We start from the raw sequence: 63909 nt of genomic DNA, 5'->3' as shown, positions 1-63909 counted from the left end.
AGCTTACAAAAGTGTAGAAAAATCTGATTTTCAGAATGAATTTCAACTCCTGCAGGGGCTTCTATATATAGGCAAAATTTCTGAGTTTGAAACAAAACCATTGAGGTCATGCATGACCTCAATTAAGGGTCATCATCGGGCTGGGCCAGCCCGCCCACGGGCCGGGCCAATCGGGCTTTTTCTTTTTTGCGGGCTGTGCGGGCCGGGCTACCTACCATAAATTGAAGCCCAAGCCCGGCCCGCGGGCTAGCCCAATTGACGGGCTAGCCGGCCAAAAACCAGGCGGGCTTAAATTTCCTTGGGAAAGGGAAAAAAAAAAAAAAGGATTTTGTGGGATTTGGGGCTAATGGGCGGGCCCGCGGGCGGGCTTTTGGACGGGTACCACGGGCGAGCTCACGGGGCGGGCCTACGGGTGGGCCGAGTAAAAATTTATAGGCCCGAGCCCGCCCATTACAAACTATGGGCCGGGTAAAAGCCCGATGGGCCGAGCGGGCCGCGGGCCTTCGGGCCAAATGATGACCTTTAACCTCAATCTTCTACCACCTGTCCAAATTTAGGATCAAAGGATGCAAGCTGTTGATCACAGTTATTGCGCCATAATGGAAGAAGATGTCCACCTATTGAAGCAAATTTGGAGAAAACGTCCAACACTTGCAGCAAAAAACCAAACTGGTTTTTTCTTCTGCAAGTTGCAGCAGCTGCTGCATTCAACCACACACTGTTGAAGCCCAAAAACGGACTGGCCCAATTCAATTTGGGCTAAAGAAATAAGGAAGCCCAATTGGATATGCCCCGAAGCAGCACTCCAGGCCCAAGGCCAAGCCATGCCCCCGAGCCCAGGTCCGGTCCTGTCTGGGCGAGCCGCACGCGCATGTGGTTTTTTGGGTTGTAGCCCAAAGCCCACATAGACAAAATAAAAAATGTGAAACTTGTGTAGAGGCAAAACTGACAAAGACTTTCATTCAATTGAAAGAAGCACCAAGCCATTGGATCTTATTCACAGCGATGTTTGCGATCTGAAAATCGTACAAACACAGGGAGGCAACAATTACTTCATTACTTTTGTCGATGATAGCACGAAATACTGTTATGTCTACTTACTTAAAAAGTAAGGATGAAGCTGTGGATAAATTCGTTCTTTATAAGAATGAAGTTGAAAATCAACTTAGCAAAAAGATTAAAGCATTGAGAAGTGATCGAGGTGGTGAATATGAATCACCGTTTGGTGCAGTCTGTGCCCAACACGGAATTATTCACCAAACCACTGCAACTTATTCACCTCAACAAAATGGTGTTGTTGAAAGCAAAAATCGTACTCTTAAAGAGATGATGAATGCTATGTTGATTGGTTCTGGATTAGTACATAACATGTGGGGGGACGCAATGCTCTACTCGATCCATATTTGCTCTTGTAAACTTGTTTTATGCTTTCCGCTTGAATGAAGCAATAACACTCAAAAACCATTATAACCATATAAGTCTTGCGTTTATTTGGAGAAAGTGTGGATAATAACAACATTAAGAAATAAACATCTAGCTCAATTGATTTCCACAAAGTTGAGATATGCAGATTGTATTGTGCTTAAGGAAAGGATGATGAGGAGGATTCAATCCTGGTCAAATAAGCTGATGTCCTTTGGTGGGAGGGCTCAGTTGATTAGCTCTGAGCTGTTTAGCATCCAAGTCTATTGGGCTTCAATTTTCATTTTGCCTCAGAAACTTGTAAAGGAGATTGAAGGGATGTTGAGTGCTTTCCTATGGAAGGGTACTGATTTGAAAGCTACTGGGGCAAAGGTTTCATGGAGTACAGTTTGTGTTCCTAAGGGTGAAGGTGGTTTGGGTTTTAAAAGGTTGAGGGAATGGAATAGGGCTTCCATGATGAGACATTTGTGGGCCCTTTGTAAGAAAGAGGACATCCTTTGGGTTAAATGGGTTCACACTTATGTAATTAAAGACCAATGCATCAGGATTATGAAAACCCCAACGGATTCTTCTTGGACAATGAAGAAGCTGTTTAGTCTTAGAAAGGAAGGGCAACTCTTCATTCGGTTAGTAGTTGGCAAGGGCCAGTCCACCTTATGGCTGGACAATCGGCATACTCTTGGGCCTCTTTACTTTAAGCTTGGGGATAGAGTGGTTTTCAATATTGGCATGTCTCTTGGAGCCAAGATCAGTTCTATAATTAAAAATGGCAGATGGAGGTGGCCTAGAGGTAGAAGTCCAGTTATAGCTGAAATCATAGCCAATAATGCTGTAATCTTTTGCCAAATGAAGCATGTGAGGATAGAGTTGTTTGGACTCTCTCTCTCCTTCCGGTAGCTTTACAGCTAAATCTGCTTGGTTGGCTCTCAGGTCAAGGGCTCCAGGTCTTCTGTGGTGTGGCATAGAAGGAACTAGATGGGCCTTTATTTTCTGGGTGGCCATTCTTGGTAGACTTGCTACCAAAGACAGACTCCTGGCTTGGGTGGTTACTTCTGATAACAGTTGTGTCTTGTGCCATCGAGGGATTGATTCTCATGAGCATCTCTTTTTTAGATGTGCATACGCAAGTCAAGTTCGGAGGGATGTCAAAGCTAAATGTGACCACGTTCAAACATTCAGAGAGCTGCCTCTGAGATTAGTTGGTGTATCTAGCATTGCAAGGGTGACTCTATGAGGAAATCTATGTTCAAACTCTGTTTAGCAGCAGCTGTGTACCACATATGGAGGGAGCGGAATGGGATTTCAAAGGGTGGGCATAGACTCTGTAGGATTGGCTAGGAGGATTATGGAATTGGAAGAGGTTAAGGCTTGCATATGCTCCTGGAGAAGGATGCCTAATCCAGCTGAAAATCAGAGATTATGCCTCAACTGGGGGATTCCTTTCCTTGTGCTCGAACGGTTGTAGTGCTGGTAGTCTTATGATTGGCCTAGTTTATAGTCGGGTTTCGATCTTGTTTGAGGTTCTGTTTTGTTTTCTTGGTCCTTTGCTCTGTTGTTTTGTCAGTTTAGTTAGTTAGCTGGTCGTCTGTATCCCAAGGCTATCCCCTTGAGTTTGTTTTTTGTTGGGTTCCATATAAAGGACATTGTTCCAGGGAAAAAAAACATCTAGCTCAACCACACAATTAACGATCTCTGGACTACAACTACACTATGTTAAATGGCATTTGAAGACCACCTGCATTCCATGTTGCTGTATACGTACGATACATTGAAAAAGGAGACTAGCATAAATAAAAAGGGTGGAGTGTTGCAGCAAAACTTGGCTCACAACCAGGATTACCAAAAGTAATCTTGCCATATGCCATTTGCCTAGCAAGGAAGTAATAAGTCAATAACAGCAGTCAAAAGATGGATAAAACTCATTGCTGAAAAATATACATTAACAAGTTGACACCTAAGACGCTAGGTAGAAAATGGCCAATGCTGGTACACCAGTCATTGGTGCATAAATACAACAACATTACCTACTACTACAACAACAAGAGTCTTCCTTCACTAGGCAGCCTTAACTTTTCAGTATTGGCAAACTGCTCAAAAATTCATCAAGACCTTCAAAAAACCCAATCCCTTCCATTCCTTCCTCCTCGCCATTACCTGCCCCATTCCCTCTAATCATTCCCATAGCGTTCCCTCTCCCCATTCCCGGAGCATTCAATCTGCTCATCCCAGGAGCAGGCTCTTCTACCTCATTACTAAACTCCACATTCAAGTCCAACCTACCCCATTGTTTTGCAAACTTCCCCGTTTGCTTCTTTGCACTATTTCCAGCCACTTTCCTACTATTTTCAGCATTTGACACATTTGGCGCCCCCATAACCCCTGGCATCAAAGATCCACCTTGTAAACCATCACCAACTCCTTTAAGTTTCTTTGCCTTCTCCAATACTGGTTTCTTAACACTTTTATTACCTGTTAAATCCTTGCCCTTAGTACCTTTCGCTTTCTTCTTCTGTCTATTATTACCCCAATCATCGTCCGATTCCTCCTCCGGTTCTGATACCTCCACATAGACATCATCATCATTAACGTATATCCTGGGCGCGGAGCTCTTGTGAGCATTCACATTCATCTGACCCGCACCAACATTCATACTATCCTCCACCACATTACTCCTCCTATCTTCCCTGAATTGAGGACCACCACCAAACATGGGAGAAAAAGGGGACCAACCCAAACCCCCACCACCACCACCCTTATTCTTGTCCAACTTCGAAATCGAAACCCCCAACGGATGAAACCCCCAACAACAGAAGTAGCTCTCTTTCCCCTCGATAATCGGCGGCGGCGCCATTATCTTCGTCCCGTGAAACGCCCTACGGCAATTCTGGCACCGGAGGGAACAATCGACGTAAACCCCCGGGTACTCGTACATGTTATAACAATATGGACAAGCCGTCCAGAAATTGTAATTCACATCATGACTCTCACTACGGTTATCGACAGCGTTATCACCAGGGTTATCACTAGGGTTTCCTATTTCCTCTGCAACAGTCCTAGCCCTAGTTTTACTAGAATTGCTGTTTCTGGAGCTTCTTCTTACCGCAGCATCATCTTGCTGCTGGCTGTGTGGGTGTTCATTAGTAGAGTAATTACTATTATCATTGTTGTTGTTGTTGTTATCGAGAACGATGTCGTTATCGTAGAGGGCTTTACGGGTAGGGTTAGAGAGGACTGACCAGGCGTCGGAAACGAGCTTCATGGCGTGATCGGCGAAGGGGAGGTGGTTGCGGTGGGGGTTGAGGAGGAGGGCGAGGCGGCGGTAGTGGGAGGCGACGAGTTCAGGGTCGGCGGTGTGGCGGCCGGCGAGCTGGAGGATGGAGTACCAGTCGAGTTGCTGGTCTTGATTGAGCCGCTTCTCGCCGGCGATGAGGGTGTCGGCGACGGCGAGGATCTGGTCGGCTGAGTCGAGGCGGGTCGGGTCGGAGTCGCGGGCGCGGATCGCGAAGGTCTTGCTGCCGACTAGGTCACGGCCGGCGAGGAGCTTCTCGGCGATGAGGAGCCAGCGGTCCGCCTCGGCTCTGTTGCCGCCGCCGCCGCTGCTGCTGTTGGGTTCCATTTCTCTCTTCTTTACGGGGGTGTGTGTGTGTTGTTGAATCTAGACTCGGAGTGAAGAAGGTGAGCCACGAAGAGAGAGAGAGAGGGTAGAGTTTTTATTACTGGACGAAAAAGGACAGTGGTTTCAGGGGAAAATGACACTTGTTTGTCTTTGTTTGGAACCTAGCCAAAAAATAATAATAAAAGGAAAAATAATTTTCCATGTTTTTATTTTTTTTGATCCGCAATAATTTTCCATGTTTGGTACGAGAGAAAATTGAGAAAATAGTATTCCCTTCGTCCCAAATTACTTGTCATTTTTCACTATTTGGAATTTCTCAAAAAATTATCTATATTTTTTAATTTGTACTGTAATATTTTTTATATTTGATATGAATTTTATTTGATAGATCTCAATTAGTTCTATAATACAGTATGATATTTTTAAAATTATATAAAACATTATAAATTGTGAGATATGAACAATTTTTTGAGTAGCACGATTGTTCAAAAAAAACCAGCAATTTGGGACAAAGGGAGTAGCAAAATAAAAAATCAAATACACTAAATTTTCATCCACGTTTTTTTCAAACTTTTCTCTTCTTTTCATTTCCTTTATTTTCTTCAAATTCTAAAACAGGTCGTTAGTATTTATAAATTGAAATTGAATTTTTTCGTTTGTTTTTTTGGCTAAGCATTGATATTTTTCTATTGAATTCTTGCTAGTTAATGATAAAAGTTTTTATTGATTCATATTATTTTTCTAATTATGTAAACTTGTGTCAAATTTGTTTACATTTTCAATTCAACTTGATGAAAGAAATTAGCAAAAATAAGCAATACGATCCAAAGTTAAAGAAAACTTCAATTAAGAAAGTTAACATAGACTGGTGTTTTTATTTTTCAAAGTTTTTTATTTGAGGCATATCTTTTGTTTATTTATTTACTATATATCTTTTTCAAAACAAATTAACAAAAGAAAAATAAAACGTTTTTACCAAAATATAAACAAAAAATCAAGCTTCTATCTATAACTTTGGACTCTCTCTCACCTTCCATAAAGCTCTTCCAAAATAATTTAATTACATCACTCATTCGAATTAATATTTATGTACTTCATACTCTGTTTGAAGTTTTTGAAAAAATAAAGAAAATTTATTAAACTGTAAGGCCTTTAAGAATTTATTTGGGCTTTACTTTTTTATGAAATCACTCAAAAACTTGAATTTTATGTACTTAAAAAATTTAAAACTGTATAATGTGTAATTTTACAATTTAAATATAAATTTCAGAATGTATAAGAAAGTGGATTGCAAAAATTAGTTTGTAAGATTTCATCATGCACAATCTTTTATTGTGTTAATTTCTCTTCTCTTTCTGTTAACCAAACAATACAAGAGAAAATCATATTTTTAACGTGTTTAATACTTCTATTTGATTATTTTTGGTTTTTTTCTTCAAACTAAACAATCAACGATAATTCTATGGACCCTGAAGAGTTTCCTGAAAATGTCACTGAAAGTAAAATTAATGATAGAGATTCACTTTGATTTGTGATACTCGAACATTCAAGTCACTTGGAACCACTACTGTTCCACTATGTTTTTTTGGAGCTTTTTTTGTTTTGTCTTTATTAAAAAAATTGCATTTATTAGCTTTGCACATAACTTTTGTGGATTATTGATTCTTCTCGTCAAGAAAAATCAAAAAAGTAAAAAATTATGACTTTTACTCATATTTTTTAAAATATCCAAGATAAATCCCAAAATCTAAAAAACTGACTTGGAGTTTCTTGGATATTTATGAGAATATTTGGGGAAAAGTAACAAAATTTTACTTTTTAAATTTCTCTTTTCAAATTAATAATCTACAAAAGTTAGGCGCAAAATAAACAAATACGAATAAAATTTAAATAAGGTTAAAATAATAAGAAGCGCCAAAAAAACTTAATGGAACAAGTCATGATTTTTGTTTCGAAACATTTTTGGGAAAACTTTCGTGGGTCCCTATCATTATTAATCATAACAGGATTATTTTTAGGGGAGTGATTTCGGTCCTCCCAAAATTGATAACCGAACTTTTAAAAAGGAGTGCCAAAATTAATTCCATATAAGAATTGATTTTGGTGCGGTTATTAATTTAAAGATTGCGAAAATCAATTCCCTATTTTTAATTTTCTCTCCGCATAATCTTTGTCTTAGAAAAGGAAAGGGACAAAAAATCGAAATGGTCTTTGTAGTTTAGTGTTTGTGTTAACTTGATCCCTGCAGTTTGAATTGGTTCGATTTACACTCTATAGTTTTCATTTTGTTCCAACGTGGTCCAATTACTTACTGCCGTTAGACTCCGTTAACCCCAGACACGAATGGGCCCTTTTTTATAGGGTTTAAACCATAATTTGACATTCTTCTTTTACCCTAATATACCTCTGAACCAAAACAAAGAGCCTCATTGTTCCCTTTTCCATTTTTTTTCACGGCTTCCATTCTCCATTTGTCACACCTGAGATTTCACTTTTGACCAAAACGTGTCTCGTTCACCTTCGAGGGGAAGGAGTGAGAGAGATTAGGGCCTGAATAAGTAATCTGATTCCTATGGATTGCGACGTAGTTCTTGAAAATAAAGGAAAAATGAGGAGTTTTGTGTTCGCTAAAAGGGGTTCGGATATTTTTGAAAAATGTATGAATTTTAGAAAATGAAGTAGATTTTATTTTAAAAAGGGACTGAGCTTTCATCAAGCTGCCTACATATCTCCGGGTAAAGGAGAATTAGGTCCGGCCATAGTTTGGCCCAAAAGGGGTTTAGAAAAAAACTTAAAGTCTCCATCGAGCATAAAGTTTAGGTGTGTCTAGTCACCTCTTGAATATTGGAAGAAAAATTCAAGTATTTTAGAAAAAAGAACACGGGCCAGAGAACCCGATTTTTAAAAAAAAAGTAACTCTATTTTGCTTTTTAAGAAAAGGCTTTAGGTCTACAAGGTTAGAGAAGAAAGTGTTCGGTAATTCACTAGAAAATGGACCTATTTGTGTCTAGGGTTAACGGAGGCTAACGGCAGTTAGTAATTGGACCAAGTTGAAACAAAATGAAAACTATAGAGTGTAAATCGAGCAAATTCAAACTGCAGGAACTAAGTTGACACAAACAATAAATTACAGGGACCATTTCGATTTTTTCCTAAAAGAAAATGACGGAAGTTGTTGAATTCTATTTCTACTCTTGACTATGTTCCAAGGGACCCGGGGGCTCTGCTGCCCGAGGCATAAGAGCCCCTACCCACACTGCCAAACGATGCCGTTTTGATTAAATAAAAAATTTTAACCACCAATTTACAATTTTATGGAGCAAAAACGTGATTATGAGAGTTTTAGAGACAAAATTTGATTATGTTTTTTTAGAATAATATGATCAGAATAGTAAGATCTTCACACCCGTTCAAACAGATTAAAAATTGGACCACTTAATTTTTTAATCATATATTTTAATATATAAACTGCCTCAAAAAATTAGTGCTCAAATCTTCACTCCGTTTGAATCGGTGCAAAGATCTTGTTATTCTTATCATATTATTCTAAAGGGTCGTAATTCATTTTTATCTTTAGGGCTCTCATATTAAGTATATATTCTTTATTAGGATCCTATGGAGCATAAGTTTGATTATTAGAACCCTAGAGATAAAAATAAATTACGACCTTTTAAAATAATATGATAAAAATAACAAGATCTTTGTACCGATTCAATCGGAGTGAAAATTTGAGCACTAATTTTTTGACACCGTTTATATATTAAAAAATATGGTTAAAAAATTAAGTGGTCCAATTTTTAATCTGTTTAAACGGGTGTGAAGATCTTACTATTCTGATTATATTATTCTAAAGAGACATAATCAAATTTTGTCTATAAGACTCTTATAATCACGTTTCTGCTACAAATCGGCGGTTGAAATTTTTTATTTAATCAAAACTGCAGCGATTGGCAGTGTGGGCAGGGGCTCCTGTGCCCCTCGGGCAGCAGAGCCCCCGGGTCCTGTTCCAAGGGTCTTTGTTGTCTTCGGAGAGAGAGAGAGAGAGAGAGGAAGGGAGGGAGAGTCTGAGATGGGCGACGAGAAGGTGAAGAACGAGGCGCTGGAGATTATGGGTTTGTTTCAAGTGTTGCCTCGTTTGGTCGTCTTCGATCTCGACCACACTCTCTGGCCTTTCTACTGGTAATAACTTCAATTACTCTTACAATCACTTCATCGATTCAATTTCACTTCTCAGCTCCATGGAATTACCCATCAGCTATCTTCTTCCACGTCTTCAATTCCTTGCTTCAGTCTGTTCCGGTTTTTGTTTCATTCTAGGGTTTGTTTTCTTTGTTCCAGCAGTACCTGATTATTTGTTTTCCTTAGAAGGGAACGAGAATGTTCATGACAAAGGAATTTAAACACAGAAAAATAAGCAATTGGAAATCGTGAATTGTCGAAGAAAATAGTTCCTAGAGCATTAGAACAAACTACGAATTGGAAAACGTTTTTTTGGCCGCTATGCCTATTGTTGTGATTGCTGTCTCGAATTCAACCTGGATCGTACTCGTGGCCCGTTGTCCATCCGCACGCGAGGTTTGAGGCCAATCCCTTCACTATATGTGGGAATTCTTTTCAGTCGAATCGAAATTTATAAGGTTTTCATATGAAAAATGGTATTGTGGCCTCTAGGTTTTGTGTACGTTATGATTTTCACAGCTCATATGTTCTCTGCTTTCGCTCGTGGACGTAGTCTTTAAGACAGACAGCATAAATGCTAGTGTATTTGGGAGACAGCTCTGGTTTTTGTATTTTTTTTCTTTGTGTCCCTTTTGTGGATTCATTATGTTATTTATGTTGATTTTTTTTTTATGCAATTTGAGTTTCATGGATCAAACTAACTGGTGGGTCTTTTGGTTACTCAAAAGGAAAAAAAAAAGGTTTGAGAATCTAATCTAACTTCAGACCCATAGTTACACTTTTTGTTGGGATGCACGCCGGAACCTACCTCAAGTAGCATTGCCCAACAACAATTAACTGCCATTGTAATAGTGAATCTGAAAGTTGATGCCTTTCTTATTTGGGATTGGGCTTATGAAGGTTACTCACATTGAGACCAAGCTGCTAGCAAAATAGTTGCAAAACCTTATTCGATCATGTGCTCCAAAAAAAAAATCCGTTTGCATCAACATCCTGTTACATCTGGTCTTCACGAATACCAGAATAATAGTCGGATGATGGATTTGATCTTTTTTTCCCCTGATCAAGGCTTGGGATTCTAAAGCATTTGCTCTGGAAAACATAGTACCTGCCTCTGTCGAAGGATGCACAAAAGCTAAACCTATCTTGGTAAACCATAAAGGAAGGTTGGGGTTTGCCACACCTTCTATTTCTACAACATGAAGCATGCATATGCAGAATATTGCTTGCTTAAAGTAATGCTTGAAATTTGTCATTTTTCCAACATTATTCAACAGATGTGGTCACAATTGTTTGACTAGATTAACACGAGTTTTATTTACCCAAAAGCTTGACCCTTTAAGTGGGTTCGCTTTACAAAAAAGTACTTACCCTTACTGCCTGGTGACTAATGATATTGAGCGATATACCTGGCCATTGCATTTTTAACCACTTTTAATTGGAGAAAAGGGGAAAACTATAATCATCGAAGGCCTTTTAAAGGAGTATTGTAGAAGCATGACTCTGACATGGTAAGGATATTATGGAGTAACTATTCTAGCTTGGTTGGTTGTTTTACACATCACGAACAATGAATGAAAATGTTTCCACCTTTCATTTTCAGCTGTGTTGTGCTTACTACGTTTCTCCGGCCAATGTCTAGAAATATTTAATTTTACTGCAGCTGCCTGCTTATTTGTAAGCAAATGGCATCTATCACCTAAAAGGGTGTTATTGCACATCTTTTCAATGTTAAGGATCTTAAGGAATGAATAAATACATAAGCTTATTTTGTTATATCACACCACTAACAATATGGGGGTAAGTGTCACATTTCATTTTTAGTTACGGTAAGCTTATTACGTTTCTCTGGTCAATGTCCAGAATATTGAATTGCTAATGCAAGTTTTGCTTATTTGTTAGTGAATGCCGCTCCAAGCGTGAAATGCCATCACTGTACCCCCATGCGAAAGGCATCATATATGCACTGAAGGACAAGGGAATTGATGTTGCTATTGCATCTAGATCACCAACTGTGGATATAGCAAAGGCCTTTCTTGACAAATTGGACATAAGATCGATGTTTGTGTCCCAGGTGAATCATTGTGAATGTTCCGGTTTTTGTTTGATCGATCTTTTAATACTGAAACTGCCCGACTAAGTAATTTTCAAGAGAACAATGTTTGGGGTGGATGATGTTTGCTGGAAAGTTCATCAGCTACAAGTAGATCATCATAATGGAAAATGACTTATTGGTGTTTGTTATGCATGATACACAGGAGATCTTTTCCAGTTGGACACACAAGACAGAGCACTTCCAAAGAATTAATAGGAGGACTGGGGTTCCATATAACTCAATGCTCTTTTTTGATGACGAGGACCGCAACATTGAAGCGGTAAAACTTCGCACACGCATCACTTGAGAATATCTTCAAACTGATAATTGGCTTCGACTTGACAGGACTTTTTGTGGTGTGAAACCTTATAGTCTGACGGCTATTGTGCAGGTATCAAATATGGGCGTGACCAGCATCTTGGTCGGAAATGGGGTAAACCTTGGGGCTTTCAGACAAGGGCTTATGGAATTTTCTCAGAGTTCAGGTCCATCGAATAGGAGCGCACGGAAATGAGAAAATGCATTTATATGTTCAGAACTACAATTCGAGACATTGAAATTGTTCTGTATTGGCAGGGATACTTATTTCTAATGCTCCTTAATTATGTATTATGTAATACAAGATTATTGTATCAATACAGAGGAATTCAATCGGAAGGTTTCTATTGACATTTCCTCCCAGAATGATGCCAGAGAGTCTGGATTACATATTGGAAAATTTGAGATTCTCAAAAAATTGCATTGTTGGGATTAGGGAGTAGTAATCTTTTCCTCCAACGACACAACGTTCTGTTCGCGGCAACTAAATTGCTGAAAGGAGCAAAGTTGATTTGTGTTTTTTTTTGAACGGCGCAAAGTTGATTTGTTTGTCAATAGCTGTGGCCAAAATCAAGGAAGCAGATTCTCTGCAGTTGGACTGCAGAGAGTCCATACAGTCCAATCTCAGTTGTTCATCTTTGCATTTAACGGTCTAAATTTTTTCGGGAAAAAAATTAAACTTTTTTCCGATTTTTTTTTTTAAAATCTCGAGCATTAAAACACCATCTGACGGTTTACAACCTTCCAACTGCACCTCTGGAGTCCGTACATGTCCACAATGATGAGGAATCTGGGGGGCTGCTGTGCCTCTAAGGTACCCTCCAATTGGATTTCGTTTAGAGTCTGACAAGGCGACTTGTCGATTTTAAACTGTTCACTTTTTAAAACTCAACGCGGAAAATAGACTTAGGAGAAATCAAGTCGATTGGACATCGGTAGCCAAGTGATTGAATCAAATTATTGGGCGTAGCTGAACATATTTGTCGATCATTTTTCAAGCCAAATGTTGATTCGCTTATTGGGTTATCGATGTCCGATAAATGTGATTTTTTGTGAAGTGATTTTATGCACCGAGATCCTAGAAGTGGATTATTCGGATCACTTTTTTGGTCCCTATGGTGGGCACAACATTGCATGTTTGTGTGTGATGATGAAAATAATTTAACTAATTGAAAAAAGTTAGGAAAATGATTTTGGCATTCTATTTTTTAATGATGGCACTTTAGAACTTATCTTTTAGTATAAAAATTATACTATATACCGTAAGACATATTAAAAGACAAATTTTAAAGTGCCAAAATCAAGTTTCAAAATTTATTGCCAACTTAAAAAGTTCTTTAAAGCAAAAGTTACTTATGGTAGTTACACGACAAACACTTCTCCGTCACACACAAGTGCAATATACATTACTCACATTTATTGTAGAATCTATACACATTTATCAATAAAGTTACGAGTACATATTGGAATGTACATATGAATTTTGTGGAGCCCATCTCAGATCCGATGAAGATAATTCGAACCGCTCATTATTTTTAAAATATTTTTTATGATAAAAAAAAATTCTTACCAATATCGAGTTGAGCTGATTTTTTACAGAGCTCCTTAATTTTTTTTAAAATAACGAACGATTCGAATCATCTTTGTAGAATCCGAGGTGGGCTCCACAAAATCTATATGTACATAACATATGTACACATAGCACTACTCCGCATTTATATACACTTATATAAGTATGTCCCACAAAATACGAGTGTATTTGCGTCTCACAATAAATATACTCCTATAAGACATTGATCCCACGTTACTAGCGCATGTGGGTCCAAGAATGAATATGAGCATGTGTGGCACTAGCAATAGTTTTTTTTAATCCCGTCAATCCATTCAATGGCAGGTAAAGGTATGCCTCATATTCTTCTTGTTTTCCACTTTTTGGAAAACTCTTTCTCTCTACCAAATGCACCCGCACCCTTAACAAACTGTTTATAAAAAGTTCCTTTTGACAATGTTTGATGAGAAATTTTTTCATTAAACAAGAAGAAAATATTACTGTAAAAGGCGAGTCTATGAGCACAAATCCAAGAACATGTGTGTTTGAAATAATCAGATGTACAGGTTTCATGCACATATGACAGTTTTAGATACTTTTGTATTTATATTTGTGCACTTAATAGTGATGATTTATTATTTCAAAGTACCCAAAAACACTTAATAATGTTGATTTTGGCCCAGTTCTCCTAAGAAAAATGAACTACTTATTTTTTCAATTAAAGATAATATATTGTGAAAAAAATGATCTGTTTTGTAAAATAAAAAAATAAGTATTTAAAAAATAAAATTCTTAGCGGAATGAGCCTATTTTTTTTTGTCAACATTCTATACATCGGCGGAGGTTAGTGTGTGTGAGAAGAGTGTTAGAGTTAGAACAAAGGGTTTAAAGATTACATATAGCCTGGCCCCCAAAGCCCCGCCCTTGTAGGACTCAAACCCTGATCACCATTAAAGGAGAAAGATGAGTAACCAAACTTCACTAGAAGTGATTCTCGTTGAAAAAGACCATTTTCTGCTGTCTGGGACTACACCAAACAAAACCTAAAAACGACTAGCAAAATTTTTTTTTTTTGTGACCTCTTAAATTCAACACCGTACACGTCGTCTCGTGATTTGCACAAGCGTTACCTGCCCCGTAATGCTCCTGGGCCTACCCTACCTCACAAAATTATCCTTATCCCTTCCTTTTACAGACTCATCTTCCTCCTCCCTCCTCCTCTCTCTCATCTCCTGTTCAAACCACATACTCTCTCTCTCTCTCTCTCTCAATTCATGGCGTCGATCTCCCCGCCAACATTTCCACCCCCATCATCATCCACACGCCCCGATCCAAACCCTCACAAATTCACCTTCCACAACGCCAGAATCTCCTCCAAATCGAAACGATCATCGTACTCTCTCTCCAGCTCCCACCATTTCCTCTCTAGGGCTCCGGACTCCACCCTCTGCCGCTGCCTCAACACCAACAACAACGGCAATGACTCTGCCGATTCGTTCCGCTGGGACTCGGCCGTTCAGGAAGTCGTGAGGAGTGCGGTTAAGTGGTTCGACGACAACCTGAGCTCAGTCCGTGGCGGCGGCGAGTCGAAAGACGTTGCGAGGGGCGTTGGCGTTGTGGAGAGGAAAAGCGAAGGTGTGGAGGGTAGTGATGAGGATAGGGATAGGGATTGGGATTGGGACCGGTGGCGGAAGCATTTCGATGAGGTGGATGAGCAGGAGCAAGTTGTGTCCCTTTTGAAGGTAATTACCATATTTCAGCCTTATATTAAAACATCATCCTAGTACGCCATTATATAGACTACAAAACACGGTGACTAAGAAACACGGTGACTAAGAGTGTCCCCAATTCTAAAGTTAGTAATTTTAGTCCGAAATATGATTCACATTGATATGGCCAAACTTAGCAACCCTTAACCAATAACGAAATTTTGGCCTTTCGATAACAAAACTAGCAACTTTTTCTTTTGGATAATCAAATTTAATGGGGAGCACACACTAACTAATTCCTTTCGATTTCTTTCTCTCTCCCCCTTCACTATCAGGATGCACCTGCTTACATTTATTTCCAACTCTCCCTTTTTCTCTCTACTAAAAATGCTTTTGGATTATGGACCCTTGTGGGACTTCACATTGTTAACATTAATAATCCTTGAATAAGTAACAAAAAGATGAGGTGGCAAGTTTAGACTATCCAATTTTGGTTATGGCGTTGGAGATACCTAAGAAACTTAAACAAATGAGAAAAATATACAAAACAAGGAAATTAGACTAACTAGGAAACAAGACTAACTAGGAAACATGTATATTAACCTAGTCTTAAGAAACATAACAATGAAACATAGAAAACAGGACAATATTTCATAATGGCTAACGCTATGCTAACATATTTCATGAGAAATGTTGTGTGTCATTTTTTTTTTAGAGCATCTCCACCCTTAGCTTTGAATTTGGGATGTCAAATTAGGAAAATTCATAAAAAGGATATTTCTTACTAGGAAACATCAATAATAACCTAGACTAAATAGGAAAGATAATAATAAAATCTAGAGAATTTGGCAACGCAATGTTTCCTAACATTATGCGAAGATATTTCATGAGAGATGCTATGCCATTTATTATTTATTGCCGTTCTAAAGAATCTCGAACCTTATCGTTGAATTTGGGATGTCAAATTTTTAGAGATTTAATGTAGCAAATTGACATGCTAGAGCATCTCCAACCTTTGGTTCAAACTTGGAGATGCCTAATGTATTAGGTTGATGTGGGCAATTTGACATCAAATTGGACACACAACGTCCTTCCTCTACATTTATGGCTTCAAATTTGCTCTCATAATCTAGTAAACTAAAATGCTATATTTTGTAGTTCATGAAGTCACTTTTTCATTGGCACCTGTTGCTAATTTCGAAGCAAAATGGTTGCTGCCAAATCCATTTGTTAGTTCGCTTTGTTTGCATTTGAATGTAAGACTAGAGAGGCTTGTGGGGCCAATTTTCCTAGGTGGAGCTCCTCACATTGGAGATGCTCCTAGAATTTGACATCGTTGAAAATGTACACTGCAACAAATACACCGAACATGTTGTTTTAGTAGATATTTACTTTAATCGTTCGCTATCTTTCCATTACAAAGTTTTGGACAATAAAGTAATTAAAGACGAAGATTTGAAATGATAAGGAGATACAAATGCAATCTAAGCAATTGATATCTTTGTTCGAGTTGTTTCAAATGCCAATTCATCCGCTTGCATGTCATGTCAAATTTGTCATCCTTAGTTGGAGATGCTCTTATGTCACCACATGTACAGTAAAATGGAAGTGTGATATATATCAGTCCTATAGCTGCTCTCTTATTTTGGGAAATGTTGAGATATTAAGACTTGTGCTTCTAGCCTAATGGTCGTGTATCAACACTTTAAATGCTTGGAGGTTTTGGGCCCGAGCATATAGAAGAGTATCCACACCTTTTATAGACTCCAGAGAGCAGTATCCACACCCTTTACAGTAATTAACAACCCAATAACCCTGTCACTGGGAAAAAGAAAGTTAAGCGCATCACTGTCTTGTTGGTTATATTTAGTGTCCTTAGAGTATCCACAATGTAATAATCAAAACTTGCCATATCAGATTTTGATTATCCATTTAGAGGTTGTTAAAGTTAGCAATGTCAAGTCCCACATTATTATTTTTTTTTTTGCCCATAATCAAAATGAGTTGGCAAAAATTCAAATCTAACAGTCAGTTTTTTTCCCCCTCAATCTAATGGTCTACATTGAATGGCATCCTAGTAAAATAAGTGAAAATGAAGAGCATTTGTTAAAATCCATAAAGTGATCAATATTGTTAAATGCACAACCACTTGACAAAGTGGAGAGTGAGCTTCATCTACCAATAAAGCATTTGCTTTATGGAGGGTGAGTTTCACTTTTCCATGATGGTTGTACTTGATTGAGAAGATGTGGGGTCCAATAAATTTGGTTATTGGTAAAAGATTGCTAGTTTTGATTATCCAAATGCCCAAATTTGATGAGTTGCTAAGAGGTTGCTAAGTTGATTATTACAATGTGAGTACTTTTTTGAGCACACATTGCTAACTTTATCAACCTTTTGGTTTTGATTATTACATTGTGGATGCTCTTAGGGTCGTTTTAAATCAATAAACATTAATCATACCCAATGTCCTTGGGAAAATAAAATTTTCCCAAACACACATTCCCCATTGTCAGATTATTAGATTAAACAGATGTAACTAATTAGTATTTGGGTACTAGAGCTAAATTTATATCCAACCTATTACTCGACTTTTTAACTCCACTTGAATAAATGTAAAATTGAGTAAAGCTTCACCAACTGCATAAATTTTATTGACTGTATAAGGATAAGATATGTGAAAGGCACAAAATAACCTTAAACTAATTGGGTTACTTTAGATTTTGAACTTTTACTTGCTTCAACTTAGCAAGTTCAATCTTGCAAGACAACACTCCTCTCGTGGCGGATGATAGGAAAACCTCTCTTGCGGTTCTTGCCTGGGTAGCCTGGGTGTGAGTTTATTAGAAATAAGAACTAATAGCAAAAGTGTATTCAGGGCAATATATTCTCCTTGAATAGTTGTACGTATTGGAAGGACCACGGAAGAGGCGATCAGAATGGTACTAGAATCGATTTCCTTTTTCTTCTTACATTACACCAGCTTTTTGTGTCTTTGCTTACTCTGTCAGTCAGGAAGTTAGTCCATAGCTTATTGGGCCAAAACATTAAGAAATCACTTGTTGATTGAGAGGTTTACATTATTGATGCCCTATGGAACCGAACGAATAAGATTAGAAACCATGCCAACATATGTAACGAGTTTTGAGTAAAGCAGCGGTAAAGGTTTTTGGTGGACTTTTACTTTAATTTAAGTTTGAGCCAAGATTGGAGAGCATAGTTTAGGTTTTGCATATGAAACTGAGAGAAGCCGTTCATGCTTTTTGTAGTGTATGTCAGTGTGCAGCAGCCATCAATGAGTATTCCCACTTTAAGGATTGCTCTCCGTATAGTGCCACACATCCAGCAGGTATAATAGGAATGCATAAAATGACATGGATTTGAGGTGACAAGAACAACCTTATAATCAATTGTTTAATCAGGAACTATGATGTACGAGTACTTCTGAAACCATTTCGTACCCATATTGGGTACTAGGCTACGTTCTGGGAATTGGTAATTTGCATGTTACTTCTCCATGCATACAGGGTACACAAAACCCTTGGTCTACCCCAGCCATAATATGGTTTTTCTTTTATAGTAATGAAGTTAGCTTGATGAGAGTCATGAGACCCTTTTCTTTGCTTTGCATGCTTTTAGAATTAGGCTTTGGTCTGTTACTTCTATAATGTAATGACATTAAACACTGTCAGTAGTTTGTACCTTATTTTGGCATTAAGCTGAGGCTTCTCAGTTCAAACCTTAATGAGTTGAGTTGTTTAACTGATTCTCTTATTTGGCTTTTTACTGATAAATATACTATTATACTATTCTCCTCTGGGCTCTGGGCATAGAAAATAATTTTCTACCAACATATCCCAGCCGTAGCTATATTTTGACTTATTTTAATGTTCTCCGTATCAATGTTCCTGTCCTTGAATGTCCATATACTTCATAGATTGGTAACATACTAAACAAAAGCTAGTGGTTGAAAGCAAATACATAACTCTTGCCACTTCAATTAATTAGAATGAGAGCAATTATACGTTGTAATTCATTAGACAATGGTGGTTCAAGGTCCTATTTGAGATTTGTGCATCTTTGCTAGCTTATTAAGGCTTCTTTCGCATTTTTTCTGAAGGTCGGCATTCTTTCACTCAACATGTTGCTAGGTAGGAGGATAATATTACAGGGTGCCTATTATTTTGCTGTCTTCCACTGTGAGAGATCATCTTCTTTGCAATCTCCTCTCCTAGATCCGCATCCACACACAAAGCGCACACTTTTTTTATGATGCTACTAATATCACGGTATTTGACTCAACAGTCACAGTTAGCTCATGCTGTTAGTCTAGAGGATTTCGAAGATGCTTCTAGTCTTAAGGTGGCAATTGCAGCTGCAGCTACAAATGATACTGTTGGCAGAGTGATGTCGCATCTGAATGTAGGAGAACTGTTTTACCACTCTTACCAACGAGCATTATTTACACTTATCTTTTGATTCTGTTGAATATCTTCATTCATATTTTGGGGTTGTCACTGCAGAGAGCTGTAAAAGAAGAGCGCTATAGAGATGCAGCTTTTGTACGAGATTATGCTGGGGCAGGATTGGTGAGTTTAGTGTTCAGAGGATAATATGCATATAAATCAACTCAACTCAAAAAGCCTTTGTCCCAATTACTTTGGGTAAACGTGCATGTAACAGTTTGTCTTTGTACTTATTTTTTTTTTTTGTGCTAGTGTGCGATTGCCGGTTCCAAGGTGGAAGATTTTCCTCTTTTCTAGGTGGATCTTGGTTTAAACACATGTTTTTCTTGATTTGTTTCATATTGTTTAAATATTTGGTGTGTTGTGGTCCTTGTGGACCTGATGCTATGAAGATATTCTTTCTCGTATGCTTAGGATGCGTAGTTGAACATGATATGTGTTAATTTTTTTCCCAACTGTTTCAGTTTCCTGTGATTATCAAGTGGTAAATGACTCATTGGAATACCTCTGTGAAAATGACTTGAGTTCATTCTTCGATTTACCCTTCCTAAATAAGTGTTGCAATTGTTAAGTTACCAACTCTCCCAAAAGCTTAAGCTGTTAAGAAATGGGCCCAACAATCTATATCAGGCTATCTAACACCCTCTCTCGAGCTCGAATGGCATCAAAAATAGCATGAACAACCTCAGGGACACCCCTGGACCTTGCCTTGAACTACGGTTAAGCTCTTGGACTACGGTGAAGTTTATTGCCCAGAATAGGGGATTGTGTGATGACTGGCTTTTAGATTCTCGGATTTTTGGGATAAATACTTGAGATAAGAGTCTGTTTTTTTCGATTGAAATTGATGTATAGTTGAGCCAGGGGTATGCCCCTGTGAGTTTTTTTTGTAGCTTCCTGCGTTTTTTGGTGAAATAAAATTTTACTTTCCAAAAAAAAAAAAAAAACACCCTCTCTCATGAGCAACCCCGTCTTGCACGTAGAGATGCAAATTTTCATAGACAGAACGAAACAGAATATGAAGGGGAGAAGCAGAGTGCCACTGGGGAACAAATGCAGACGGAGAGACTTGAACCCAAGACCTCTTGCAACCTGAGCTTTGATACCATGTTAAGTAGTCTCCCAAAAGCTTAAGTTGTTAGGAAATGGGCCCAACAATTTTTATCAAGCGATCTAACACCAATTTCCATGTTGCGCCCTTGTAATTTGTTTCAAGCATCAATAATGTGTATGGTGCAGATGCATATAAGAAGTTTATTTCGTCTAACGTTGTTTGTTTTACTTTACTTGGCATCTCAGGTGGGTTGGTGGGCTGGAATTGCAGAAGATAGTAATGATCCTTACGGACGTATTATTCGAATAAGTGCAGAGCATGGAAGATATGTGGCAAGAAGTTATAGTCCCCGGTAAGTTCATTCACTTTGTTGGTGTATTGAGTTTTTATGGGACTGAAGCATTGTGGAAAAAAAACAGCTCTGGTACAGAAAAAGCCCTTAGGTTTAGGATTGGAGCATTGGTTATATATCTAATATGTCCATGAGATTTTTGGTAACAAGAGAGTTCTTTGCTGGGGGATTGTTTGCTTGTCTGAAGGCATTCATGGGTCTTGCTCTGTGATCTGGTTTCTAAGTTTCTCTTCCTGAATTTCAGTTTTTGGTTGGGGTACAGAAGGACTTCTTGCCCTCTCAGATAGCAGAATTTATGGTCATCTGAATCTCTTGAGTTTCATAGGGATAGGACAACTTATTTATGAGAGAGGGAGGGACATTTTGTACAACGGCTTGTCTCTCAGCTATGTTTGATCTTGGGGGTCAAATTCTTTTAATTAAGGAAATTTTAAATATCAAGCTAACATATGGATTGTTCTTTATAAAAACTCAGTTACAAGGAATGGAGTACTCAAACTTACATAGTCTGGGTCGCATTGGCTCACGTATGGGTAGTCAAATTTCATCTAAGGGCACACACATAAAGAATATATATTCCCATGCATAATTTTGGAGAATGTATTAAATATGGTCATTGGGTGAATGTCCATCTACAGTCTGCACGTGCCAGGTAGATGAATATACCTTATCCAAGTATCCGTTACAGGTATTTCATACACTTAGTAGTGTCCACGTAACATACACAATAGTTCATATTTTAAAAATGTTGATTGTTGAACATATTTAATGGAGGATTGATTATGAAGCAAACCAACTAAGCCTTGTTTCTCATTAAATTGGGTTCAACTACAAGAATCTTTTGTTCCTGTTCTGCTTTGTCAATTGAATGTACAAAATCCACAAAAATCTAGGTGCGGAGAGACTGACCATGGTACTATTACTGTATAAGGTGATCAAAACACGACTCTTTGTCCATAACTCTTCCATGCCTAGTAAAGATCCTCTGTTAAGCTCAAACCAAATCAACCACGTAAGGGTAAGCAGGGCCTGAGACCACAGTCACCGAGCCTTCCATCTCTACCCACCTACCCTACCAAGCCCTCCCACTTGCCATAACCCCTGCCAGTTATTCTTTTGTTGTTGCTGCAAGTGCAAAAACAGGGATTTATTATCTTGGAAACTTGGAGCCAGCATGGTTTCAAGATCAAGTATTTCGATCTTTTCCTTGACATTACGATATAGACAGCTTATGCCATATATAATTAGCTTGTTCACTCTCAACCAAACTACACCTGGTCTAATTTGAGGGCAGGATGAAGCCCCATAAAAGAGAGAATAGACAAGTTGCAAGTGATTTTTTTTGAAATTTCAGAAGTGTCTGAAAGTGTCAGAAGCAAAATGAAAAGATTTCGCTGGTCTTGGTCCCCACTCCCTACTCCTTTCTACAGCACATAGAGTTGCCCTACCTGCCAGTGTGCTGATAGATGGGAGAAGGTGCTTTGGACAAAAAACGTTACATGAGTCGATCTAAGTTTACTACCCCTCTCCGTTCGATCGGAACAACGTCCCAAACACTTGGGCCCATCTACCTCCTTGCACATTCCTAGAGCCGCTGCCCATGTTCCAATATATCCAACCGGGCTTTCTCTAAGTCTCGCTAAGTAAAGCCTTATAATAGCTGAAATAAAGCAAAGAGAAAGCAGCCTGTCCCTTCTGCTCTACAGCAACAGTAGATCCTATGCTTCTGCGTTCTATACCCCAACCCCCTTAACTAGGTAAAGCGTAAATTAAATTAAAACATGGGTTTCAGTGAAATGTTTTAATTGAATAAGTCAGTCTTTGATACAAGTTTTTGAGAACTCCTGCCTGTTATGTGCATCGGCGAGTACTACCATTGTATAGAACAGAGGCCAAATTCAATTACGTGATCTTGTTATTGAGATGGACGAGGATTCATCGTGAAAGGTTCAAATCGTGGAGTCTTCCTCAAGAGGCTCACATGTGGTTGCTTGTGTCTTGCCTTGCCGGTACTCTCTCTAATCCTTTGGATCTTTCCTGGATTTTTCAAGCCTGATTTATGGGATGCCATTCCTCTAGGTGACCATTCCGTATAATTCCTAAGAAAGACTATTGGCAGCAGGTGGAGATATGGCCCCCTTCGAAAGGAAATGCGGGCAGGGCATAGCTGGAGAGAGGGTTCATGAATAGGGTAGGACTTCTTGTCGAGAAGGAAGATTTCGGTTTATAGTTAGGAACTAGGCCCCCGGAGCTGAAGTCTATAAGACTTATTCGATGCCAAAGTCAAACCTCAAGCCTTAAGTTGTAGCCTTAAGTTGTAGCTGTGGGCTAAACGTCCTAGGCACCTCAATGCCTTATCAGGCTTTTTCTGCCCAAACAAAGATGTGTGCAATCTCAGGGATTTGCTACTAGCGCTCCTTCTATCCTACTTGGTGCAACACAGTTCGATTACGCGATTGGCTGGCTTATAGGGCTATGCACTTGCCTCAAGCCATATAGTTTTCTTCATTGAGATGAGATTGGCTTTTTTGAAAGTATATACATAAAGCGAGGCTTGAGATACCTCTCGTAGGAAGGGCCATGCCTATGGAAAGTTTAAACAAACTTATGTTGATGCGCTTTTGCCCCTCAGATGCTAGTTCATTTATGAATCGGCTCCGGGATACGGCACGGGGGGCTACCATATTTTGTTCTTCTACGTAACTACTACTGATTGTTGGACTGGCTTCCGTTAATGCATCAGGACATGTACATAAAGGTATTTGCAAACACTGTAGATGTTATGCACATTTATAACCACAAGCAATATGCGTTTGCATTGAGGACAGGTTTACTTTCATTTTCAATGCTCTGCTGCACCTTCTTGCTCTATATTGTCCATTTTGTTTTTCCAATACGTAGGCTTCATGAACCAGATAAGCTAGCATCCTCCTGGAGTCCAATTTTGGCTGACTATCTTTATTTTCCAGGCAGCTTGCAACAGCTACAGCTGGAATTCCGCTGTTTGAAATTTTTCTTACAGTTAATAAGAAGGGTGAATACAAACAGCAGGTACCTTCTTTGCCCTCCTCCATGAGGAAGAATTGTTGTAATTGCAGAACCTATAAACATGTACATGGTTTCTGGCACGCGGTCTATGCTAATATCTTATGGATAAGTTTTCATCTGCTTGGTACTTGCCGATTATATTGATGTGAAGTTTTAGATCATTACTATTTGAGGGATGGTGTACCATATCTTATGGATAAGTTTTCATCTGCTTGGTATTTGCCGATTATATTCATGTGAAGTTTTAGATCATTACGATTTGAGGGATGATGTACCCATGCTACTACTCGTGATACCTTTAGTTGTGGCCAGGGCCGTGAGTATTTAGGGTGCTGCCTTGGTGTTTACACCCTATATATACACACTATGCCATAAAAGCGTTATTACAAAGATATATTGTATTGGCAGAGACCCGAACCAATTAATTGTAGACAAATTTAGTGCTGAAGTAATCGTCCCAATGGTGAGTTTTTGTCTAACTGGCTATGTTTTCTTGTAGAACTTGAGCATTGAATTTTTGGTGAAGTTCTCAGAGTTTCATTTAACTATTTATATTTCAAGAACTTGAAAGTACAGTGATACCACCAATTGGTAAAAATTTGTGTATCAAGCTATTAACTCTCCTGAAATAGTTAGTTGCATGCAAAATCACTATTCCCTTACAATATCGGATTGAGGGTTTCAATGATTTATAGACAACAATCTATGTACCTCTTTAAGTGGAAGTTTTATGTAATAATTGTCCTTGATGTGTAGTAATTGGCATGCTGTCGTGCAGAAAGGATACGAGGGTGCTTTCTTATGGTAAATCTTTTTAGTATGAACCCGAATGTCTTATAGTTTTCCTCCATCATTCTCTTCATCTTCTTGTGAACTCAGATTCTCCAATGTGAAATGTGGATGTCATCTGCTGTAAACATTAGAATTGTGAATTAGTGATGTAGCAAATACCAGAAAACAGCAAGAAACTGATGTAAAACTAAAGATAGAACATAAAAGAGAGAAGACTCTAGGGTTTCAACCCAAGATGTCTCTAGAATCTAAGATTCTGTAATTGCGAGGTAGAAAACTGGCTGCAAAAGCTTACAAAAGAGTATTTATACTAGGGTTATAGAAGCCAAAAGAGTATTTATACTAGGGTTATAGAAGCCCTAGCGTCCTAGCCCTTGATTACAAAACAAACCCTTCAACCCTAGCCTTCCAAAATAATTAAAAAGTCACATGCCAGTCACATGACTTTTTTGAAATAGACTAGGAACTTAACTTATGTCTATAGGACTAACATTAGACACAGCACAACTCAAAACCCTAAAGATAAACTGAAAATAAATCTGATCGAGACTCAAATAAAGTGACCTAGTGGGCCCACTTGGCCTTCGTAAGTGTGACGTATGCTCCTGCATCAATTAGTGAAGTGATCAATTTGTGCAAAAATATCAGCTATTTGGGATCAGTAAGAATATCAGAGTAACGTGCAATCTGCTGAGGATAATGTAATTCATTTTCTTCGCTTGGCATTATGATCCCTTGTACACTAAAGAACGTCCATTGACCCATTGGCTAGAAAAGCACTTGGAAAAGATTAATGTCTTTGCCTCTGGCTATAGGCATTTATACTATGGAGGAGAGGGTGACTGCCAGATTCATCACCTCTGTAGCTCAATTTTTCCCTCTTTTCAGCTTAAACCATCCTCATTGTTTGAGGTTGTCTTTTAATCTTGGTTGTGTAAGAATTATCTGCTTGATTATGCAGCCTATATCTTGCCAATTATCATCTCTAGCGTAATGAATCGCGAGTCACATTGACACAGGTAACATCTATCCTTGTCTACAGGGGCGCGGGGTCGATTTCATTCTCATAGAGAGAGGGAATACCATTTTTTGTGTACTTTTATGCACATGTTTTGTAGTCTGCATGCAAATACGCTCATTCATCTATACATGTGACCGGATTGGTGACTGCAGATATTCAGCTATATGCAGATTTTGCGTCTGTGCACTTTCCTGGTCTGGGTATTGGTCGTTCCTTTTTTCTAGAAAGCTCTCTGAGGGAATTTACATTTTGTAGGCTGTGTACTTAAGGCGGATGGGGCCTCCTCGAGACTTCCCTTTTGTTCCATCCAAACCACTCGATCCTACTGGGAGCTTGAATACCTTAGACTCCACTGCAAACAAACCTGATCTGTTTTCTGGTCCAGAAGACAGTGAAGATAAAGATGATGATTCTGGCATACCCGGTTTTGATAATGTTTTGCGTGATATGATACCTGGTGTGGAGTTCAAGGTTTTGAGTGTGACAACTTCTGAAAATGTAGACCAGGATCTAATTTCGAAGGTGATTGAACAAATGATTGATGAAGAAGATGAAGAGAAGGATGGTGAGTTGGAAAGTGTTGATACTGAAGATGATAAAGGTGAAAGCGATCAAGAGCTGAAAGAGACAGAACTAAATGCTAGCGATGGAATTCTTGATGGGGACCAACAAAGTGAAATCACGGTTATCTGCAGTAGTGATGGTCTTGTACAGAAAGTTTCCCATAGTGAACCTAATAAAAATTTAATTCGAGTACCGGCTAGGTTGGAGAAAAAGGGTCGCTTGTCATTTTCATTTTCTGTGGATAAAGATGAAAATCAACAGGTTCCTAAGGTCAAAGGGCGAACTCTACGAGGTAAAAAGGCTAAGCATGGCATTGACCATGTCATGTTTGACCTGGCAATGTTTATGGGCAGAGAGAAAATTCCTACAAGGGTTAGTTTCTAATGTTTACACGGCATAGCTTCTTACTCCAATTTTGCAGAATATCTACTTCGAAAGCTACAATTTGGCTAATCGATAATTCTTAACCAGTGCTTCTTATGCAGGTGCGTGAAGCTATTGCTGAACTGCAAACTTTCTCACGCAGACGAGCTAAAAATCGTCAATTGCTTTCTGGATCAACAACATTTAATCGGATTGAGATTCCAGCATCTCAAGATCCTCTGAATGGTAATTTAATTAGTAAAGTTGTTGGCTCATGTTAATATGTTGCTGCTTACAGTGCAGTCTTTTACTTCTCTTCATTCCTGAACTTCATTGCATTTGTTGTATCTTTGGTCCTTTCACCAACTTTGCTATGAACACAGAGTGTGTATGTTATACTCATAAAAGTTGTGCTTTCGTTATCAGGACTGTACATTAGTGCAGATGGGCTTAGTTCTTCTGAAGTCATTCATCTGAGACGCAAAGTTGGCCAGTGGCAGGAGGATGGTGGCTCTAAGGAGCCTCTAAATCTTGAATTTTATGAGTATGTAGAAGCTGTAAAATTAACTGGGGATCCTTATGTGCCAGCTGGCCAGGTAACTCTGAAATTTTTATTTGCATATATTCTCTGAATATCCTGTCATAAAGTTGGGTTTACTCTTTCAGTTTATGAGTCAGCACTTCTGTTCAACCAATTTTTTTTCATTATTAGATGCAAGTTGCTACACAAATCTCGATCTCCTTGCTCAATCAGCATATCCATGTGATTCATATTAGTTGTTCGCATTCAAACACATCGAAAGATGTTTATATTACCTTGCAACTGTATCAGTGGAGTTGTATGTTATCTATTTAGAACCTTATCTTGGTTTGATTTAGGTTCACAAGAAAATCAGAAACTGAGGTGAACTCTGTTCTTACCAAATTGACCTTGTTGTAGATAATAACTTAGTTGTATATTGTCTTTTATAACAGTAGGCCTTGTCTAATTAGAATATGCATGCGGTGTCAAATTAGCGGAGAATCGTTGGTTAATATTTGAGATAGCTTCATGGTTCAGTTATCTCAACTGTTCTCTTTCCTCTTGTTCTCCCTTTTTCTTTCCTCTTGTAGACATTCCAAAGTTGTAAATGCAAATCGCATTACATCAAACACCTTGTGCAATGTAGACTTGTTCGGCACTTCATTTTTATAATAAATTAGAAATGCAGATTCATAATGCCGTTGCACTTCTTCAATGATGTCATTACGAGTGGTCTAAGCTCCTATTCTTGTATTAGCATCAAACTGCTGTCCATTATGGTTGTAAAGTGTTATTAAGATGCATTTTTCGGCTTCATATCACCTGGTAGCAGCGTTAAAGAACGTTTTTCCTCCTTTTTTGTGTGTGGTTGCTGGTTACTCTTGGCATAACTTGGTTCTAGCAAGTTGTTGAGCTGTGTAATAATTTCCTCTAGAAAAAATCATCTTTGTGTCTAGTCTCTCTAAACCTTCATCAAATGAATATATGGTATTCTTGTCTGTTTCTACAGGTAGCATTCCGTGCGAAAGTTGGGAAAAGATACCAGCTTCCTCATAAAGGGATAATTCCTGAAGAATTTGGACCGGTATATCACTTGCTCATTAAAATTGGAACCTTGCATTGTATAGACTTTATATCCTTGTAGAAACTGGGACCTTTCATTGTAACCACATTCCCTTTTTTCTCAAGCTGTGGTTCATCTTCTGATCTTGTTTGCAATTCAGATTGCTCGGTATAAAGGACAAGGGAGGCTTGCTGAGCCAGGATTTCTGAATCCTCGATGGGTAGATGGCGAGCTTTTTATTCTTGATGGAAAGGTTTTTAATTCTACTAGTTCTCTCGCCCATTTATATATTTCTTATTTGTATTTTTTGTATTTGATATGAGTTTTTGTAAGTTTGCTTATTTTGCTTTTCCTCAAATATTTACTGATTGTTCAAAACATACTGTTATTGGATTTTGCAGTTTATTAAAGGGGGACCTGTTGTGGGGTTTATGTATTGGGCTCCCCAGTACCGTTTCTTCGTGTTCTTCAATCGGCTGAGGCTGCAAGAGTAGATTCCTTGTGTATGAAGTTCAAGATTCTTCAGATTTTGTAGGTAAATTTCCACCTTACAGGAGGCCCTACAACAATATTTAAAATTATATCTCCTGCCAAGAAGGGTGCTATATGTTTAGTCAGATTGGAGTCAGATTATATGCATGACCACAAATTTTTGTGAATACCTGACCTCTGTTGCATGTCTCGATACAAATGTTTTATTGACTTTACGGTTGCACATACCTATATGCAGGATAAGCCTCGAATGTTGCATAATAAGAAACAGTGGAGATGTATGTTATTTTTGGTTTCTAGATTTCTGTTAATATTTCCTTTACTTCAATTCACATCTCCAAGTTCATGCTCGCGCACCCCATGGGTTCCCCGCTACATTGACAGTTGCTCACCCCCTTTATAAACCATGATCTTGAATTTATTGCTCTTTACTGGCTGGAGAATGTTATTTGTTTCCAAGTTCGCGTAATACAGAACCCATTTGTAGTAACACGTCTTTTCTTCTTTCCTTTGTCCAGTTTGACACTTGAAATAAGATAAGAACCACCGTGCTTCAATTTTGTCCCCAAAACTTTTTTGTTTTGTACAATAACCATGTGTCCGGGGTAGCTTCACACACCTCGACGTGCCAAACAATGACTACGATGATGCTTCTTGGCATTCTATGCAAGGACCCCAGCATTGTTCTACATCTTTTCTTTGTTTCTATCTCCCATCTGGTTTCACAAGTCACCTGTAATTTAATCACTTAAATTATCGGTTGAGTTGACTCCAAATGCTTTGATTTGAAACCCACATCTATCCAATTGGAGCCTTAGTGGAACACCCTGGGATGGACTGGGGGAGATACCTCGAAGTAGTTAGATTATGCGGAGGCATTCTGGTGATTCTCGTAAAAGAGCTACACCATGCTATCTCAAAGTCAGCCCATTCCAAATAGAAGTTAACCATTAACACGTAGGACTTGCTAGTGGGGGTATATCGAGATTATTCATGGCGGAGAAAATCTGCCTTATCAAACGATCGTACAGGTTTTCTACCCTAACACACAATGTGTTATTGATGCTTGATGGTTAATGCCTAATATTTGCTAGTCTGCTCTAATGAAGGTTTGTTCTTCATTTTGCTTCTGTTAGCAGGTTAGCTGATATATGTTTGCTATAATGTTGTAGAGCTGGTGAAGATAGCAGGATCTTTACAGCAACTTGGCGAATGCTAGCCAATCAGCACTCTATGTGAAACCAACGAAGCATCATCTGGCATTAAGCCGTATTTAAAGTAATCTTTTTTCATTTCTATTCCTCCATTTTATTTGCGGCAGTCTTCCAATAAGCACATGTATAGATTTGTAACCAAAACGCTCGCCAAAGTATTGGTAGGATGAAGGAAGTATTCCTTCGTTGATGTGATTTTTAGCATCTCCATGTCCTTAGTTCTAATTGGAAATGCTATATAGGATGCTGGAAATTGTGGAAACGATCTCTAATGCCTTTCTCTAGGAGAAGCCTTCTGTTTGTGGCTTTGGCTTTTTCGATGTTTTGTTCATCTAGCATTCAGAAATGGTATTAATATTGGTGTGGTACAAGGACTCAGGTAGGGGTGCTAACAAAGGGTAATATTTGAGATTTTAGAGTGTATAATTCATGTAAATTATTAAGTAGATGGTCACAACAATTACGTTTTTTTTTTCCATCGAAGAATTGGCATATTTGTGGATTTTTTTTTTACCCTTATTTGTGGATTTAATTTTGCTGAAGGGGACTCTTATGCATAGTTTAGGATACTTGATGGATTGATGGAGATAGCTGGTAGCAGTGCCCAAAGGTAATGACTGACAACAGTGGCCGGAAGCAGAGGTGGCCAAAGACGTCCAACCCACAACGGCCTTGTCCGATACCATAGTTTGCAAGCTTTCTCCACACTTACCAATGATAATACCAATCAATACATAGTTTTTATCATTAGTCATCATATTCCTGCCAAATGACGATGAGCACAAGACGACGTGTATAACACTAGTGTTTTCAAAACAAGGGAATCACAAATGAATTTGAAAACATTTTTGGTTTACGGGAAATGGGAAAAGCTTTCAAACTTCAAAATCTCTGAGTACAGTAGAATTTTGGTAAATGAAAACAGAAAAACAGTAGCATTATTACCAGACGGTCTTGGTTACCTATAGAACCAGTAACATGCCACAAAAAATTTACTAGTACTCCATTGTAAATAGTAATACTAGTACGTCATTGTAAATGCAATACAAAAGTGGAACTTCTACAGCCTTTTTTGGCATCAAATAAGAACTTCATAGGTATAATAGAGTCATTACAAGAAAATAACATAGCCCGGAGAAACACGATTACATGATAACCAGGGAAACTACAAAACAACAAAAGACAAACCAAAACAAATCCATCTCGCAAGTCATCCATTGTCAAAAGGATGTTATGCATGTCTAAGTGGATCCTGGAAGAAGCAGCAAATCTTGCCATGAAAGATGCATAGATGTATTCTAGAACAATCACACATAGAGATACTCCAAATGTTGGTCGAATGAGCAAGAGAGTAGAAATCCATAAATAAAAGGGGTTGCAACTGCTGACAACTCCTTAATACTTCTCAGATGATGAAAAAAAGAAGAGGCAATTAGTATGAATGTTGATATGGAAGAAATTCCTTTTAACATCCAACTCACTGCCTCAATAATAGGAATTAAAGGAGCACAATCGTTTCAGGATAATGAACTTCTGAAAAAGGAGCCAACAAGCCTAGAGTTAACCATACCGTGAAGGTTACTCCAACCCAGCTTTCTTTAGCTGCAAATTAAAGTCATTGGCACAAAATCTATCCACAATTGGCTCATCAACAGAGAAAAGCAGGGAAGTAAATTTTGATGTCATATGTGCATCGCATAATGTGTGATTCTCCATCGGTTCAATGCTTAGTCATGAAGTTTGAACAGTGGAGTTTGCTGGACCAAGGCTTGCAAGAGCTTGAACTATTGAATGACTTAGTTGATTTGCATGAAGAATCACATGAGTGGGGGGATGAAATTGGGGACTCAAAACAGCCTTGTTTCTAGCAAGCCAAGTTACACCATAAAATGCAAGTGAATTTGGAGAAAAAAAAGGACCTATTGGTAACCAATATTTGGCCAAAGTGGTGCCACCAGCCCAGCCAAAAAAGAGATGGAATGCTTCGGGTAAAAGGGTATTACAATCCCTAAATAGGAACCAAACCAAACTGGCCTCACAAAATCACATTGAAGGAAAAGATGCACCAAACTTTCATGAGTCTTCTTACAGATCGAAAACACAAGTGGAGACTCCATTCCATCCTCTTCTCACTAAAATATCACTCACTGGTAAGCAATCATGGCACATGGCCGGTCGCCCCTGTGTAGTAAAATTCTTGGCTCCGTCTCTGAACTGCCATAAGAAAAGCTGCAGCTTGTGTGGAATATGTAAGGGCCAAATTAAAAGCCCACTTGAAGGCTGGCGAAAAAGGATGAGTAATAGAACTAAGAGCAAAAGATCTTGCATTGGTTTGACGTTTAAGTTCTAAGAGGTTAGTAGAGGAAGCTGACTTAGCACCGAATCCCATCTTCAGTGATACCCCAAACAAATCTGTCCTCAAACCAAACTGAGATAAAGGAATGGACAAGATAACTGAGAAAATATCGGGAGGAAAGAGACACTGAATAAGATTAGCATTTCATTCTTTTTTAGCAGGCAAGAAAAGATTGTCTCAATGGTGTGGCATACATCTGAGTAGAATAAAAGAGCTGAGAGTTTCATCATCCGAAATTGTAGACTTCAGCTGCTCAATGTGAAATGGAAATGGCAACCAAAAGTCATTCCAAGTGGAGGTGATATAACCCAAAACTAGTACATCCACTAACCCTTACAAAAAACGCGGGTTACTGTTGGGCCCGGAGTGCCTCTATGGATTTAGTTACATAATACCACTTGTTGCGACCGCTCTAAAAACAGACTTGCAAGTGCGATGTCGAATGCTATAAAAAACTTAATTGAAGCCCTTCCTAACACCAATTGATTTTAGGAGAAATGGTGGAAAAACGGTTCAGCAATTACGACCCTTGCACACCGAGAGATGATTGTGTATCAAGTTATCAACTGAAGAAATACTTTAAATTCATACTATTTTTTTTGGTAGTTAAATTCATTGAAGCGTCTCACGGTAATTAAGGCCCCGTTTGTTTGGATGTACAAATCACTTGTAAATTGTTTTCCCCTGTAAAATGTTTTTGGGCTATGGGGAGAAAATAACTTACGGAGGAAACTTCCGTAAGTCATTTTTCACTGTTGTTCACTGTATTTCCCGTTCCCTTCAAATTATGCCAATATCAAATTATCAATTTCCTGATTTGGTTCTTCTCCTCACTCCATTGTATATATATATATCTCTCTCTCTCCCTCCCTCCCTCTCTCTCTCTCTCTCTCCCCCTCTCGCTCTCACTCATACACACACATAAACATAATTGTCACCACCAATTATTCCCGCGACACATAAATGAAAAGGATGCTTGATTGATAATGAATATTGGAGAAATGTTTTATTGCCAAGAATATTTTCCAATTACCAATCAAACACCGTAAAATAGAAACGAAAATTTTATTTTTTTTAAAAATGACTACATGAAAAATATTTTACATTGAAAATATTTTACTTCAAAACAAACGGAGCCTAAATATCAAGTAATAAGTCACATATAGAAGATGTGCGCATAAAAAGTTCACACGCTTAATAAATGCTATAGTATTTTAAGCACAAAACTCTTAAATAATTGGTTGATCTTTCGTTTTAAAAATTTATTTAGAGAATGGTAATTAGTAAGTACATTAAAATACATAGAGAATAAAATTATATACACCGGCGGTGTAAACATTTGATTCCTCCAAAACAATTACATTGCGCCACGTTATTAAAATAGTGGTCCAAATTAATAGAATATGGTGGTCTTAAATTACTTTTATTACTCCCCTAAACAATCAATAGCACTGAATCCTAACACTACCCCCGCCAACAATCAACGTTCAATGTTTGAAATCTTAATATGTAATCTGATTATAGTTACTACTTGTTTAAAAACTAATTAGTTGTATGAAGGCAATAATAAACCCATTTCATATTTCTAATCTCATTTCACTTGCAACATTTTTATAAATTTACATTCCATTTGGGGAGTATATTAAATCATCGACAAGTTGATTGTAAAAATACGCGCCGCTTATAAAATAATATTAATCTCACAATTTAGATGATCAACCCATTTCATATTTCTAATCTCATTTCACTTACGACATTTTTATAAACGGTAAGTCTTAACCATATCAAAATCACACACCCAAATACACATTGTCTCACAAAACCCAAAGGGCTCACACACAATACACAGTGTGTATATGGGTGGAGCATTTCTCTTTTATAAATTTACATTCCATTTAGGAAGGTATATGGAGTTATCAATAAGTCGATTGTAAAATACGCGCCGCTTATAAAATAATTTTAATCTCACAATTTGTGGTTTGTCATATAATTTTAATTCTTTCAATAAAAATAATTAAAATTTATCAAATAAGATGCATATTGAATAAAAAAGGCATTACTAAATAAAAATATAAACAATTTTTTAAAAATTACTAAATACTGAAAGACAAATAAGGGGTTGTTTCCTAAAAGTATTAAAAGTACTTTTATTCTACTAAAATTATTACTAAATTGTGGAATAAAAGTACTTTTAAACTTTTATCACTTTTCGCACATTTGCGAAAACTAAATTGGGATGACATTACGGTATTGTTTCTTTTAGTTTTTTGGGCTTAATCTTGTATTAGTATTTTTTTTAAAAATAATTGGATAAAAGTCATAATCTTTTACTTCCAATAATTCACAATAATTTGACACAAAATTAACAAAAAAAAAATTTAAGGGACTTTCTGGCTAAATAAGCCAATTGACTTATTTTTTTTCCCTTATTCAAATTTTCTTCATATTTTTTAGTTTCGCGTCAAATTTTTGTGGATTATTGGTTCGACTCGACGAGAGGAATCAGAAAAATAAAAAAATTATGGTCCAAACCTAATTTTTTTATAAAAACAAAAAAAATGGCTTATTATCTTTGTTTTGTTTTGGCTTAATTTTCTTTTTTTTTGAACAAGGGCCAAAAAAATAAGCCAATTTGACTTATTTAACCAAAATGTCCCTAGAATATAGATAATAGTAAACCCCACACAAAAAGAAAAAAAAAATTCCCAAAAAGTTCCGAGAGCTAAAATGGAAAAAACCCGAACAAAACCCTCTCTCTTCATCACTCTCTCTCCTCTCTCTGTTGCTCGACAAGCACTGGTCCAAAAAACACAAAGCGGGAGAGAGAAATCGTTAGATATAGAGAAGAAGAAGAAGAAGTAGCAGTAACAGATGGGTGACTTGCTCCCCTCCCCTCAAGCAAAGCGTCCTGTACACAACCACGCCGCGAACGGCGGCTCTTCCAAGCGGTTCAAGCGTCCCCCGCCGCCCCTCACCGTCCCCGCCGGCCACGTCCTCTTCCGCCTCCTCTGCCCGACCTCGATAAGCGGAGGGGTCATCGGAAAATCCGGCTCCATCATCAAGCAGCTCCAGCAGGACACCGCCACCAAGATCCGCGTCGAGGAGCCCCCGCCCGGCTCCGACGAGCGAGTCATCGTCATAATCGGGTCGATTTCGGTTAACAAGAAGGTCGAGGGGGAAGGGGGGAGTGATTTCGAGGTGTCCGCGGCGCAGGAGGCAGTGGTTAGGGTGTTCGAGAGGATTCTCGGGGCCGCGGCGGAGGTTAATGGCGGACGAGGGGCGGAGGAGCCGGGGGGTGTGGTGCTGTGTAGGTTGTTGGCGGAGAGTAGTCAGGTGGGGGCGGTAATTGGGAGAGGAGGGAAGGTGATTGAGAAGGTTCGGGAGGACTCTGGGTGTAAAATTAGGGTTTTGAAGGCAAATCAGTTGCCGGCTTGCGCGTTGCCTAACGAAGAATTGATAGAGGTATGTGTTCTTTTTGCACTACTTTTGTTTCCATAAAGAAGAGTCCATACAGAGACTTCAATTGGGACCCCGCCGCAGGTGGCGGTGGGATTGGTCCCAGTATTAGTAGAGGACAACAAAAAAACAAAAAAAAATCAAGAGTCCAGAAACAACACCTTAGGATGGCATAACCTTAAAGTGGAGGGCGAGGTTCAAAAGAGGAAAGGATCCCTTCTTAGTCTATTAGTAACGAAACAGATTTTTCCAGTGTATAAAATCAAAATTGCCATGGCATTGGTGAATATGAAGCGCGAAGGTACAGGTTATGCCTTGGGATGCAAGACAATCTATAAAATAATAAGACAATGGGTACATGCATCTTCATTTCATTACAAGCGGTGGGAGAACAAGTATTTGAATTACATCAAAATCAAATTGGACATAAGGCCACAGTCATACTGAGTCTAACCGAAAGCCTATTAAGAGAACAAATAACTGAACATATACCCCATTCGAGGGTATCTTTGCTTTTGGCAAGAATTGACCCTAACCTACCTTATAGGGTGACCTACCGAGCTAAATGGTTGTTCTTTTTGCACCATTGGTTTTTAATGGGTTAGTTATTGCAGAGTTGGTTTAGTAAGTAGTTGTAGTTCGATTTTTTTGTTGTTCTTTGTTCGCCTTTATTATTGATAATGAGGCTTTGATGTTTCAATTAGTGCATCCAACCACATGTTCAGCTTTGGTATACATACGTGCAACATCTCTTACTGTCCTATGAAGTACGGGAATGACTCAAAAGTTATTATAGTTGGTTAGAATCTCAGTGTAAAAGCTTTATTTGATACGAAGCACTCTAATTGCCGTATGCAAATATGTCCGCATAACTTTGGGTCTTGAGTAGAGCTTTATTTGACATATTTATGAATTTGGAAGTCGTAATGTGGTTTTCAAATTTTGTGTAATCATCTGAGCGTTTCTCGGTTTGAGTAAAGATTTGATTAAAACCTTAATATAAACAAGGTTTGAGTCAAGGAGTAAAGGTAATTGGAGGGTTCTCTAGTTAAATTAAAATTGAGTTTGAATGTTAGTTCCAGTAAGCGCTGGAAATACTCTTAACGTAACACCCTATGGACTGCTAATTTTCTATGGAGACTTCAATTTCGCACACATGCTAAGTTTCTCCAAAAGATTTGCGGCCAAGCGACGATGTGAAATGAATCAAAGAACTCAACACGGTTACATTATTTTTCTAGAACAGGAAAGCATCATTTAGTTCAGAGAGGGTCGTAGTTTAAATTTGGCTTGGGGGATTACGTACTCGATTTTTCTTGTTTTCTCTATTTTGCTTTTGTATGCAGATAGGATGGCTTTCATAACTCTCCAGCATCCAGAAAGAGAAAAACTAACAAGCACTAGCAACATTCAATAAGCAAAAAAACAAATCAAACTTCTCGTTTTTTGTTCTCTTGCCTTTGAAATCCCCGAATGAGGTGGTTGCTACTTGCTAGCGTAGGAGGATGACATATCCTTCCAAAGTTCAAGAAGACTAAGGCAACGCACAAGCATGCAAGCAAAAAGAACCTCTGTATCGTTCCAATTCTATCGGATGTCCCCGAAGGGACACAAGCAAAAAGAACCTAAAGGCACTTGCAACATCTAATGAGGAGAAAAACTAACCCCACAATTTCACTTGCTTTACCCTTCGCCCAAGTGTCCGTGAACAATAAAATTCCTTTTCTTCTAGAGTGTAACGGTACCTAGTTGATGCAATTAAAATATCAAAGGGGAATCAAGAATTCAAAGAAAGGAGCAAAATCCCATTCAAGGGGATATACCCAAAGGGTAGAGGGAGAAACTATGTCTCAATCAATATTCAATATTCTTAATAATCAAACGCTAACAAATGAAAGACCAACACACCTATTTATACACTCAAGATTCTACTAAGTGTAACGCCCCATAACTTCAAGCACCACAACTACGTAGAAATTAAATTTGTAACGACCTGTCCCACATCGTTACTACAACCAGCCTGTGGCTGTTCATACATATAATTATGAGTGAAACCATCACCCTGACCAACCCCCAGTCCAACTGCTCTGTTCCTATTTTTCTTACCCACTACAAGAATAAGAATAGCTAATATCAGCCAGTTCTTTCCTCCTCTCCTCGTCCTTCTTTCTTTTCTTTATAAATAGTCTCATGTACAACATATCTAGGAACTTGTACACATGCCATGCACACACCACAGATTGATGGCTCACACAACACCACACCCATGACCCCACGCCACACCCACGTGCAGCTCACCCAATACTTGGACACGTAACCCTTACATGCATCCACATAAAGTTAACTACTCCAATCTTCTAATTAATTTCCGTGATGAGTTTCTTAGATGCTTAAGTATAGGTAGTTGGTTTAATTATGATATGGGATATTACAATATCCCCTCCTTGGAAATTTTGTCCCCGATTTTTTATAGTAAAAATAAGTAATTTAATTTCACGCTTCCGCTGTGCCACTCTTATTGCATCTCCCAATTTCCATTTTACATTCATCCTCCCCCTTCAAGTGTATATGAACATCGCAAGTGTCAACACAACTTGGCCAACTTTGGCAATACAGAGTAATTTTTTTTCCACCTGCTCACCGCAAACCACCCCACAACTTCCATGCCACAGGTAACTCAATAATAGAATTCTCGTGACAAAAGTTCATACTGGCGTAAATCGAAGTTACAAAAGTAGCATTACTAATACATAAATTCCCTGCTATGAAGGCTTCGTCCTTAGGGCATAAAAATAGTATCACACTAGCCACACCACTAAGGCTTAACAATAATGCCACTAAGGCATAAATATATCGCCACACAGGCAATAAATATATCGTCACACATGCAACGCCACACAGGCATACATATATTGCCACACAGGCATAAATATATCACCACACAGGCAACGCCACTAAGGCCACATTCATTATTCCAAGTGAAACACACCACCAATAAATACCAAAGTTGTGAACTAGAACACAACTCTATGCCACATGAACCCATATATAGATCAATCACCCAAACCATCTTGGAAAATAAAAATAAATCATGTCCCAGTTCCTTATTGTTCTGTATGCATCTAGTAATACAACAAAACCATTAGGAAACACTAAATTTGCCTTTCAAAATTACTGGTCCCACATATTTTCACTAATTAAAAAAAAATCTTTATTAACACTTCCATTGCACATGCTGATTGAACCAATATTGTTTTTCACCCTTCAATGCCCTTGATTCCTTCCTAAATCATCTTTTTCTGATGCTGAGAATGGCACCACGCTTATATGGATCTGTTTGCTACGCCACAAATAATCACTCGCATGGTATCATCAATATAGGTAAATCATATACACTTCGAGTATTGAACACCCAAACATAAACTCAACAAAAATCCATTTGCCATGGGACATGGTCACACACATCCATTGATTTCTTTTCTTTCCTTTCAAATTCTCCAAACAGCTATATCACAAAGAAAAAATCAGTCCAAGGACACCAACTCATGAATATAATTTCAAAATCACTTACCCATTCCCACCACCCATACGATCGCATTTAAGATCTACCACTTGTGCTCTGATACCAATTGTAATGCCCCGTAACCTCAAGCACCACAACGTGGAAATTAAATTTGTAACGACCCGTCCCACATCGTTACTACAACCAGCCACAAGCTGTTCATACATATAATTATGTGTGAAACCATCACCCCGGCTAACCCCTACAGTGGGAGCACCTCCAACTGCTCTGTTCCTATTTTTCTTACCCACAACAATAATAAGAATAGCTAATATCAACCAGTTCTTTCCTCCTCCTCTCCTCGTCCTTCTTTCTTTTCTTTATAAATAGTTTCATGTACAACATATCTAGAAACATGTGCACATGCCATGCACACACCACAGATTGATGGCTTACACAACACCACACCACATCACCCCCCGCCACACCCACGTGCAGCTCACCCAATACACATAACCCTTACATTCATCCACATAAAGTTAACTACTCCAAGCTTCTAATTAATTTCCATAATGAATTTTTTAGATGCTTAAGTATATGTCGTTGGTTTAATTATGATACAGGATATTACACTAAGGACACTAAAATGACATGAGTACGCTCAAAGCTATTGCATAATACACCCCCTCTAAAGAAAAAACTTGTCCTCAAGTTGGACACAAGACAGAAGACAATTTATAAAGAAAACATAGAACTATAGAACTAATTTATTATGCAGCTCCGAAGTAGGCATGTGGCCATGTGGCTGTATTTCCTTGATCCACGTCACCCTCATGCAATAACCCATCTTCAATATGTGCTTCCGATTGTGTACATTCACCGCAACCATGCTTTTGGGCAATGAAATCACCAATTTACCATGCCTCCAGTGAATCAAGATATCTTCGTAGTACCTCACAATACACACCCACAAGTTGTGCCATGAAATATCCACCTTGGCATGTTGGAAAACCTCCTCATTATGCTCCAAACTAGCTTGATTGAAGACCATTTCTAAAGGATCTACAATCTGTCCCCAGAAGTATCCATCCTGTTTCTGTAACTTGAGGACTTCTTCGGACACCAAAACACAACAAATTTGAACATTTTGCAATTGGGGCAACATTTCAAACCAATCTTCAACCTTTGGTTCAACAACACGTCATCGAATCGTGGAGCTTCCAAATCATTCCCATAGTCATAAAGTTGAGTGCCTTGTACCAAAGGCGACTCAAGTAGCAAGCTTTGAGAGAACTCTTCAATCTTGAAGTCATGATCATCAATCTTCTTGTCTTAGCTCTCCTCTAAGACTTGCTCACTATCTTCCCAAAATGTACACGGCTCAAAGATCGAAGGATTAGGCATTCTTGCTCTTCATTATCACCCACAATATCCTCAAGGCCTTCTTTCTCACCTATACACTCATCATAGACGGGAACGTCTTCAAGGCCATCCCCAAACTCTTCATTAGGATACTCATCAAAGATTGGAATGATACTCATAATCATCATCACAACATGGTTCTCTTACCTCCTTAACAAAGAGGGCATTAAGAACATGCTCACTAGCCTTTTCACCAACTTCCAACTCAAGAGATGATTCCTCAAACTTGAGGCATTCAAATATTCCACAAGGTGGCGGATTTATAGCCTCCGAGGTGCCGATTAAAGGTTTATTTTTAGTTGGGACAGCCCCTAAGGACTTGCTCTTACCAAAACTAGTCAAGGAATCGGCATTGGAATGTTGATGGAAAGGCAAGAATTCCTCCTTGAGCTTCTTCTTCATCTTATCCCATTCCATCTTCATCTTATCCCATTCCCTAATCTTTTCTTTGCCTCTCCTTTGTCGAATAACTTTGAGTTGTGTCTATCAATCCGAAGCTCTTCCCTCAAGGCAAGTGGATGCCATTGTCACCTTCTTTTCTTCGATAACACAACAATATTTGAAGTTTGAACTCTCAATGTTGTCCAACCAACCAATGAACTCTAGTGGGTTTCCACAAAACATGAGAAGTTTGTTATCAACATCGTTCACCAATACGTGTTTAAATCTAACCAAATTTACTCTACGCCAATGCGGAACACCATAACGATTTTCCAATGTAATGCAATCCATTCTTTTGGTCGGATGTTGTAAACGCCGCACCCTTTCAACGAAGATAGTTACTTCTTCACTCAACTCTTTAATCTCATTCTGATTATATTTTGAATTTCAATCGTTTTGCCTTCCACATTGCGGAATAACATTCAACCTTTTACCATTCTTCACCACACCTTCCCTATCTCTAGCCCATAGTCTTCCTCTACCTCTTTGAGTCATTTCAATATAGACAATCAATTAACCCCAAAGAACCTGCACCCAGTCAACTCAGCCACCGAACACAGTCAACTCTGTGACTTTTCAACCCAAACTCAGCCAAGAGCCAACTCAACCCAAAATCGATCAACCCAGTTAACTCAGTAACCAAATAGCCAGCAAAACAACAGAAATCGACACTAATCGCAACAAATGTGACAAATCCAGTTGAAATCAAACCTAAAAACACAGATTTGAGAGCCAAAAGAGTAGAACGGAAGTCCTTACCACTGTTTCGAGTAAAATCGAAGGCTGTATGAGCCTCAGTCTAGTGAGTCGAGCACCGAAGAGTGGCTAATCGATTGTTACGAGTGCAACGAAGGCTGTACGACCAGTTTTGAGTGCCGAAATGGGTTCAAAACTTCGATTGAAATGCCGAAATCAAATTTCAAGCTCAGGAATGACATATCCGAGTTCGAAACAAGGCTGGGTGTTGTCGAAATCACCTGTTTGAGGTCCAAAACAGGTAGAACAGGACTCGACATGTTGCGAAATAGCCTGGGTCAAGCTTGAAATGGTGCGAAATAGGGTATTTGGTCGTCTGAAATGGGTTTTGGTTGTTCGTAATTGGAAAAACAGCTCTGAAATGTGTCGATCTGTGGATCATAAGGTTCGAAATCGAGTTGTAGGGACTTGGGTTGTACAAATCTGGAGATTTCGAGTGAAATGGTGTCTTCAGCGAGATTTTCCGGCGCCATTTCAGGGTTCTAGCGAGATTTTCGGTGAGGTTTAAGCTTCTAGCGAGTTCTCCGGTGAGATGAACTGTCAGGATCAAGCTTAGAAGTTCTGATACCAAATGATGCAATCAAAATATCAAAGGGGAATCAAAGATTCAAAGAAATGAGCAAAATCCCATTCAAAAGGATAAACCCCAAAGGGTAGAAAGAGAAACTATGTCCCAATCAATATATTTAATATTCTTAATAATCAAAAGCTAACAAATGAAAGGCCAACACACCTATTTATAGACTCAAGACTCTACTAACACTAAGGACACTAAAATGACATGAGTACCGGGTACCCTCAAAGCTACTGCATCACTAGTAGAAGCATATTATTTTTACACTTTTCAGATTTGGATCCCTACGAGAATACCGTGTGTATATACTATTCCTCACAGGCCTGTTGTCCGTGCATATGCTCTGTTGCTTTTGTAGCTGTTGTGGTAAGTACCTCATTTATGCTCGCCAATATAATTGTCTGATTGTTATGAAAGAGCTGATTAAAGTGGTATTTAAGGATCTTATGTCCATAGTTGGGCACATAGTTGTCAAAATCATGTATCAAATTGGAATATCTCCAATTCAGTCATGATTCTAAAGTACATTGAAAAGTCTCAAGTGTGGGTGGCAAAGATACATGGTATGAATATGGTTCTTTTGGCCTAGATCAATAAAGAAAACTTGTTTTGAATGATGGAAATTGATAATAACGTGGTCTAGTGGGTAACATGCTTCTATTGCTATGTGTAAGTGACGTGGAATCTTATTAGAGTCCCTTTCTGGGAAAAAGAGTTAAAAGTACAAAAAACCAAAAAACAAAAGCTTTCAGAGGCCTTTAGGGTTAATTGTATGCCATCTTTTCTTTGCCTTTATTGATTTCCTCAACATATTCCACCAAGTATAAAAATGGAACCTAACCATACATGTCCTATTATATCTTCATATTCGTCAATCCATCCTTCCCCCCCAAAGGGTGATTTTAGTAATTAACCAAATAGAATACTGTCTTTAAGGGTCAAGTTGGTAATTTTTCTTACATCTCCTTTGGGAGCACAGCTATCATATAGCTCCCAAAATAAAGAGCCTTGAATCTTGAAGAAAAGCAGCTATACACCTGGTAGATAGACCCAATCTTGAGAAAAAAATACCATGGTCTCGATAATTTTTTTTATATATTATCTCCACTAGACATGCGTAGCGCTTTGGCTTGGACACGAAAATATGTACCATGATTCTTTTGTCAATCAATACGTGCATGTTTTTACCCTCTCTTAACAGTTTATGAGAGAGGAATCTATTTTTGAGAGTAAATAAGGACAAACGAAGGCAAAAGATGACATAAAATAATAACAAAGACCTTGTAGAAAGTTTGAACCCTTTTTTAATAAAAAAATTGCAAAAAAGGAGCCAAGAGCGAATTCAGCAAATTGGAGGTGAATGAGCCGAATGATTTACCAATTCAATTTGGGTCGATTAGGCACTGCAATTATGATTCACAGCCACTTCCGATTCATGTATCCTCTTCGTAGTTTGTCTCGATGCTTCCGAATCGTATGAAATCGTACCATACAAATCGTGTCTCAAGCTATTCTGATAACTTTGGTTGTGACAAATAACAAGACGTTGTTTGCAGTTTGCTACTAACCACCTTTCTAAGAGATGATGTTTGAGTCTCACATACAGTTCTACTTTAACTATTGAAAGCCACTGTTTCAGGGTTCATCTATGAAGGGGTACTATATGGGTGCTTACAGTCTAACACCCTAGTATGAGTGGCACATCACTATAAGCTTGACTTGAGTAAATGGAACCCTAGTCGTTGGATCATTTTTTTTAGCTGATGCAAAAAAAATAAAAATACTTCGTATATTTATTGCTTCATGTTACTCATTGAGTTCACTCGAATTTACAATGTTCTAAATGGCGCTTGGCGCTAGTAGGGCAGAGACCCACCTTCAAGCGCCAAGCCGCCTAGGCGCCGCCAAGCAATTCGGCGTTTTTTTTTTTTTTTTTAACAAATCATTATCCAATCAAACTATATTCTATGTATCCATAATACAAGTTCAAAGTTCTACATAACCATAATGCAAAGTTTAATGTACAAACCCAAATGAAATTAAGTAGTAGCAACTAGCAAATAAGTTGAATAAGACAATAAGTAGAAATAAACGAGATCGGAGATCCCTAATGCCAAGTTAAAAGTTCATCTCCTTTCTTTAACTCTTCTCCTCCATACCCTTCCAAAACTTGATCTGTATTAGTTTAATACTATACATTTTAGGCCGCCAAAAGCCTCCAAAGACGCCAATGATGCCGCCAAGCCCCGCCAAGGCCCGCCAAGACCGCCAAGGCTGCCTAGGCGGCCGCCAAACCTCCCTGGGCGCCAAATCGCCGAGACCGCCATGGCCGCCTAGGCGGCCGCCAAGACCGCCAAACCTCCCTGGGCGCCAAATCAAACGCCAAGGGGTAATGGCGTGGCGGCAGGGTACCTCCAAGCGCCTAGGCGGCCTCGGCGGCTGCCATTTAGAACAGAGCGAATTTATCATCTCATTGTGGCCGTCAGTGACTAGTTCTAGATGGAACGATGCAGAAATTATAGTTGACATGGTTGTGTTCAATATGCTGAGCAATCTATGCAGCTGTGGTTTCAGATGATGTGTATGACTTCGCATTTAAGTCAGTTAGATATTAGGTAAATGAATCTCAAGCATGTTAAAATTGGTTGGTGTTGTGTCAGATTGAGGGCAATAGTTTGGCTGTTAAGAAAGCGCTTATCACTGTCTCGCGCCGCCTTCAAGATTTCCCACCTACTGGCAGAGCACAAACGAGTTGGACCCGACCTTATGAGGCAATTCCCCAGGAGACCTTTCACAATATGCGCGTGGATCTTCCTCAGCTGAATCCAGTGCTACCATCTATGCCAGCTGGCTCTGTTACTTATGGCTCAGGAGGTTACCCATTCTCAACAGAGGCTGGAAGGGTTCCTACCCTGGCCTCAAGGACTGAACAAGAAGTGGTTTATAGGCTTCTCTGCTCCAATGATAGGGTAGGCGGTGTAATTGGCAAGGGCGGAACAATCGTCAAGGCTCTTCAGAATGAAACTGGTGCTTCCATAAGTTTTGGAGGTTCTGTAGCTGAGTGTGATGAACGAATAATTACTATTTCTGCAATGGAGGTTTGCCTAACTGCCATCACCTTCAATCTATTTTTTCTCTAAAAAGCGTAATAATATGTTTTTCTTTGGCTTGTTTTGCTGTAGAACCCTGAATCACAGTACTCCCCTGCACAAAATGCGGTAATTCTTGTTTTCAATAGGTCTATTGAGGCTGGCTTTGAAAAGGGGCTGGCGTCAGGCTCAAGTAATGGGTCGTCTGTTTCTGCCCGAGTTGTAGTTTCATCAAATCAAGTTGGCTGTTTGATGGGAAAAGGGGGTGTAATTATTGAAGAGATGAGGCAGGCAACGGGTGCTAGTATATCGATTATCAAGCGTGACCAAGTCCCAAAGTGTGCTTCGGAAGATGATGAAGTGGTGCAGGTGTGTTTTTTCTTCTTCTTTTTGGCTCTTTCCTAAGATCGTATGACAATGTACAGAAGAAGGTTGTTTCAACTGTTGGGATAATTTTCCTGCCACCCTCGCTTACCAGAAACTAGCAATTGGTGTCTCTGCCTTTAATCTCTTTGTATTTATCTGTTTATGATAGATACAAATTTTTCCTGTTCTTGTCTTGGTGTGCTGTCTAGTTCTACCATATACTTTTCACCCTGTAGAGTTGTTGGCATCATTTTCTGATAAAGATTGTTCAAGCCTTCCACATCCAGATTTCCTGTGGTTTTCTTGAGAATTAAACGAGCCATTATCACAGTTGTCTTACTTTTTTTATCTTATGTAATATTATGAAATTCTGTTGAGTTCTTTTGCATTTGAGAATTTTGATATTGCCGAGTTAATGCCGTGATTTTTTTTTCTTTCTTTTTTTGGGGTCCCCAACCCCCACCCCCGTGTGGGTTGATATTATTACTGCCCTAGGCCATCAAATATGTTCTGAAAAGATGATTCTTTTTGGTTTACAGATTGCAGGTAAGTTTGTTTGCGTACAAGATGCTTTATACAATGTGACTAGTAGGCTGCGAGATAACCTCTTTCCGGGAAGAGTTTCAAATGGTGCTGCAACTAGGAGCAGTTCCGCTATGATACCTGAGATGAGTCCCTATGGAATAGCTAGAGATCCTTCCTCCATCGGGTCATATACATCTATGGGCGTCTCCAATAATCTCAATAGACATTCTGCTGTAACACCGAGTTCTGATCATTTTACCCATTACCATAATTATGATCATTCCCTATCACAGGTAAAAATTTGAATCGTTTGCCTTTCCATCCTCATTATGTAGGTTCTCAACATCTGCCTAATTTACATTGGTTGGAATTAATAGCAAACAGTAGGTGGAGTAAATCCAGGGAGCACATTGGATGTTGCCAGAGGACAGACTTCTGTTAAAAGTGGCCTGGAACTTGGCAGGTTAGTATATAACACATGGCTCTAATGACCCTAGGGCATATAAACAATGAGCATGGGACCTCACTAATAATTTGATTCCGCTGATGATTTTTATCTCTTTGGAAGAGGAAAATGTTGAAGTTTGTAATGAACTAGCAATTGCCCATACCTACGGGCTATGGCACTCTTAAAACTGATTAGAATTACCTTCGGAAGCTTGGTAGTGGCTCCGATATGAAATTGATGCTTTAATGTTAAATTGTAATATGTTCCACTACTTGGTGGCATAAAAGAGAGGGTTACTTGAAAGATAGAATTCTAACAAATCAGCTTGCAGCTAAAACTACACTGGTGCTATGTAGATACCAAAATAAGAATCCTGTGTTCTGAATTCTACGAATGGAAAAAAAGGTATACGTTTACAATTAGACACATTAAACATGAACGGTGTACCTTTCAATAGCAACTCATGGATTCCGAAATGCACTTCCCAAACTTTGACTGCACAACTTTAGTAACAGCCTCCATTTAAGCCTCCTCATCCAATCTGATTCCCTACCGAAATATGCCTTTAGAAATAGTCTTCAGTTCTTCACTTATCAAGAGCAAATCCAAGGCTTCACGGAACTGGAACTACACATTACTTGGTAGGCATTAAAAGAGAAAAGGAAGAGTGTCAATTATATTTTATACCCAATTGAAGACAACCATCAAGGAAAAAAGAAACAAAAAGGAGAGAATAAACCATATGTTGCATAAAAATTAATAAAAACCACAGCAGGTTGAGAAGATTGCACTAACTAAACATGCAACTGTTACTTAACAGGTTTAACTCTTTGCCAACAATCAAACAGAACAATCGGTGGGTCACCGAAAAATATCTATGATACTGATGATTGACCACATGAAAACAATTACTAACGTCAACAAAAAATTGAAGGTTGTGAATACCGTTCCGTATTAGCCCGTACATACCTTTTTTTGCATAAAACCGATGCTCTACCCCTCTAAGTTCATTCATGTTTAAATACCGGTCGGTACCAGTAATACTATTTTTTTGTTTTCTTTATTTCTTAATATATGAGCTTCATAATCATTACTACTAATTTTTTAGTATATATTTTCGTTTTGGTTTAGTTGCGGTTGAATTTTATGAGCTTTATAAGCATCTATACAAGTATGCATATTAATTTGCAATATTGTAACATAAAATCCGGAACGGTACCCGAAATTGTGTTTCCATGACCGGTCATGTTTCCCGTCTCTTTGCTACATCATGCAGTGTCAAGTGATTCTTAAATGCTCACCTGTGTGTGATGCTGCTTCTATTTGCACGCCAAGTGTATAACATTTATTGTACCCCCTGTTAATCACATGACCTTGGGCTTGATATTAACAAATTGTGGACATGGAATATTCTCTCTTGGCATGGGAGAACAAATATAAGTATACGGTGGCTATCCAGTATAGAAAAAAGCATTGTACTTTAATTCTTCAGCCAGTCATTTTCTGGATTTCTTTTGTTTGTGTGTGCAGTGGAATCCGATCCGCCTTTGTGACAAGTACAACTGTGGAAATCGTAGTTCCCGAAAATCTAATTGGCTCTGTTTATGGAGAGAATGGTAGCAATCTTGCTCGTCTCAGACAGGTATGGCATGCTTCTTGTTGTATAATATATTTCTGCTTTCATTAAGCAGATTGACCAAGACTAGTTCTACAATGAAAACCATAAGAAAAATGCTGAGAATTGAGTTTCTTCCCTTTATTATCAAGACGTAACGTCGTTCAATAATGCGAAATCCAAGGTTGGATCATAGATTTGAGGGGGGAAATGTAATGAAGCTGTAAATTTTATTTCTTTGTTTCCCCGTTCCTGTTTATTCTGGTAAATCTCTCCACGAATCCATGATCCACACACATCCATATACTTCTGAATCATATTAGAAAATGGTGTCCCCGGGCAGCTTTCCAGCCATTTCTGGATACTGCTTAATATAGTTTGTATTTTCTCTCTTCTTGTACTTCGTCTTGCCAAGCTCTTCTTGTTCCTACACTCAGAAATCAAAATGGGTGCTGTTGATTTCTATCTACTTTCCCATCTTAAATTCACCTTGACTTTTTTTTTTTGGCTGTTAATTCACCTTGACTTGTATCCCTCTGGTTTGTGTAAATCAGATATCAGGGGCAAAGGTCGCAGTGCACGAACCTCGTCCTGGAACTACTGACAGGGTAGTTGTTATATCTGGGACCCCCGACGAAACCCAAGCGGCTCAGAGCCTCTTTCAGGCATTCATTTGTACCGGACAATCATGACAGTAACATCTCAATCTGTAGCTTGTGAAGAGAACGGTAGTAATTATGTCCCCTCTTTGTTTAATTAGATTTCCGTTCGATCTTGTGTTTGTACACTAAAAATCGTGTGGGCTGAAGAGGAGCTTGGAGCATCAGATGTAGTCCACGATCAAATTCTCGTGAAGTGGTGGTATGCTTCCAAAGTTCAAGGAAGTTTTGGTTCACTGACCTGGAAAATGGCTGTTAAGATGAATATTGAAAAGTTTTTTCTTTTGTTTTTCTATTAGCTTTCTTTTTGAAGTTAGAGTGCTTAGAATCACAACTGATGTATTGTTGTTAGGAGGGAAATGTGCATTTTTGACATTACGCATAAAAGAAAATGTCTTGTTCGGAGTCCGTGGCCATAGAAGCTTAAGATTAAGTCCGTGGTCTGAATTTCTTAATCCTACAGTGGATGGCTTGCTTTTGATCAGAATGTCCAACCAAAAAAATAAATAAAAAATTACGTGTTGGTAAGCATTACGTGTTGGTAAGCAAATGCGTTGCATTATTTCATACTGAAAACTAACTACATATCTATTTCCGATTGAAACACCAACTACATGTATGTAGTTTGGTGATTCATGTTCCTCACTTTCACTTACACTTCACAGTATCTGTTATACTCCTTGCAGGAAACACTACTTGGGAACTGAAACAAATAGCTTTAATTCTGTTCCGAAGTTCAAAGGGGTTTGAGAAATTCTGTTCAAGCTCAGTTACAATCGAGCTGATTTTATATGAATTTTACATAAGCTAAGTGTTTTTAGGAAGCACAAACGTATTGCATTCATAATACGAACAAATACTACAAGATTTAGTAAGTTGGTTTGTTTGATAGCGTAATCTTATCGAGTCAAGTAGTTTGATGTTGAAGTAATCTCCTAGCTCAATTGATAGATCGGCACTCCATTTTCTTGGATAAAAAAAGGGTAAATAGATGTCGAAGGTTGGTTTCAAAACTTAGCAAGCTTTGAATGTGCTTTAAAACTTAATCTTTTGATGTAAAACAAGCATGTCTCCAAAATCTAAAGTTGAGTCGAGCCCGAGTAGTGGTTTTTTTGTTTTTGTTTTCCTGGTTTAGTTTCATTGCATGCCGCACGGCAATCGAACTTCCAAATTCAACCACTCAACAATCATCGAAGACCAAATCAACCAAAACGTTCAATGTTCTAGGAAATGTAAAGTTCCTGTTATCGGCCGATCAACTTGTGTTACGAAGGAAAAAGGTTCCGAAGATTAGGTGCTTCCTTAGATGTTGGAATTCCAGGCTTTCTATATTCAAACGCTTTCTATATTCAAACTTCCTCTCACATCATATCCCTTAACCAGTTGTTAAAATCTTTAAACTCTTGCAACAATGAAAATTCTCCAAAATTCTAGTGTGGGTAATTAGCTCTAATAAGGTAAAGTCTCACCCCTTTGCATGGCAAATTGGACTATTTATTGCAATAAGACAAATCAAGTTTTATACCCTTGTATAAATCTGATAAGGTAAAGTTTCCCCTTCTTTTCGTAAATTCAATTGCGATGGAGCTTTTTCCTCCTCCCGCAGCTTGGCTGCCTTTGGCTGTTTAGCCAGAGATAGTGGTGGAGGGATCCAATTTTACAGATTAGGCAGAATAGTTGCATCCTCAGCTTTGGTTGCTGAAGCATGGGCCCTTCGTATAGCTTGTGCGATGGCGGTGGATATGGGAATCTCTAATGCAGTGTTTGAATCGGATTGTCGTGTGTTAGGAGTAGTTGACTGTATGAACAAGAGTCGTTGGAAATAGCAGCTATACATTGTTACGATATCTCGTTATCGCGAATCACTCATGATTACTGTAAATCACAGAGATCATGTAATTATCTTGTAATTGATATTCTTTCCTAGTTTATCTATTCTTTCCTAGCTTAGAGATTAGATAGGCTTAATTGTAGGGATTAGTTGGCTTGTATAAATATGTAAGTGTATACGTTGCAAAGATATGAATGAATATAAATTCCCTTCTCTGATTTGAATTTGGTATCAAAGCCGAGAAACCTAAAATTATTTTTCTTTGAATCCTTGAATCTTTTTTTTTTTTTTTTTGCTTTTCTTCGAATTCTTAAACCACGGGTGAGTGAGGTTCTGAAACATCTAGCACCAAATCTACCGCCATCATTATTCAACACGAAGGTTCATCATTCAATGCAGAAATTGTATTGAATGAGACCAACTATGAACTGTGGTCTCAAATGTTAGAGATGCACATTGCTGAGAAGGAGAAACTCTCCTTCATTCGTGGCACATCACCGCCACCTACGGAGAAAGATGAAGGCTATGAAAAGTGGTATGTAGACAATCAGAAGGTCAAAAGATGGTTGCTGATGTCTATGTCCCCAGAGATCATGAAGCAGTACATTCGCTTACCTACGACACGAGATATTTGGAAAGCTCTGTCTAAAGTCTTTTATGATGGAGTAGATGAATTATAGGTTTTTACCTTGAACCAGAGGGCTTTCTCTGCCAAACAAAATGGCAGACCTCTCTTTATATATTATGGAGAATTGACTGAAATCTTCAGTGAGTTGGATCATCGTGATAAGGTGGTCATGGTGAACAAGACAGATATTGGATCTTATCAGAAATCGCTTCAGCGACAAAGGGTGCATACCTTTCTTGCTGGATTAGAGGGTGATTTCGAGCAAGTGCGCAGTGAAATCTTGAGGAAGGATCCTATCCCTAAATTAGAAGAGTGTTATGCCCTAGTTCGTCGCGAAGATGTTCGTCGCGAAGATGTTCGACGTGAAGTGATGAACGGGCAAGTGGAGAATTTGGAAGCCTCCGCCATGGCAACTCGTAACCGGTCCACTCAAAACTGGTCCTCGTAACACCAGCAGGACCTAACGAAGTCCAGCCATCCTAAGGGTGCTACAGGTGGCGACAAATCCTCCTATAAATGCACTCACTGTGATCAAATTGGTCACACAAAAAGTTGGTGCTCTGAATTAGTGGGGTATCCGGAATGGTGGGATCATAATCATGATTCAAGGAAGAAGAATTCCAAGAAGGTCTCCATCGCCACGGTTGTTGAAGCAACAACAAAAAACGAAGGGCTAGTCAACTCGCAGTTGGACACATCTCGGCATTAGCAGTAGCAGTAGCAGCAGGTAATGGTGGTAAGGTTTTAAATATTTCTGACATTGTTTCTAATAGTATGTACATGGATAATTGATTCTAGTGCTTCGGACCATATGACATTTGATTCAAGACAAGTCTCACCTCTTAAACCTTCCTCACAAAGTTCTGTTTCTACTGCCAATGGTACCTCGATAAGCACCCGATAATGCAATGTAGGGTGCGCTAGTTATCTAGTTTTCTTCAATTTCATCGTTAATTTAGTTGTTTTTATTTACTTTTGCACGTAAGGTATGTTTTTAATGTTTTCAGGTGAATCGTGTAAATAAGGCATGTTTTAACGTCGTGGATGGTCCAAATGCGTCCAAGTGCCTGAGGAACCAATGAAGACCCTGTCGGCCCCTGAAAATCTGTCTAAGTATGGAAAAATGACTTTTCGAAAAAAGTATCGATGTTCAAGATAAAAAATGGCGGTAATTGATCATTGAATTTTTCTAAGAGCAACTTCAAATTTGCAATGTTTTATTTGAATAGCAAGGTCATGTTTTGAGCCATTTCTTCTATAGAAAATCGTGCCGCTTTCTGTTTTACACTAAAAGCTGAGGGTCAACATTTTGATTGGATTGAAATCTAAAAATTCTGGTAATGCCATTGTTTCCAAATGGGAGGTACTTCCTTATTTTCATTAAATAAATTAAAGTAAAGAAAAGGTAAAAGAAATGTTTAAAATGCAATCTTTACTTAAGTTTAGGGAATGAAAATAAGATGATGTGAAAACTATGGGGTGCTATGGAAGCTGCTGAGAGCTGTGAAGCTGAAGCTGGACCTGAAGAGCTCGGCATCGGTAGACAAAAAGCATCCCATCGGTACCGAGCCAATCAGTAGAAGCTTTGAAGTATATCTCGGTATCGGTAGAAGAAAGCACATTCAATCGGTACCGAGTTGTCCAGCGACAGCCCTTATCCACTTTGGCATTGATGGGAAATTCTATATTCATTCGGTACGGAACCCTTATCACAGCAGCGTACCATGTTCTCCATCGGTACCGAGAGCTTTAGAGGGGGATCTTTGGAGCATCTTTGGAATATTCTGTGCGTAAAATAGAGGCGGTATAAATACCCCGTTATGTCACCTTTAAAGAAATGCAGTCCTTGTAGATGAATGACACTTGGGAACTTGTTGATTGTCCATCGGGGAAGAAACTAGTTGGATGTCCGTGGGTTTATACTGTGAAGTACAAAGCAGATGGCACAATTGAATGCTTTAAAGCAAGGCTGGTGGCAAAAGGGTACTCCCAAACCTATAGGATAGATTATACAGATACATTTGTACTAGTAGCTAAGATCAACACGGTAACAATCTTGTTGTCCCTAGCTGCAAACTTGGATTGGCCATTATGTGGGGGGCTGATTTTACCGTGATCTTCTTGAGCCTTCTTCTTCAGACTGAGGCAGTGTTGAAATGGTCTTGTGTACTTGCAGAACCGGAGGGGGCTGTTCCTCCGGGAAGAAGCTCCGACGAGCAAGTTAGTATGGTAAGGGAGGAAGAAGAAGTTTCATTAGAATAGCTTTGTTGTGAGAGAGAAAAGAGTAAAAAGTAAATTCTTTTTCTGACCCCTTTGCTGTTGGAGGTGGTCCTATATTTATAGCCAAAAATATTGAGTGCTGCACAGGCTGGTTTTGCAACCCACATGGTGTGCCACGTTCGGATGACGTCATATGTCAGTGCATTTATTAGGCGTCACTTCTCTGAAGGTTGCAGAGCAGCGTTTGTCAGTGTCAGAGAAGTCACATCATACAGAGATATCATCTCAGTTATTAGAGATGACAACCCACATATCATTGGAAGCTTCTAGAAGGTTCTACTAAAGCGGTGTCCGGACAAACTTATTTCTGGATGAACGAAGCCAATTCGAACGAACTCATTGTCCACCGAACAATAGGAACTTTATCCGAACAAAGTGGTCCTGGCGAGCGCTGAACAGCTTACCGAAGAAGATCAAACCTTCACACGCTCGGATAACTCTTCGACGTTCGGTGAAGCTTACGAGGACCTTCTTATCCCTTGGAAGACGGTCACCGTATCATGCCAATTCACGTTTAAATCCACAGATGGACTGAGACAACTATGTGATGAGCTCAGGCAAGCACGACCCATTAGGACTCTTTTACCCCTCGGATATTTCGGCCCACTACACATTACAATAATTTGATGTCAAAAACACCTTCCTACATGGCGAGTTGTCTGAAGAAGTATACATGGATTTACCACCTGGTTGCATGATACCTGAAGTACACTGTCAAAAGGTGTGCAAATTAAAGAAATCTCTGTATGGGTTGAAATAGTCTCCGAGAGCTTGGTTCGGCAGATTCACAAAATCCATGAGAGCCTTTGGATACCATCAGAGTAATTCAAATCACAATTTATTCTTGAAGAAACAAGATGGTAAGATTACTGCCCTTATTGTATATGTTGATGACATGGTGGTTACATGAAATGATCCTAAAGAGAGGGCGGCTCTTCAGAGTTATTGGTCAAGTGAGTTTGAAATGAAGGACCATGGTCAATTAAAATATTTTCTTGGGATTGAAGTGTCTCAATTTAATGAAGGCATTTTTTTTTTCAAAGAAAATATGCCTTAGATTTATTGTAAGAATCTGGTATGTCAGCATGTCAACCTGTTGATACAACAATGTAAGAAGGGTTGAAATTGTGTGTTGAGGTTAATCAGGTGCCTGTTGATAAAGGTAGATATCAGTGGCTCGTCGGAAGATTGATGTACTTAGCTCATACAAGGCCAGATCTTGCCTACGCGTTGAGCATCATGCGTCAGTTTATGCATAATTTGGGCGAAACATATGAATGCTGTTATGCACATTTTGAGATATCTGAAGTTTGCCCCTGGCAAGGGCATACTTTTTGCTAAAAACGTTGACTGTCAGAACATGGACACCTACATTGACGCTGACTGGGCTGGCACGATCGATGACAGACGATCTACCTTTGGATATTTTACCTTTGTAGATGGTAATCTTGTTACGTGGAGAAGCAAAAAACAGAATGTTGTTACTCGTTCAAGCGTGGAGGCTAAATTTCGTGGTATGACACTTGGAATATGTGAAGCATTGTGGTTGAGACTTCTCTTAGTGGACTTGGGCTATTAGCCAAGGCAATCAATACAACTTTATTGTGACAATAAAGCAGCATGTGATATTGCTCTTTATTCGGTACAACATGATCTTACCAGGCATGTGGAGGTAGACAAATTCTTCATTAAGGAAAAATTGGACGAGAAAATTGTGGAGTTGCCTCAAATTTGCTCGGAAGATCAATTGGCTGATATCCTTACCAAAGCAGTGTCAAGTTGAGTGTTCTCAAAATTTTTGTGCAAGTTAGGCATGTGTGACATCTATGCTCCAACTTGAGTGGGAGTGTTACGATATCTCATTACCGCGAATCACTCCCAACTACTGTGAATCACGAAGATCATGTAATTATCTTGTAATTGATATTCTTTCCTAGCTTAGAGATTAGATAAGCTTAATTGTAGGGATTGTAGGGATCAGTTGGCTTGTATAAATATGTACATGTATAGGTTGCAAAAATTAATTACTTGGGAAAAAGGAAGCACAAGTCAAAAGGATGACTCAAGTTATCTAAATATCATCAATAATGTGGTATACCAAAAATGGCATATAAGAGTAAATTTTGTTATTCAAAAAGAATACACTATCAGCAACATTATTGCTCTTGTGGATAGTGGAGTGGATGTGAATTGTATCCAAGAAGGGCTTGTTCCAACCCAATATTTTGAAAAAACTTCTCAAAGTCTCACTAATGCCAGTGGTTCTAAAACGATAATCAAATATAAACTTAACGATGTTTATATTTGCAATAAAGGAGTTTGTTTGGAAACGACTTTTCTTTGTATAAGGAATCTCCAACAAGAATTGATATTAGGAACTCCTTTCTTAGCAAGGTTAATGCCAATTCAAACTAGCACTGCTGGAATAACTGCCCATATTGATGGCCATGAAATATTTTTTGAATTCATTTCAACCCCGGCTTATAAGGAGATTAATGATATCATGAGAAGAATCTTTAATAAGGATAGACAAATAAATTTTCTTCAAAAAGAAATCCGGATTACGGGAATTGAAGAAACAATACAAAACCCCTTTATGAAATAGAAAATTTCTCAAATCGAAGAAGATTTCAATAAAGAAATTTGTAGTGATATCCCTAATGCTTTTTGGGACAAGAAAAAATATATTGTTTCATTACCTTATGAGGGATTTTGATGAAAGGAAAATTCTTACAAAGGCTAGGCCTTCTCGGATGAAGCAAGCATATTTAACAATGTGTCAAAATGAAATTGATAATTTATTTAAAAAAACAATTGATTAGTAAAAGCTACTCTCCTTGGAGTTGTACGACTTTTTATGTCAATAAAAATGCTGAGAAGCAAAGAGGTGTTCCTAGAGTGGTCATTAATTACAAATCTTTTAAATGAAGTCCTTATGTGGATAAGATATCCAATCCCTAATAAAAAGGATTTATTAGATAGATTGAATAAGGCAATTATTTTTTCTAAATTTGATCTAAAATCAGGTTACTGGCAGATTCAAATAAAAGAATCTGATCGTTACAAAACGGCTTTTACTGTTCCTTTTGGACATTACGAATGGAATGTAATGCCGTTTGGTCTGAAGAATGCACCTTCAGAATTTCAAAATATTACGAATGATATTTTTTATCCATATGCTGAATTTGCTATTTGTTATATAGATGATGTTCTAATTTTTCCCCAGAACATAGACCAGCATATTAAACATCTTAGAATTTTTAAAGATGTTATTAAAAGGAATGGTTTGGTGGTTTCTGCTCCAAAAATGAAACTGTTTCAGACTAAGGTTAGATTTTTAGGACACAATATCCACCAAGGGAAAATTACCCTATAGACAGGAGCATAGAATTTGCTTTTAAATTTCCAGATGAAATGAGAGATAAAATCCAATTGCAAAGGTTTCTTGGAAGTTTTAACTATATAGGAGACTATTATAAGAAATTAGCCTAGGATTCGGCTCCCTTATATGAAAGACTTAGGAAGAACCCTCCACCTTGGACAGAACGTCAAACCAAGGCTGTCCAAAAGATAAAATTAAAGGCAAAACAGCTGCCTTGCCTAGCAATTGCAAATCCTGAATGGAGAAAAATTGTTAAAACAGATGCTTCTAATATTGGTTATGGAGGCATTTTGAAGCCTTTTTTGCGGTCCAACTAGGGTTGAAAACGAAGGGAGTCTATAGTGAGCAGCTCGAGACTCTCCTCGTTAAGGGTTTTTCTTGACTCGGTTGGTTTAGTAAATGAGTTGAGCTCACAAAAAATGTGACTTGTAGAGTAAGTGAGCCGAGCTCGAGCTACCCGTTGCGTCATGTTTAGTTAAGCTCAACTCACATGCATGAGCTCATTTGGTTTATAAAGACTCATTATTTGGCCCTTGAACTAAGCTCGAGTTCTCAAATACAAATCGAGCTCAAATTCGAACTCATATATTCAAGCTCAATTCGAGTTTGAGCACAGTAAAATTCAAAAGAATCAAGCTTAAGCCCCTAAAATTAATCTTGGCTCAGCTCGTTTGGTGCACATTTAGACCCAACTCTCCAAGAGATTACTAAATGTGTTCTAGCTTATTGCTACATGGTGCTGCTAGCCTCTTTACCACCATACATTATTGTGGGAGTCGTACACTTAGTCTTGGATCCCACAATAATATGTGGCAGTAGAGTGGCTTGGGGCCTAAGAGTGTCTCCAATAGCACAATAAAAACTAAGAGATTTCTAAAATTAACAATGTGGTCCAAAATATGGCTCATAATTGTATAATAAAACTTAGCAAGCCCTTATCTAATAATCAAATTTTTGTCCTTAAATTACCCCAACTTGCAACCTTTTTTCTTTGAATAGCCAAATTTAATGAGAACCACACCCTCTCTCCTCCCATGATTAACATTCCTGCCAAACTTAAAGGCTTCTTGTGGCATTGTATGCAAGGTAAAATTCTTACCAATCACCAATCACTAAAATTCCTACCAATCATCAATCACCAAACTTTGAAGCATCTTTTCTTTGATTGCACCTCTGATGCTAATGTGTGGGTTCATTTTTCTAGTGTCCAGGGTCCTCTCACAGAAGCATGGAGAAATGGAGGGAATGACTTTTCAACAACATCCACCTTTAGTTTTGTTTCTCTGTCATGTGCTAAACCCAGGCATGTATAAGACTCGTTTCTTGGACTATTCCAGGAGTAGGAAACCCAGGAACCGTAGGATTTGGTGGTGTGTTCAGGAAAGAGCGTGAACATTGGGTGCTCGAATTTTTGGGCCGCCTTGAAAACTGCACAAATTTGGAGGCGGAGCTTTGGGGCATCTTTAGAGGACTGGAGCTCGTCCAAAACGAGGGAATGGAGGCTTTGGAGGTGGACTCAAATTCAGCGACGATTGTCTTTTTAATTAATGATAATGAAGACCCGCCCGAGCGATCTCCTCACAAGGTGTTGATTCAAGAATGCAAAGCTCTTTGGGCAAACACCTTGAAGCACACACTCCGACAAGGAAATAAAGTGGCGGACCGCCTTGCAAACATGGGAGTGGATCAAGAAGAAAAAATAGTGTTGCACGTCATCCCATTGGATATGACCTCATTCCGTTACTTGAGGCGGACATGAGATAACGTGATAAGATTTTAATTATATTTACTTATATTTATTCCTAACTTTCTCTATCTCTCTACTAATAATAGGTTTTTAATTATAATTTTGTTGTGAGAGTTCACATTGTTAATCTTACCAACTCTTTAAATGAATTAAAAGACAATGTGATAAGTTTTTATTTGTTCAATTTTAATTATACCATTGAAAAGGCAATGAATAAGTTTCCCTACTCTCCCATAGGCCATACAAAAAGAATATGAGTACAACAAAGACCATACATACAGCGTGCACAGATCGATTTTAGATATTTCTCGGGCCTCACAAAGATGATCAGAGTCGTTTATGTTGTTCAAAATACTTTTTCTTTAGGGTTCCCGTAAAAAATCATCTTAATCCGATAATGGTAAGAGCATTTACGAATCATCCATTATCGTAAATACTCTTACCATTATCGAATTAAGATGATTTTTTATAAGGACCTTAAAAAAAATATTTTGAATAGAATTAGTGGCTACAATCATCTTTATATGATTTGAAATAGGTTCAAAATTGATCTGTGTGCTGTTTGTACAGCTTTTGATGTACCCGTAGCGCCTCTGTAGGCCATAACACGCTTGCACAATCTGAAGCACAACTCTCTATGGCCTCTCTCTCGTGGATCATATCCAGGCATCCAGCCACAGCAATCACTCTTTTCCTTATAAAAAAAAAAACGTTAATTCACAGTTTCACACACACACACACACACTCTCTCTCTCTCAATCAACATATAATTCCGTACCAAACACTATCCAATTACGCAGTCAATTCCCCAAATCTTTTCCATTTAAATTCAGATACGTAATAATTCTCCATCATATCATCATCATAACTTTAGGGTTTCTTTTCAGATTCGATTTTGAGATTCACTTCTTCTCTCCTCGTATTTCCCCCCTATTGGAATCAAATTAGGTATATATATATATACTCTCTCGTACTGTGGCTCTTTGATTCGTCTCCATCTGAGCCGTAAATGCTTCAGAAATGCCAGAGAAAACCCTCCAGCAAGCCCCTCCGATGTACGACGCCAACGCCATGAACATCCAACAACAAGAGCAAAGAAACCAGATCGAAGGCGAGGAAGACGACGACGTCGCGAGCGGGGAGTCGATCGACAACCCCAACAACATCCGGTTCGAGCCTCACCCGCTCGACGACGGCGGCGGCGGCGGAGAATTGAACGGCGTCGATGGCGTCCATCCCCACGCCTTGTACGTTCCTGGCTCCGAGATTACTCCGGTCGCCGCTTTAGGAGGCGGTGCTGATCAGCTAACGCTGTCGTTTCAGGGCGAGGTTTATGTCTTTGACAGTGTTTTGCCAGAAAAGGTAGCCTTCCAATTTTCAGGTCAATTTTGTGAACTAAGGGCACGTTTCGTTTGGTTCCTTGCTTAATTTTTTTTATTGGAAAATGCTACAAACAATCCAGTGGGTTGTCGTTAAGTTAAAAGTGTATTGAAAAGTGTAAAAAGTGTATGGGATTGTATTGAAAAGTGTACAAAAATGTATTGAGTGTGTGCCTCTTCTTCTTCTTCTTTTTTTTGGCATTTTCTTAGCTTCTAGATTAATAGGTCCCTTTTTTGTTTATCATAATTAAGGAATCAGTAAAATTCATGATAGCTTGTCATAATTAAAGAATTAGTCCACTGGCTTGTTGTTAAGGTTCAAAAAATGTATTAGAAACTAAAAGGTGTATGGGAGTGTGAAGAAGTGTATTGAAAAGTGTACAAAATGTATTGGAGTGTGCTTTTTTGGCACTGAAGCGCTAGGCATTCCCAAAGAAAACATTGGAGGAGCACCTATCGAGGTATATTATTTTAGTTCGAATTGGCAAATCCATTTTTGTAGGAATGGGATGGTCAGAGTCAATTGCAACGATGGACCTCAACAGACATTTAATCATAGGCGTCTCGGCCTCTTTGACTTCAGCATTCATTGCCATTCGTGCGAAAATACTGGATCGCTGTCCGGGGAAGCGGTGTGAGAGAAAGTTCCAAGTGGTTATGGTTGTTTAATAAGTTTATTAGGAATTTTTAATCAGTAAGCAATGAGCATTAAGTTTACCAAACAGGCCCTAAGTTTCGGAAATGGCTTCTCTCCGCGACTGGAGACTACTTGTTTGGGCTGCCACGGCAAATCAATTATCTTGTCCAATGTGAAAAAACAGGTTGATGATTGATCTGTAGCCATTTAATTGGATTATATCAGTCTTAAGGATAGAACTGTTCTATTCTTAAATTAAATTTTCCTTCCATTTTAGTGGAGACAATTGTGTTGTGATATGTGGCTATGATCATCTAATGAAGTTTTTAAATGGTCTGCTCTGGGAACTGTACAACTTGAACGGTTCAGATTATTGTAGTGGGCCCATCGAGAACAAACAGAACCATCCAGTTGAAAGTTTCTTCTCTTACATTTAACATTTGGTCAATTTAGGTAGCTCTTTGAGTATTCTTTTTGTGTTGCTGTTGATAACAGTAAATTTTGGTTTGTCTCTTTGCAAACTTGTAAAAAGTGTAGTGTTTTGAAGTATTTGCATTTGTTACTGGTTTGCCTGAAACTGATAAGTGATTACGATCTTACGATGCCTTTTCTGGTTTAATTTCCAGTTTTCCACCTGTGCTTGGGTTATATTTGAGAATTTGCACTGTGCTTTACTGCTTTTGTTTGAGTGGATCATGTCTCAATGGGTCATTTATGAATTGTATCTTTTCCTATAGGGTAATAAAAATTTTATAGTTAACTTTGAATCTTGACGTGCTTTTTCTGATATTTGTAGGTGACCTATGCTAGCTTATGATCTTCGGTGTGTGACTGTTTTGAGTTGATTTCATGAAGCATTTAGTGCTTAATGCTTATCGTGTGTTTGATTTCTTGCTGATTGAAATAGGATTGCAGAGTGTTGTGCTTAAATGTGAGTGACACAATGTTTCTTTTCTATTTGTTTTGCAGGTGCAGGCAGTTTTGTTACTATTGGGTGGATATGAAGTGCCCACTGGAATTCCAACCACTGGGGTGATCCCTCAAAATCATAGGGTACTCATATAGTCATGATGTTTCACTTGTTACGGTACCGGTCTAAGCCTAAGAAGCACAGAAATGGATATGGGACACGGGCACGAACATGCAGACACGTGATTTTAGGTGTATATATATATATATATCGGGGCGGTTCCGGGGACACTCAAAAAAACACCTAAAAAAACCACTTAATAGTTCCTGATCAAATTTTGATGATCTGAGCCGTTCAATGTGATCAGAACGTGATTTTAAGGGTACCCGTGAGAAATCAGCAAAAAAATGACCGGGAATGGCTTAATCCGGATAGTTTCGAACAGTTTTTTATTGAATGGTTTAAATAAAAACTGCTCAAATCAAGCATTTTCCTGTCAGTTTTTTTGCTAATTTATTGCGGATACCCTTAAAATCACATTCTGCACTCATTGAACGGTTCGGATCATAAAAATTTGATCGAAAACTATGAGATTGAGATTTGAAATGTTTTTTTGGGTGTCCCTTGAACCGTCCCGTGCGTGCATGCATGTGTGTGTGTGTGTGTGTATATATATATATATATATATATCAGTTAGGATCCTTTAAGGGATCCCTTAAATTGTTAAAATGCGGACCTCCCCTATCTCGATCAAATTTCGATGATCCGAAACGTTCAATGTGTTCAGAACGTGATTTTAAAGGTTCCCGCGAGAAATCAGCAAAACAAGATCGGGAAGTGCTTCATTCGAGCAGTTTTTTATTGAACTGTCTAGTGAAAACTGCTCAGATGAAGCACTTCCCGGTCCTTTTGTTTCTGATTTCTCACGGGAACCCTTAAAATCACAATCTGAACATATTGAACGGTTTGGATCATCGTAATTTGATTGGAAAAGGGGAGGTCCGCATTTTAACAAAATAAGGGATCCCTCACTTGATCCGAGTATAATTTACATTATACTCATATCATATATTACATAAATATATTATTTTTTCGAAATTAAAGATATAAAATTCAATAACCAAATGAGAATAGCATATTGTGTCCGATACATGTTGAAGCGTGTCCGACTCAGAAAAAATGATTAAATACTCAAGATACATTTTTTCACGTGTTGGGAATGTGTCTGAGCGTGTCGTTATTTGACACGTCTGCGATACAGAAAAGGAAAGCCCGGAGACGTGTCGGTGCTTCTTAGGTCTGAGCTAGTCTTAACTTTTCATCAGCAACTTTGCAGGGTTTAGGTGATTTTCCTGGAAGATCAAGTCAACCGCAAAGGGCTGCGTCTTTGAATCGGTTCAGGGAGAAGAGGAAAGAACGATGTTTTGATAAGAAAATCCGCTACAATGTTCGTAAAGAAGTTGCGCTCAGGTACTTTAGAGTTTAGAACATTTTTCTACTGCCTTCTGCTTTTTTCTCTTCTTTGTTTTCATTGTTTTGTGTAGACTTTGTTTGACTGGACATAGAAAAATTAGGTCAACATGGTGTGCTCGTGTATGACGGCATGCTATTGAGATATGTTTGCTCTACCTACGTATGTTACATAGTCTTTCAAATATTTGAAGTACTTGTGTCAGAGACTTGACACAAGGGGGTGGGTCCAAGATGTGATGGATACTTTGCATGGACACTTGTTGCATAATTCTAGCATTTTGTTACCGTGCAAGATATACTTGGTTCCATAATTGCTAGATAATGAATGATTCACTGGCTTACCAGAATTCGCTAATACCATGCAAATTTCATTTTGGAATGCACGTTCCTGATTCTAATGCACTCACATATTCAAACAGTAAGTTTTGTGATCCAAAGGGATCCCGAAAGTTTTTCTCATTATTTCACTAAGCCTTTTTCTGGGAGAGAAACAATGTCGAACCATAGAATGGAGCTTTAATAGGACAATTATAAATGAAAGTTCGTCAAAATACTTTTTATAAATGTGTTGTACATCAGTATTGGGAAAGTAA

General features: G+C 38.6%; 5 protein-coding genes across 10 annotated transcripts in view; 4 read left to right on the top strand and 1 right to left on the bottom strand.

Annotated features, from left to right (window-relative positions):
* Positions 1–3319: 3319 nt before the first annotated feature.
* Positions 3320–5124, bottom strand: LOC131327071 (uncharacterized). The gene has a single exon (XM_058360067.1). It carries the CDS (start codon positions 5036–5038, stop codon positions 3488–3490), a length of 1551 nt encoding a protein of 516 aa, XP_058216050.1. The 5' UTR covers positions 5039–5124; the 3' UTR covers positions 3320–3487.
* A 3873-nt stretch (positions 5125–8997) lies between these two features.
* On the top strand, positions 8998–12065 carry LOC131327070 (uncharacterized). The gene is made up of 4 exons (XM_058360066.1): positions 8998–9217; positions 11120–11291; positions 11476–11592; positions 11704–12065. Exons 1-4 carry the CDS (start codon positions 9108–9110, stop codon positions 11824–11826), a joined length of 522 nt encoding a protein of 173 aa, XP_058216049.1. The 5' UTR covers positions 8998–9107; the 3' UTR covers positions 11827–12065.
* Positions 12066–14335: 2270 nt separating this feature from the next.
* LOC131327069 (protein EXECUTER 1, chloroplastic) lies at positions 14336–30350 on the top strand. Of its 4 annotated transcripts, none has more exons than XM_058360062.1 (12): positions 14336–14921; positions 19194–19310; positions 19412–19477; positions 20654–20760; positions 23730–23811; positions 25877–26557; positions 26671–26794; positions 26975–27144; positions 28081–28155; positions 28295–28387; positions 28536–28669; positions 29799–30350. In XM_058360062.1, the coding sequence occupies exons 1-11, from the start codon at positions 14454–14456 to the stop codon at positions 28626–28628; spliced, it is 2076 nt and encodes a 691-aa protein (XP_058216045.1). In that variant the 5' UTR covers positions 14336–14453; the 3' UTR covers positions 28629–28669; positions 29799–30350. The 4 variants fall into 4 exon arrangements, with proteins under 4 accessions (XP_058216045.1, XP_058216047.1, XP_058216046.1 ...); XM_058360064.1 differs by having other exon boundaries at positions 29766–30350; XM_058360063.1 differs by having other exon boundaries at positions 29763–30350.
* Positions 30351–34911: 4561 nt separating this feature from the next.
* On the top strand, positions 34912–49580 carry LOC131326326 (KH domain-containing protein HEN4-like). Its single transcript, XM_058359073.1, has 7 exons — positions 34912–35658; positions 45008–45445; positions 45530–45805; positions 46342–46620; positions 46705–46790; positions 48306–48417; positions 48945–49580. Exons 1-7 carry the CDS (start codon positions 35068–35070, stop codon positions 49080–49082), a joined length of 1920 nt encoding a protein of 639 aa, XP_058215056.1. The 5' UTR covers positions 34912–35067; the 3' UTR covers positions 49083–49580.
* Positions 49581–59526: 9946 nt separating this feature from the next.
* Positions 59527–63909, top strand: part of LOC131326688 (GATA transcription factor 24-like) — an 8858-nt gene continuing 4475 nt past the window's right edge. For all 3 annotated transcript variants that reach the window (XR_009200077.1, XM_058359547.1, XM_058359548.1), the window contains exons 1-3: positions 59527–60279; positions 61903–61986; positions 63180–63313. Coding sequence is in view for 2 of the 3 variants with exons in the window: in XM_058359547.1 (XP_058215530.1) it covers positions 59938–60279; positions 61903–61986; positions 63180–63313 (560 nt within the window). In the remaining variant the exon portion in view is untranslated. The remainder of the gene's footprint in view (positions 60280–61902; positions 61987–63179; positions 63314–63909) is intronic.

Source organism: Rhododendron vialii, chromosome 5a (genome assembly GCF_030253575.1).
Source record: "Rhododendron vialii isolate Sample 1 chromosome 5a, ASM3025357v1".
Lineage (NCBI taxonomy): Eukaryota > Viridiplantae > Streptophyta > Magnoliopsida > Ericales > Ericaceae > Rhododendron > Rhododendron vialii.
The sequence above is the reverse complement of the archived record's forward strand: the minus strand, read 5'-3'. Positions and strand labels throughout refer to the sequence as shown.

Excerpts from the sequence above, each read along its gene's own strand:
- LOC131327071 (XM_058360067.1), bottom strand. The coding sequence starts at position 5,038 with ATGGAACCCAACAGCAGCAGCGGCGGCGGCGGCAACAGAGCCGAGGCG.
- LOC131327070 (XM_058360066.1), top strand. The coding sequence starts at position 9,108 with ATGGGCGACGAGAAGGTGAAGAACGAGGCGCTGGAGATTATGGGTTTG. Across the intron at positions 11,292-11,475 it reads GATCGATGTTTGTGTCCCAG|GAGATCTTTTCCAGTTGGAC; the intron begins GTGAATCATTGT and ends CATGATACACAG. Across the intron at positions 11,593-11,703 it reads AGGACCGCAACATTGAAGCG|GTATCAAATATGGGCGTGAC; the intron begins GTAAAACTTCGC and ends GCTATTGTGCAG.
- LOC131327069 (XM_058360062.1), top strand. The coding sequence starts at position 14,454 with ATGGCGTCGATCTCCCCGCCAACATTTCCACCCCCATCATCATCCACA. Across the intron at positions 20,761-23,729 it reads GCAAGAAGTTATAGTCCCCG|GCAGCTTGCAACAGCTACAG; the intron begins GTAAGTTCATTC and ends TTTATTTTCCAG. Across the intron at positions 23,812-25,876 it reads AGGGTGAATACAAACAGCAG|GCTGTGTACTTAAGGCGGAT; the intron begins GTACCTTCTTTG and ends TACATTTTGTAG.
- LOC131326326 (XM_058359073.1), top strand. The coding sequence starts at position 35,068 with ATGGGTGACTTGCTCCCCTCCCCTCAAGCAAAGCGTCCTGTACACAAC. Across the intron at positions 45,806-46,341 it reads AAGATGATGAAGTGGTGCAG|ATTGCAGGTAAGTTTGTTTG; the intron begins GTGTGTTTTTTC and ends TTTGGTTTACAG. Across the intron at positions 48,418-48,944 it reads ATCTTGCTCGTCTCAGACAG|ATATCAGGGGCAAAGGTCGC; the intron begins GTATGGCATGCT and ends TGTGTAAATCAG.